The 50,717-nt window shown below is 41.6% G+C and overlaps 3 pseudogenes; all 3 read right to left on the bottom strand.

Annotated features, from left to right (window-relative positions):
* Nucleotides 1-5,628: 5,628 nt before the first annotated feature.
* On the bottom strand, nt 5,629-23,732 carry LOC143616877 (putative disease resistance RPP13-like protein 1; annotated as a pseudogene).
* Nucleotides 23,733-30,955: 7,223 nt separating this feature from the next.
* LOC143616876 (uncharacterized) lies at nt 30,956-33,105 on the bottom strand (annotated as a pseudogene).
* Nucleotides 33,106-43,592: 10,487 nt separating this feature from the next.
* LOC143616875 (putative disease resistance RPP13-like protein 1) lies at nt 43,593-47,440 on the bottom strand (annotated as a pseudogene).
* Between the last annotated feature and the right edge of the window lie 3,277 nt (nt 47,441-50,717).

Below are 50,717 nucleotides of genomic sequence, written 5' to 3'. Positions count from 1 at the left end.
AACCGAAAAGGAATTTTGGGGAAGCTTTTAAACCAACAAATGCGGAGAGAAACCCGCGTGACTTCTCCAAAACCTTTAGACCAACTGCTACAAATGCAGGAAAGTCAAAATTTGCAAGGGACATTGCGGAAGCAATCGCCCCTAGAAGTGCCAAACAAATGTCCAACATTGGCACTTATGATGATCTATCCGACCCAGACGACCACTTGAACAGATTCATTGCGGGGGCAACCGTCAGTAACTGGACGGAACCCACGTGGTGTTATATGTTCCAGATGACTTTGGTTGGAGCGGCCAGGGCATGGTTCGACCGTTTACCGGTCCACCACATTTATGATTGGGCGGACTTTCAGAACAAGTTCAGCCAGCACTTCAGCCAGCAGAGGAAATATACTGAAGAACAATGGACGATCCTCAACTGCGTTAGAGAGGAGGATGAATCTTTACTAGACTTCATCACTCGCTTCAACTCCAAAAAGCTAAGTCTCGGCAACATAAGTGAAGATCTTGTTCGCCGCCGCTTTCATCCAGGGCGCCGAATACCCAGAGCTTATCCGCACATTGACGGGTAAGGATGACATGCCATCAACATGGGATGCCATCATGACGGCGGCCAAGCGCTTTGCCCGAGACGGAGAAGCAACTGGGAAGAGATCTTCCCCAGAGTACACACCTCTACACGCAGAGGACAAGAGAGAACAATGTTCGGATCGCCCGGCAGAACAAAAAGAGGAAGCTAGGTATCTGGCAGTCAAGGGTAAACTTTGACACCTCATCCAGCTCTCACCCTCTTGTTGGCGGAAGAAATCACACACACCCTTCAAGCCAAAAGCACCGGTGGACGCCACTCACCAAAAGCGTCACGGAGATATTTGCCACTGAAAAGCTACCATGGCCAAAAGCTCCAATGATCCGGCAGCGACCTAATGCGGATCAGAGCAAATCCTGTGACTTCCACGGGACAAAAGGTCATGGTACGGAAGAGTGTACATCCTTGAAGGATATTGTTGAAGCATTCGTCAAGGATGGAAGACTGGCACACCTGGTGGCATCAATCAAGAAGGGAGGACGGAACGACAACCGGTACCGAGGCAACGGACGAAAGCCCGTTGACATCAGCATCAACATGGTTCATGGTAATATCAGAGGAAGAAAAAGGCGAACGACAGAACCATGTGCGTGGAAGGAAGCTGAGGTGCGCTTCCCGCGAGTGCCAGGAGGACCCAGCAAAGAAGGCCCTATCGTCATCAAAAGCCAGCTGGGGCACTACATCACTTCCCGCACTCTTGCTGACAACGGCGCCTCGTCAACGGTGATGTACAGGCAGTTCTTCGACAAGCTAGATGACGAAGACAAGGAACGCCTGGAAACGATCTGCGCCTCGATGGAAGGGTTTGATGGCAGCACAAACACCCCCCTGGGTATCCTATCTTTCCCCGTCACTCTTACGGATGAGAAACACTCCCGCACAGAAGATGTGGACTTTGTCGTGATGAGGAAGCCACACCACACATACGACATTCTCTTCGGGAGAGACGGGATGGCAAGATTCAACGCCGTGGTATCCTCAGTCCACGGCATGATGGGATGGCCAACAGCTGAGGGTGTAGCGATGATCACCGGCATTCCCCAGGTATGCATCGCATCTGTCTCATCTAAACCCAAACCAAAGATGGCTAAACCAACCATCACCGAACCAGAAAGATGGGCCTTCAACGGCAAGTACCCTGACCAGGCCATCACCATTGGCCCAACAATTGTTGATCCCACACGCACCTTACTCAAGTGCTTATTACAAAAAAAAAGCTGACATCTTCGCGTGGACACCAGCTGACATGACTGGTGTACCCCGAAGTAAGGCAGAGCATAAGCTCAAATGCGATCCGGCTGTTACGCCGATCGTACAAAAGCGCAGAGTAATGGGGCCAGAACAAACTAACGCGTGTAGAACCCAAGTCAAGGAACTCCTTGACGCAGGCATCGTACGCGTTAGCAGATATCAAACTTGGGTTGCAAATCCCGTCATGGTACCGAAGAATAACAAACAATGGCGCATGTGCATAGATTTCAAAGACTTGAACAAAGCATGCCCCAAAGATTGTTATCCGTTACCCGAAATTGATCTTAAGGTGGACTCGTTGGCACCGTTCCGCCTTAAATGCTTCCTGGACGCGTATAAGGGGTACCATCAAATCCACATGGCCGTTGATGATCAGGACAAAACCGCTTTTCGGACGCCCGATGGCACATTTTGTTACCAAATGATGCCATTCGGACTTAAGAATGCCGGGTCCACATACCAACGCATGATGGACAACCAGTTTCATGCCCAAATTGGGAGGAACTTGGAAGTCTACATGGATGACTTGGTCATCAAAAGCCCGGACCCAGAAGCGATGTTGAAAGACATCGAAGAGACTTTCGACACGCTCAGGAAGATAAACATGAAGCTCAACCCGAGCAAGTGTGCCTTTGGAATGGAAGAAGGGAAGTTCTTGGGGGTCATCGTCACTAAAGATGGCTTCAGAGCGAACCCTGAAAAGGTTGAAGCCATTATAAAAATGGAATCACCTACTACCATCAAACAGGCTCAGACACTGAATGGACGACTAGTGGCACTTAATCGCTTTTTGGCAAACCACGCGGATAAGTCGTTTCCCTTCGTGTCAACATTGAGAAACTGTTTAAAGAAAACACACTTCCGCTGGACACCAGAAGCGGAAGCAGCTTTTCAGGAGATTCGGTCACTCTTGATCGAACTCCCAACGCTGACAGCACCAAAAGCGGGAGAGGAGTTAATCCTATACATTTCCGCAACTGATAGAGCAACCGGGGCAGTCCTGCTAGTAGAACGAAAGGGCATCCAGATGCCAATCTATTACGTCAGCCGTATCCTAACAGACGTAGAAACCCGGTACTCTACCCTCGAAAAATTAGTCTTAGCACTTATACACGCTTCACGCAGGCTAAGACGATATTTCCAGGGTCACCCAATCACCATTCTCTCCAACTTCAAACTTGCAAACGTTCTAGGCAAACCCGAGTTATCGGGACGCCTAGCCAAATGGGCAATTGAGTTGGGGGAATACGCGATAAAGTATAAGCCAAGACCAGCCATAAAAGGCCAGGTTCTGGCCGACTTTATTGCAGAAGTGCCTGTATCGCGGGAAAAAGAGTGCCAGGAAGAGGCTCAACCCTCTCCAGCACAAGACATCAATGATGTCTGGCGACTCTACACTGATGGAGCAGCCAGTAACGAGGGTTCAGGCGCAGGGCTGAAACTAACCAACCCAGCGGGCCAAGAATACACTTACGCTATTCGACTGGATTTTCCAAGTACGAATAACGAAGCCGAGTATGAGGCATTCTTGGCTGGGCTGAGAATTGCGCGTAAGATGGGAGTGAAAAACTTGGAAGCCCACGTGGATTCCATGTTAGTAGCCAATCAAATCAACGGGACGTACACGGCCGTGAACGACACAATGGCCCTGTACCTCACACAAGCAAAATCCCTTATGCGCGATTTCAACGACTGCAAAGTCATACACGTCAAGCGAAGTGAAAACAAATCTGCGGATGAGTTAAGCAAGCTTGCATCGTTAGCCTTCACCCACTTAGGAAAGGACATCCGCATTGAACTCCTCGAGACACCTTCGGTCCCGCACAAGGAAATTTGTGTCATCCAAACCGGCACGGAAACATGGATGACACCAATAATAAAATACCTTGCGGCAGGTACACTACCAGAATCCAAAACACAGGCAAGAAAACTACGCTGTAAAGCACTGAATTATCAACTCATCGATGACATCCTTTACAGACGTAACTTTCTTGGCCCACTCTTAAGATGCGTGGACAACCAAGATGCTGACTACCTCCTAAGGGAAGTACACGAAGGCATCTGTGGAGTACACGCAGGTCCCCGCGCTGTTGTAGCTAAGCTAAACAACGCGGGATACTTTTGGCCGGAGATGCATACGGATGCATTGGCATACATCAGAAAATGCAGGTCTTGCCAGCTTTACGCACCCAACACGCACCGCCCGAAGAATGAACTTGTTCCAGTCACTTCTTCATGGCCATTTCAGAAGTGGGCCATCGATGTGACAGGTCCATTTCCTACAGCAGCAGGAAATGTTCAGTTCCTAGTGGTAGCCATCGACTACTTCACCAAGTGGATAGAAGCAAAACCTTTAGCCCAAACAACCGCGAAACATATCAAAAAATTTATTTGGGAATTTATTATTTGTCGTTTTGGACTTCCACAGAATTTGGTGAGCGATAACGGCACCAACTTTGCTGACAAGAAGCTACAACAGTGGCTGAAAGAACTTCAAATCACCCACACCTTTACCTCAGTGGCACACCCGCAAGGTAATGGTGAGGTGGAAAGTGCAAATAAGAGCATCGTCGAAGGCATAAAGAAAAGACTCTTGGAACACAGATCCGGCTGGGTGGATGAGCTTCCGCACGTCCTTTGGGCAAACAGAACGCTGAAGAAGGCCAGTACGGGAGAAACCCCGTTCAGTCTCACTTATGGCACTGAAGCCATGGTCCCGGTCGAAATTGGTTTACCCTCACCAAGGGTCTTGATTCAGCCAGAAGACAATGATGCGGAAAGACGGTTGGACCTTATGCTAACCGAGGAACGCAGAGACTTAGCCGCAGTGCGTGAAGAGAACTACAAGCGACAAATGCAAAAGTACTACAACACGCGGGTAAAACTCTGCAACTTCAATGTAGGAGACTACATACTGCGTAACAACGAGGCTTCGAACCAAGAACGCCTAGGAAAACTGGCCCCGGTCTGGGAAGGGCCATACATTATCAAAGAAGTCCTGGGAAAGGGCGCATACCGGCTTGAAAGGCTCGATGGCACTCCCATCCCAAGAACATGGAATGGAGCTCAATTACGCAAATGTTATATGTAGATCAATTCCAAATTTGTAAAGAAAAGGCCTAGAGCCACTTCTAATGGAAATGATTCTCCATTCACAATGTGTTGATAGCCTTACCTTTATACTTATGAACTTACATATTTCGGCCCATTGGTTGAAAGGAAGCAAAATGGCTTGTTGGTGATCCATGGCCTCAAGTGACTTAATTTTTATAATGGCTATTGCAATCCGTTTTCACTGGTCCAACTGCTAGCTGCACATAACCGACTTGTTAATGGTCCAATTAGTCATACATGCTCCGCAACTTACAACCAATCCATCTTTGATTTAAGTGGATCTTTGAAACTATGACTAGACTAGACAAGAAAAGAAGATTTGAACCGAACCAGTTTGACCAAACAGGTAACTGCAGACAATGATGATTTATTTATCCGACATCAATTCAAATCATATATTATCACAAAACTATAAGTTTTCAAATATAAGAGTGAAAGCTAGGACAAAATAAAATTTCTATTCACATGAATTTCACAGATATATACTGAAAAGCCCGTCTGGTTAACATGTTTGCCTTTAAACAGTTGTGATGGGTTTAACTAGTAATCTTAATCCAGTGTCATCAAGTAAAAAAAGGTAATTCTGTATTTGCATTTTTTTGAAGTAATAATGTACTCATTTTGGAATGATATATACTTACAATTTGTTGGGTGCATGCAAGCAAGCAAAATCATCAGTTCCGTAGTTTAAAACTAAAAGGAAGTAATTCCGGGTTTATTATGATGCAAGGGATATCAGAGATGCGGGACCAGTACGAGCCTTTTCTACTGCACTTTTTTTCTAGATTTGGGCATGCTTCGATGGTTAACTCAAAAGTGAAGGCAGCAGAATTTCAGGTAGGCGTGTCGTCTTTGGGTAACCCCATAAACTGAGATGTTGGAGGGAGGTGAGGTGTTGAAGTCCCACTGAAAGTGATTTCAGCTTCTTAAAGTTACGTAATCCAAGAGAAGTAAAAGACAAAGGAATAAGATGGGACAACTGACTACAGCTGCTCACATCATCTCCGTCCGACTCGCCACACGCTAACCCGAGGATGACAAGTGAGGTTGGGAAATTCTGTGGTCCCCAGTCTAAGATGGGTTTCTTCAGTCCCCCTATGTATAGGCTATGCAAGTTGGGAGACCAAAGGCCACAAGGAAAGGAAGCATCTGCACTTGGGCAATTGTATATTATTAGATCTCTTAACGAGGTCCAGCTAACTATATCTACACTTGAAGCATTGGCATGCTTGTGCCGTTATCTCCTCTGAATATTAGCTCCTTTCTAACAGTTTGTCACAATCATCAATGCAAAGAAACTTGAGATTTTGCCATCCTGTTGTTGTGAATGAAATTACAATTAGAGATGCGCAAGTTCTCAATGTTGCGTAGATACCAACCATCCTCCTCCACCGTCTCTCCTATTTTCACCAAATCTTGACATTCATGTACATCCAAATCCTTACTTGCCGTGGATTCCCACACGTGGCTTAACTCGTTACATTTTTGCATGCTTAAATATTCAACTGCTCCAAGATGCCTTATTATACCTCTCCAAACCACATCATTAAGCCCTGAAATACTTTCTATTACCAAACCTGTGACTCTTGAAGCTACTTGAACCAACCTTCTCAACACGCTGCTATCGCATTCAAATATTTCTAGATAAATCAATGTAGGTAGTTCTTCAAGTGACACTTGAACCAAATTAGGACAATTTCTTATACCAAGCTCTTGTAGGCATGGAAACGACACATTCCCAATATTGGTTGACCATGCTTCCAACCTTTTCATATTTCGTAATTCAAGATATTCAAGTGAAGGGAATGCAAGACCAGTCCCATATAACTCTGAACCCATAGTTTTCACCTCATCCATGCCTTCAATAAAAAACATCTTAAGTGATGGTAACCGCCCAAGTGGTGGCAAAGATGTACACTTTTTACAACCATGTATACACACAGTTTTCAAGTGAAGAAACAATGGATCCCCAACCCAATTAGGGAATTTATACCCCCATATGACATTATTTTAAACCTTTCCAAACTATCACTATGAGGCTTCAACACAGACATAACCTCCTTTTCAAGAGATTCCTTTCAAGAATCATCAAACACCTCACTCCGTTCTAGCTCTAACCTGCTAAGCCTTTTTTGCAATAAGTTTGCCTCTTGTGCATGCATTACCATGTCCACGTTCTCCAGTCCCTTGATATGAGTTCCCCCAGTAAGATTTGTGAGGTCTTTAAGCATGGTTATTGCAAAGCCATTGCCTCCTTCAAAAATGATCTTTGAGAGTGTTTTTAGGTTTTTCAATTGGCCAACCCCTAAAGGGAGCTTATTCAGAAGCGGAGTATCTCTAATTTCCAAATGCCGCAAGTTTTTAAGCTTTGAGAAATTATTAGGCAACTTACTTAAATGTTTACATCCAAATAGAAATATTGTTTGTAAATTGAAGAGATTGCAGATATTTTCGGGCAAATGTGTGATTAGGGTTAGAGATAAATTAAGATACCGGAGGTGCTTAAAACTGCCAATGGACTATGGCAGCTCGCTTATGCAATAATCACTCAAACTTAGAACCCTTAACATTGGTAATTCTGGGAGTAAATCAACTAGAATCTTACTAGATAAGTAGCACACCGCCAACTATCGTTTGGTCTAACCGCTATGAATGTTCTTAAACTTTTAGCTCTTTCGAATGGCTTGAACTTTGAGCAAGCTACATATTCCTCATGAACAAATGACATATGGCGGTACTTTTCCAAAGCTTCCTTCCTAACATCCTTCACCATCCGATCGTCTAACCTTAAAAAAAATTCTCCAGCAACAAATGTGGCCAAGTCATGCATCATGAACGATTTATCATCAGGTGTGTAGGTCCCTATTCAGGTGGATCTAACAACGTCTTTGGATCAACCTAACTTAGTGCTAGCGGAAATCACACTAAGCAACCAAGAGGTCTCGGATCTTGAATTTATTTTCGGTTAAAGAGAGGTGAGTGAGAGAGAGAGAGCCGAGAGATGAGTAGAGAGAAAGAGATAGAATTGCCAAAAAATCTTAGTTTCTCATGGCATGCACCCTATTTATAGGGAGGCATGCATGAGAAACATATTTCATATACATTAAGGCCCAACGGGCTTCTTTACAATGGACCGTGGCCCAACTACGTACAAAATGACCTATCGGCCCAAATACATAACCGAATCAATACAAAAGACTAAATATACAAAACGGGCCTAACAATCTCCCTCTAGTCTTTAGTATTGGAACCCGTCGGTGTCGTATACCAAGCATTCATCCTCGGTTAGTGGAAGTTCAACAAGTCTACGCACGAACTTGTTGAAGGCTTCCACTATCCGGTCGGTATTTTGACATCCCAAATCCTCGATGGTTCCCAGCGGCTTGTTGTAGAGCTTCTTCACATCTTCAATGTGTAGTCCCATAAGCTCATGCTCGTATCTCGTGCATATCACGACAGTGAATGACGGCCTCGCCGGTTGTGTTGTCGAACTCCCAATCGATGAAGTCTCGGAGAGTGTTGGGAAGATAAGGCTTGCCATGATAAATCTCGTGACATTCTTTCGGCGCCTCGTATCTCCACATCGTGCGAGGCTCTCCGGTAGCCGGGTTTATTTCTCTTGGGTTCTTGTACTTGCGACCCTTATTCGGCTCAAAGTCCTTGTAGTTGACTCTCGATTGACGCTGTAGATAAGTCGGGACCCAACTTTCCAGCGTACTTCCAACAGCACCATAACCTAGAGCTTTCTTTAGATAGTTCAGATCAAGTTTAGGTAGAGTCTTCAGCTCGTAATGACTGAGATAGATGAGGTCCCCACTGTAACGTCTGATGGCCCAAACGCTATTCCGCTGATCGTACCTTGCGTATACGATCAGCGAGTCGTCATGATACAGATAGTTGAGCACGCGGGTAGACGCACAGCTTGAGACAATGTGCGTCTTTCACTTCTTCTGTGGCGGATGGTCAATGACAGGATCGGTTGTAGGAGCCTCTGAAGCTTGAGCGGGAGGAGTATCCAGATTTGGCGAGTAGTTAATGTCATCGCCTTGTTCATTTACTGCCTCCTCCGTTCCCGTTCTCTCGATGAATTCCTCAAAGCTCATACATGCATTAATAAAATCATCGATCACACCTGTATTGTGAGTCGGAGAGATGATATCTTTATACAAGCTCTCAAGTAGTGAGTCATCCTCTCTGACTTTGTTGGCTGAACCGGGGTTAGCAGGGTCTTGAGCATCGTGATGAGAGTGTGGAGGTGATTGAGTGTTATCTCCACCTCCACCTCCTGCCGCCCCGGCCCCTCCATCTCCACCACTACTGTTGCCACCATCACCATCATCGTCATCAAAGCTGTCGTGTACATCATCGTCGTCATCTTCATCATCATCATCTTCTTCATCATCATTATCATATTCTTCATCACCATCATCTTCTTCATCACCATCATAACCACCACCAACACCGCTGGATTGGCCGCCCTGTTGTACTATTCGACCAACAATCGCCTCACCTTCAGAAGCCTCGACCTGAACTCCTCGCAAGGCCACAGAAGGACCCGCGGTAGGCCGTGAACCACCAACTTGAGAAGTCACACCAGACCTTCTCCAGCTTCTGAAAACTACATCAAGCCTATCCTCCAAACCATGAAAATCATCTTCATGAATACCCATTAGGTCTGGGGCCGCTTGGTACTTTCCCACCATTTCTTCATTTGTCTTGACTTGAAGCTCATTCAGACGATCTTGCATCTTTATTTCTCTTGAACACTCTCCATTCCGGCTCTGAGTGAATCCAGGGAAGCAGTTCAGGTGAGCTGATTCTCTAAAGCTTTGACTCTAGAGTTTGTGGCTTCATTCTCAACATCCCACCTACGTGTTGCATCCTCTATCTTCTTGTTTACGCTAGTTCTGAGAGCACTAGCACTTGGTAAGTTTCGTTTAAGTGTAGTTAGCCTATCTCCAAGTCTTGAGTGGTCCGCTCTTAGATTGGCATTTTCAGAGGCTTCTCGGTTCATCAGCGCTTGCATGTTCTGGATTCGGGTGTGGAAGGTGTTGGTCAATAACCTCTGATTTTCAGCAATTTCATCGCTTGCTGCTTTCTGTTCTTCCAACACCCGGATCCTTTCCCTCAGATCTGCCTTTTCCTTTTCATCCTCAAAAGCCTTTTGCTTCATATCTTTGATGAACTTGAGGAGCACAATCTCTCGTTCCGCCCTCTTAGCGTTTGACTCCTCTAGTGCGACGATCCTATCGAGGATAGGATCAGCGTATACCGGAGTTGTCGAAGACTTCCCTCGGCTAATGGGTTTGGGTGAGATTATTGTGGTTGGTGGTGTAATGGTCATTGTGGGAGGTTGGGTTGTTTGCAGAGGTAGGGTAAAGGATTGGGTTGGGATAGATGAAGTGGTGGTGGTGGGTGGTGTTGTGGATTGGGTTGGGGAAGTTATGACTGTTTTGCTCCAAAGGCTGGTTGTTTGTATGGGTGAGCTGAAGACGGATGGGTTGAAAATCGAGGAGGTTGTGGGTTCGGTGATTGGTTGTGTAGGTGGTGTTGTGACTTGGGAGGATTCTGGTTCAGTTTGGGTTGGTTGTTGTGGAGGTGAGGATGGGATTTGGGGTAGGAATGTGGAGATGGGTTGGTCTGCTGGTGAGGGTTCGGGTGAGGATTCTGGTGAGTCATTGAGTAGGGTCTTGGTTTTCTTGGCTTTAGTTTTCTTTCTGGTTTTTGGTATCTTGTAGGCATGAATTTTTATCTTGGTTACATCTAGTGTTTTGAGGGCTTGGGCCAGGGCCTCTTTGGTGACTGCAGGAGAGGAGGGGGTTTTACCTTTGGAGGGAAGCTTGACGACAAGTGTTGGAACCTTCTTGGAGTCTCCAACCTTTCGCAGGCGCTTCAAGGGCGGCTGGTCTTCTTCTTCCTCCTCAAGCTCAATCAGTTTGCCCTTTTCGGCCTCTTTCCTTTTCAAGTCATGCTTTGCCTTTGTTCGATCCTCGGCAGGCACATCTGAAGAATCTTGCTCTGTCTCCACCTCTGGCTCCTCTTCCTCTTCTCCTTCATCAGATGCCTTATTTCCAGCAGGCTCCGTTTCCTCAAACAATCCAAACTTAGGACCAGGTCGTGGTCCCGTATACTGATGACCTCTACCCTTTGTGCTCAACAACACACCAAACACTGACACCTTGATCTCGTGTACATGAAATGGCTCAGGATGAGATTTCTTGTCCTTAGCTTTCTTGGCTCCCGGCCTTTGGACATCTGGAGTCATATCATCTAACAACGGCTGCACGAATCTCGGGTACATCAACCATGTAGCCCCGCTCTTGATATTCGCAAGCATACACAAAAATATCCGTCTTGAGTAATTGAACTTCTCCTTGTTGGTCAATGCGGACATAATACGAACCCAGTCCGTACTCATGCTATCAAATCCACCTCGAATGTCTGTGAAACAATGAGTGACAATGTGGAAGAGAAATATCCAGTATGGTGATAGATGACTCTTCTCTAAGCTCTTCCATTCCGTGTCGTACCCCATCTAAGCAACGAAATCTTCCAGCTTCTTTTTGTTTCCTCTCTCATACTTGTAATCCGGCTGGTCAGCAATCATTAATACTCTTCGAATGTCTGCTTCTGTGATGGTTAATTCCTTTCTTACAACCGTTGTTGTGAAGGACAGAGAATCGTCTGCAATCCTGGGGAACGCCCAGAAGTCTAAAACCCACTTGTAGTAAATGGCTGAATTTGCAGTGATAGCATAGGCAAGGGGTGATTGCTTGAGCCCCTTGACCATAGGAGTGAACACCTTACCAGCCTTTGCCTTAGGCAACTCGAGAACACAGAAGTTGTTATGACCCTGAAATTAAAAGCCAAGAGATCATGAGAATCATTATTAAGACAAAAACAAAACAAACAAGATATATACATAGGCATTAGGAATTTACATATTAGATAAATTAGATTTAATACTATCATTATGTATATTTTAGATTTAATAAGTTAATAAGTTAATTTTAGTCAATCTATAAGTTAATTAGTTCATAATGTACAAAGATCAAGTTCAAAGCAGTTTAAGTGTCCAAACAGTTCAAATTTCAAAAACAGAACAGTAGCTAACAAGGTTAAGTTTTTCAAAAAATTCTCTAAGTGTCACAATTTCGCGTGAAAAATTTCACATGAAGTCCTTTTTCGCTTCGCATGGTCAAGCGAAGCGAAAACAGATTATTTCGCTTCGCATGGTCAAGCGAAGCGAAAAACCTTTTATGCGAAAAACTTCAACTTGGTAGATTTTCTTCCCTTTTCATTTCAATGAATTCGCCTAGCCCTGAATTATTTTTCTGAAAAATTTTAATCGGAAACTCTTTTGTTTGCCCGGTCAATTGAACCCTTGAACATCTCGTCAAACCTAGATCTACAAACTGTACAAAATAATCCTAAAACTAGCAAATCTTAATGATGATAAATCCAATCTAAGGTTCTGATATCAGAATCTAAGCAAGATACCAACACAGATTTTGAAGATTTGTCCTAGATCTAGCCGACGGTTCTTATGAACCGTCGTCTTGATCCATGAAAACCCAGAAACAAAGAAGAAAGAATGAACGGTAGTGTTCAAGTTGTTATACCGAAGGTGGATACTTTGGATTCAACGACATAATGATATAAAAGGTTGGCTCGTTGAAGATTTAAAGATGATTTAGGGATTGATTGTTCGAAGATGAGAGAGAAGAGAGAGAGAGTAAAGGTAAAAGTGTTTGGTGAATAGTGAATGATATTTTGGATTTCCCATATATATAGAGTCAGCCTATCTCGCGATAAGGTCAAAACATCACGAGTATTCACCAAAAATACACTCTCAGTCCTCGGTCTTTAAAAACATTTGCATTTTCAAACCCGAAAAACATTTACCCACCGAAACCACGCACTTGATTGTTTATAATATTTTCTTTTGTTGGTCCATAAGCGTTAACATTTGCACGAACGATCTCTTTTGTCAAAATAAAACGTAATAAAAGAAGACACCGAACTAAAAACAAAAATAAAATTAAAATTTAAAATTAAAGATAAAATAAAATAAAATAAAGATAAAATAAATAAAAATAAAGTTTAAGATATTAAACTATGCAGATACTTAATATTTTACAAAATAAAACAGAGAATTTAAGACATTTTAAATTTAAACAATAATATTAAATTAATTTTCATAGTATTTTCTTTGCTTAATTTACAAAGAATGATCACGATATGGAATCATATTGATTTGCAAAGCCCTAGATTGCGTTACCTTTTTGAAATTATTGTGACACAAGTTCATCATTGACTGTAGATATTGTCCTCCTTGACAAGTGTTTTGATGCCAGAAATGATACGTTTAAAGTACAATTAGGCACGGTGCTTATGTGGTCCCACTTAATCAGACATGTTACTGATTCCATCATATCTCAGGCCTACTTTGTGTTAACATATCACCTCAACTTGACTTAGACCTTTCTTAGTTGATCACAGTACTCTTATTGACAGACTGACTTACTGTACACCTTACACATGACACTTTGTGTTTTGCACACTTGACTCGATCTAGAAAGATTAAAATAAGGCAGAGGTTCAGTCCGTAAGGTCGGATAATACCATATTATCGCGTAGAGAAAGTCCAAGGCTTGAACAAAAGAAAGAAAATAAAACAAAGCAGAAGACTCAGGGCCTTAATAATCAGATCTTGTATGACTACAAACGTAGAAAGTCCAAGGCTTGAGTCGAAAATAAATGAAGAAATAAAGCAGAAGTTAAAATTTCTAGGGATGACTCCTTTTCTGACTCTTTTTCTTGATTTTCTTTTTCTTTTCTGACTCTTTTGTTTTTCTTTTTCTTGCTTTTCTTGACGCTTTACTTGACTCAATAAAAAAATTAAAACTGACACTGACTTTCATAAGACGACTGTGATCAGGTAAACAGAGGCTTGGGTATGACATGTATTACATTTTTGCCTTCATGAATATGACTTAACGGAATCATGCAACCGCTTCATAATCGTATATCCACTAGTACCGGCATTAGTTTAAGTTTATATCACCCGACACTTACTTGTTTGTCAAGCCTACCTACACATCTATGAATGATCTTGTAGCCTTTTGTTCTACTCTTTTAACGCGCTAGAATCATTACATACCAACGTACTATCACTTTCCATGATCAAATTCTAGATTGAAAATTTTAAATATCCGACTCCCTCTAAACAGGAGCTCCCTCTAAACGGGATAATTCTTTTTGAATTTTCTTAGAATTTACTTTAATAGGAGTAAAGATGAAATCAATATTATATATTAAAATAAAATCTTTTTGTTAAGTCGAGTGACTTGATTTTTGTTTTACTAAAAGTAAATTTTAAAATCTTTTTGGTGAGTTAAAGTTAACTCATTTTCTCCTCTAAAATTGTGACATATTTGAAAAATATTTACAGTTTTAAATTAAAAGATAAACGATAAAATTTACTGAAAGGAAATCATGCCCAATGACTCAACGAGAAACAAAAATCGGGCACGACTGAAAGCTTTTGTAAAGAGATCTGCAAAGTTAAAATCAGTATGGACCCATTTATGTCGACAAGCTTGCGATCATAACAATCACGAATAAAATGTATCCGGATGTCAATGTGCTTAGTCTTTGAGTGCTGGACCGGGTTTTTGACAATAGCAACGGCCGCCTCATTATCACATTTGATCGTTGTTCCATAGAAAATCAAACCGTAATCCAGCAGCTGATGCTAGATCCATATCACCTGAGAGCAGCATTTGGATGTAGCAATGTACTCGGCTTCTGCTGTGGAGGTGGACACGGTGACTTGTTTCTTGCACTGCCATGAAATCAACCGATCTCCCAGGAATTGACATCCACCAGATGTGGACTTTCTGTCCAAGTTGCATCCTCTATAATCACTGTCGGTGTAAGCATGAAGTTCCAAAAGAGAATCTTTTGGATACCAAAGACCCAAACGCGATCTACCCTTCAAGTATCTGAAAATACGCTTGACAGCAGTCATGTGGGATTATCTCGGGTCAGACTGATATCTGGCACACTGACAAACAGGGAACATGATGTCTGGTCTGCTTGCAGTGAGATACATCAGGGAACCAATCATTGACCTATAAAGGTGTTGATCAACTGGTTTTCCTGATGGATCAGGAGCTAGAATAGGTCGTGTTGAGATTGGTGTCATGAATGATGATGAGTCCTTGAAACCAAATTTCTGAACAATGTCTTGAACGTACTTTTCTTGGTGAATCAAAGTCCCGTCCTTCTTCTGCTCAACTTGTAAGCCCAGGAAGAAGGTCATCTCCCCTAAGGAACTCATCTCAAATCGCTGTTGCATAACCTCAGAGAACTCCTTGCACAGATCCTTATTCGTGGACCCGAAGATGATGTCGTTTACATAAACTTGAACCAGAATCAAATCACTGTTGACCTTCTTGACAAAGAGAGTTTGATCGATGATTCCTCTCTTGTAACCATTTTTCACCAAATGATCAACCAGTGTGGTGTACCAAGCGTGAGGTGCTTGGTGAAGACCATATAGTGCTTTGTCAAGGCGGTAAACATGATCAGGATGAATTGGATCCTCAAAACCTGGAGGTTGACTGACATAGATCTCTTCTTTTACTTTCCCGTATAGGAAAGTAGTCTTCACGTCCATTTGATATACTTTGAAGTTCATGTACGAGGCGTATGCCAGAAATATGCGAATTGCTTCTAGTCTAGCCACCGGTGCATAGACTTCATCGTAATCAAGACCTTCACGTTGCCAAAACCTTGTACAAAAAGCCGGGCTTTGTTTCTGATGATCACCCCCTTGTCATCCTTTTTATTTCGGAACACCCATTTCGATCCGATCGGCCTTTTATTTTCTGGTTTCTTTACTAGCCTCCAAACATTCAGCTTCTGAAATTGTAACAGCTCTTCTTGCATAGCCTCTACCCAGGAGTTGTCTTTTAGCGCGACTTTGTAGTCCTTGGATTCTACCTGAGAAATAAAACAAACAAAAAGACATCTGTTAATGTTACCGGAAGTGCTAGGTGTTTGGATGCCAGCAGATGGATCTCCGATGATGTTCTCAGTTGGATGTCAACGATGAATTGGCAGCTGTGGAATTTGGTCGACATGCTCGACTGGTGTGGCCTTAAGTTGAATGGACAGGCTCTCTATGGGATGCTTGACAGTGGTCGCAGGGACAGAAACACTTGGTTGAGGATCAGTTCCATCTTCTTGTGGTTCAACCAAATGTTCTGCAGCAATGGGACCTTCCCATAGGTTGTCATAAAATGGAACAGCAACAGTTGGAATGGAAGTTGTGTTGGTGTTATCAGAAGTTTCATTCGGAAGGGGTTCCACCTGCCCACATGATGCATCAGTCTCCATTGCAGGACCTTGATTGTCTTCTTCTGAGGGAGGTGTGGGGACAGATTCCACCACACTTGGTTCTGCAGGAGGCAGATATGCTTGATCGACTTGAACATTTTGGTTGTTGTCAGCTGACATGTATGAGTCAGAATCATAATCAGTCATGTCATCAACAGCTTGCATTTCAGTGGTGGTTAGCCATTGGTTGTACATTCAGTATGGGTGCAGTAGCAGCTATGTCAACATGTCCAAGATCTTTCAAAACAGCATGCATCAGGATAGACTGATCATTATCTGGTTGAGCAAGTGGAGAAGCAATAGGTGAAACCATTGGTGCGGCTGGTGTCATATACATTCCACGAAACTGCTTGAACAATCCTTCATAATCAAACATCCAATCCGGACCATTGTGTGCATCAGTAGGGTTTAACTCTTGCTAATAAATGTTGAAGGATTCCAATATTACTCTTGATTTCTTGTTGTACACACGATAAGCACTTTTGTCAGCAGAATAACCAACAAAGTAGCACTCATCCGCCTTTTCAGCGAACTTTGAAGTCGTTCCAACATTCGTTTGGAGAATGGTACAAGGACATCCAAACGTTCTGAAGAAGTTTACCCTTGGCTTCAATCCATAGAAGACTTCATAAGGAGTCTTGTTCAGTCTTTTGTTCAGCAGCACACGATTTTGGGTAAAGCAGGCGGCGTTGATGGCTTCTCCCCAGAAAATCAATGGTAGTTTTGAATATGAGAGCATTGTTCTAGCGGCTTCCACCAAAGTACGGTTCTTCTCTCAGCCACCCCATTTTGTTTGGGAGTGTAAGGTGCGGTGAGTTGATGAACAATTCCCTTGTTTTGACAGAATTCATTCACCACCTTGTTGCAAAATTCTATGCCGTTGTCACTTCTGATACATTTCACCTTCTTATCAGTTTGATTTTCAACCAACACAATAAACCTGAGCAGAAAATGTGACGTCTCGTCCTTGTGCCCTAACAAAAATGTCCAACTGAAACGCGAAAAGTCATCAGTAATAACCAGACAATAGGCTTTTCGACCTATTGCCATAGGTTGAATTGGACCAAAAAGATTCATGTGCAACAACTAAAGAGTGGAATTGATGGAATTGACAAGCTTGGGCCTATGAGGGAGTTTGTGCTGTTTACACTTAGAGCAAGATAAACATTTTTCAGCACAGTGAAAGGATTTTACTGGCAAACCCCTCATATGGTCACCTTTAACCAACTTGTCCAGTTCTTAAAGTTGACATGACCCAACCGTCGATGCCATAAAGATGAGTCGTTCTCCGAGGCATTGGACATCAAGTAGGAAGCAGACCGTATGGAATAATTGCTTCTCATGTCCAGAATGTAAGCATCGTTGTGCCTCGGAGTACGCATCATAATCCATTATTCAGGGACTTTAAAACCTGGTTTCAGAATGAGACATTCATTTTCAGTAAATAGGGTTGAAAATTTCTTATCACAGATCTGAGAGACGCTTAGCAGGTTGTGGTTGAGCTGTTCCACCAGATTGACTTCATAAATGTCAATGTGCCATTCGATACCTTCCCTTGTTTTGTTATCTCTCCTCCAATATCACCGGCAAAGGAAACGTGACCACCGTTGAATGGTTTGATGTCGAACAACAGCGATTCGTCTCCTGTCATGTGTCGGGTGCAGCCACCGTCCAAGTACCAAATGCTGTTGACAGGCCATCCAGGCTGACCCTACACACGAAAAACCAGTCAGTGGAGGGTTTCTCGAGACACTCTTGTCTCGGGAAGGTTAAACACAAAATCACCAAGTTTAATTTTATGATTTCTGAAAAATGTAATCCTTTGGTGAATCAGAATCTGAAGAACAATCCCTCGAGGAACTTGAATTATGATTTCCTCGGTTTTTGAAAAGTTTTCTGGATTGCCTTCGTTTTGGTTTAGGCTTAACCACAAAATCTTCTTGATCAGCCTTTGAGAAAACCTTTGAAGGGCTCTTAGGCTTTTCAGCTTCAGAACCCTTAGCTAACCGCCTTCTTTCTCTTTGGGTTAGCCAAAATGGTTTCTTGGGTTTTTCGGTTCTCCTAGATCTTAAATTTGTCTCACTGGCTGAAGAGTAAGTTTGGTGAGACATTTTCTTGGTATGAGCATTATACCCAGGAAATGTCTGACCAAACTTACTGTTGACGTCTCTTTGTTGTTTGTGCCAGTTCTTGCAATTTCTTGCAAGATGAGACGATTACCACAAATGAAGCAACATTTTCTTTGGTTCCATTTATAGACATCTTGCTCGCTGAAATATGAGGGATGAGGTGATGTTGTTTGGTTAACATGTTGGCGACCTCTATCTGACTTATAATTGAAAGCATTTGAATTATGAGATGCAAAATGATTTGATTGCCTAGGTTTCTGTCGAGAGTATAAAAGGTACTATCACACTGATCATAAAATTGAGAACTATAATTTGTATTTTGAGAAAATGAAGTTTTCTTGGGTGGCACATATTTACATGAAGTGCTCGGTTTTTCATTTTCAAAGCTAACTTTCTCTTTTATTAAGTTCTCAATTTTATTATCAATTAATGAGCAGCTTTGACTGGTCTGTTCATTAACCTTGACTTTGACAGTTTCATCAAATATAGTTTCACACTCTGAATCAGAAGAGGAACATTCACTTTCATTACAAACATTTACACAACTATCATCACTTGATGATTCACAAAATACACCATTTGATCTAGACATTAAACTTCCTATCAATGATTCACACACTTTGTTACAAACAGGATTGTTAATGGTTTTTGTTAGACCCACACAGGATTCAAAACGTGGTTCTAACTCTCCCTTTGATTTACAATCCTGGTTAACCATTCCACCACTTACATCACCTGCTACACAAGATATGCTGACGTTAGAATTATCAGATGACGAAATTTGAGCTGTTGATGGAGAGGCGGCTGAAACGAATTTCACTGGTTTTGGTATTTTACCAATACCATATGCCATCTCTTCATCAGGAGAAGTATTATAGCTAAAATGGGGTAGGCAAGTGTAATTATCATTCAATGGTGGGGGCACCGCTGAGTAATCGCATCCTAGTCTCGTTTTAACTTTAGTATTTCTCTGAGCTTTGATAAGATCATCTAATTGTTCAGATAATGCCTCAAACCTTTCAACTTGTTTTTCTTTTTCCCGTTTATCAGAAAGATCAAGTTTCAACTTTTCAATTTCATCTTTTAATTTATTTACAATGTCTTTGTAATAGATGACATTGTGCTCTCCTTGAAAGATTTTAAATTTAAGATTTGCAACATCATCGTGATGTGTTTTAATCTTTTCAACATATATCTTGTCAGCCTTTACATATTCAGCATTTAGTTGACGAAGTTTTGCGTTTTCTTTCAAAACTTCGTCCTGAAGATATCTATAATATGTAACTTTATTTACGCAAACTTCAGTGCATAGATTTCTTTTTACCTTGTATGATGGTGACGCATCAAAACTTGCAGCAGCAGATGAGGAAGCTTCATTGTCTGTGATAACCATACCAGCCATATTAAGTGGATTCTGCAGCTCTTGAAATTGATCATCCCAATCCACACCAACTTGGACCTCCGATTGGGAGACAGGGGCTTTTGAGTTTGAGCTTGAGTTGCCCTTGTGTGGATGACCTCCAATTCTTTGTGATGAGCTGCTTGGTTTCTGCATCTCATGCCTTTTTCCTACAGCCTTGCCATTCTCCTCTTCTATCACCTCAGTCACACGAATATCATTGGCAGGTTTTGAAGGATTCGTGCATTCTTGGGAAAAGTGACCCATCTCACCACAGTGTAGCAACGCAGCTTTGACTTGTCAAACCCGATCCTTTTCCTGTCTGAATCATTAAAGCTATCCTTCCCGTACGTTTTCATGAAGTTAGTAGCCCTTTGCACAGCCATTGCCATCTGATATTTGATATCCATCTTCTCAAGATCTTTCTGATTGATATCCCTCAAGTCTCCAGCTTCAAACTGAGGTAGCAATACATTTCCTTTCATCAACTCTTCATGGCTTGAAAGAAAAGCATGAACTATTGCGATGTTGGAGTCATTTAGCATAGGTAATGCTTCACAGAAACTTGAAGGCTTGCTTGGTTGAGGTTTTGAAGATAATGAAATCCCTTGAGCTTTTAGGGCTTGGGCAACTGCACTGTCGACCGCCTTTTGGAACGAGCTTGTATTTAAAGAATCTGATTGATTTGTTGTTGAGATGAATGCTGTTGGTTGTGAAGGAACACATGAGGAGTACTTGGGAGTGGTCACGGGATACACGTTCGGTTAAGCTTTGCTTATAAAAGCAGTTTGCATCGAGGTGGCAGTACTCACTCCAGCTTGATTCAGTGAACTGAGATGATTGTTCATTCTCATCTGCTCATCCATTTCAAATGACTTGAAAGTGGATATCAAGTCAGTGTTTGTCATCATGTTTAGATTGGTAGTTCTCTTGATCGTGACAGTATTGGTACTCCAGCTGTATGGCAAAGAGTTCATCAACTTGTGGTTAACCTCAGCATTTGCAATGTTGACATTTGCAGCCCTAATTCTTACCATCAACTTCTCAAATCTTTTTACCAACTCCAAAACAGCTTCTCCTTGACGATGATTAAACATGTTGAACTCTTCTTTTAACAGGGCCTTTTTGTTTTCTCTGATTTCGGCATTGCCCTCAACCTTTTCAACAAGTGCTTCCCACAGACCTTTGGCACTTGTGTGTTCACGAAGAGTTTCAGAGATTTCGTTTGAAAGACAAACAGTCAGTATGAGATAAGCCTTCTTATCTTGAGCTAACAGGTCCCTGTCTGCTTGATCATAGTTTTCTGGAGCCTTAAGTTGTTCCCTAGCATCAGTGCGAGTCACTGGAACATGAGGACCTTGTTCAAAGCATCTCAACAAGTCAGTCTCAGTTAAGGAGATATAGTTCATAAATCTCCATTTGAAATCTGCAAAGTTATCGTCTAAGGTCATATATTTTGGAGGCTTTGTGGGGGTTCCTACTTGGTTTTCCAATAGCAAATAACCCTTCAATAGTTCTGAATCAGTGCTAGCCATGGTCTAAGTAGTTACAATCCTTCTACAAAGCTTAATCTTCAAAACAGTCAACTTTTTCGCACAAAAGAGCTTCAAGCGAAGCGAAACAACTTCAAGCGAAGCGAAAGGATTCTAAGCGAAGCGAAAGAATCTAAGCGAAGCGAAAGGATTTTATCTTTCTGAAAGCAAATCTTCCTTGGGATCCGTTTTCACCTAACCTTATCCGTACTAGGTCAAAGGTTGTTGCACAAAATTTTATGCCATAAGAAGCAAACTTGTTCTTTATCAATTTTGACCAAAATTTTTGAACCCGTAACCCAATCTTTAGCACAAATCTTTTTGTATATTTCTACTTTACTTGTTTTTGTTGTTTTTGAAGATTTTCTTGTCAAGAACACTTGAACACTTATTTTCTTCTTTTCAAGATCAAAACCCAAGGTTGTGATCCAAAAACCCTCAACTAGTGAGCCGAAGCTCTGATACCAATTGTAGGTCCCTATTCGGGTGGATCTAACAACGTCTTTTGATCAACCTAACTTAGTGCTAGCAGAAATCACACTAAGCAACCAAGAGGTCTCGGATCTTGAATTTATTTTCGGTTAAAGAGAGGTGAGTGAGAGAGAGAGCCAAGAGATGAGTAGAGAGAAAGAGATAGAATTGCCAAAAAATCTTAGTTTCTCATGGCATGCACCCTATTTATAGGGAGGCATGCATGAGAAGCATATTTCATATACACTAAGGCCCAATGGGCTTCTTTACAATGGACCGTGGCCCAACTAAGTACAAAATGACCTATCGGCCCAAATACATAACCGAATCAATACAAAAGACTAAATATACAAAACGGGGCCTAACAAGGTGCATGTTGAATTAATGACCTTGACAACAACTCTTCAAAATATTCATCGCCTAAGCGTTCCATTGACCTTTTTGAAGATGAATCATGCAAAAAACCTTCCGCCATCCAAAGTAAAATCACATTCACTTTGTAAAACACAAAGCCCTTGGGGAACAAGGAGAAGTAGGCAAACAATTGTTTCAAACATGCTGAAAGATCATGGTAGCTGAGTCTAAGAGCTGGGACAAACTCATCTTTTTTTCCTAACTTCCAAATATCACTATTCAAAAGCTCCTTCCACTCTTCTTCTTCTATCTTTGTCCTCAATAACCTTCCAAGTACTCTTAAAGCCAAGGGCAGGCCATCACATTTATTCACAATGCCTTCACCATATGGCCTGCGGATTGGATGTGAATCGAAGTTATTTGTACCCAACTCATGGTGAGCAAACAAAGAGATTGCTTCATCATGTGACAGTGTGTGTAGGTGGTTTAGGTCAACATAACCCAGCAGTTGCAACTTCCGGGTTGTCATAATAACTTTACTTCCAGGAGCATATGCACGAAATGGGCTTACCAGGGTCTCCCAATCTTCATAACTTTCGCTCCAAACATCATCTAATACTATTTAAAAAGGGCTTCTCCTTAAGTTGCTTTCTAATAGCTATTTGAAGTAGATTTAAATCTGTGAATTCCTTGTTTTCCTCCTTGATGGATTGTAAGATAACTTGACTTATATTAAAGATATCAAACTGATCAGAGACACAAACCCATGCCTTGAGTTCGAAGTGCTTCTTAACTTCCTCATCACCATACAAAAGTCTAGCTAGAGTGGTTTTGCCTAACCCGCCCATACCAACTATGGGCACGATGCTAAAGTTCTGATCACATGAGCCGTCCTCAAATAGCTTTGCGAGCAATTCCTTCTTTTCCTTTTGCCGCCCAACAATAGCAGGTGTATCTACTAAAGAGGTTTGATAACTTCTTTTTGACTTTTCATCTTTTACAATCAAACCTAGGCCCAACTTTCCTTTTTCTAGATCTTCTAATTTGGTGGTGATATCATCTAACTTGTGATGCATCCTCTGACTTAGTGATAAATTTGTGAAACAAGTTGGGATGAGCCTTCTTACCTTGCTGGTGATGGCTCCATATTGCTGGATGTGCTCAGGATGCATAGCTTCGGTTGCTAAATCATCAAGTATGTCATCAATGTCGTAAGCCAGATGTTGGAGTCCATTGAGCCACTGCTTAACAGCTTCATCATTTATTTCCTTCTGAGAAGCATCATTAAGCAGAGACTGGATCTGGATCAGTGTCCTCTCTAGTTTCTTGAGCTCTGAATGAATTCCTTGGGACCGAACAAATGCCTTCAAGGCTTCAGAGGCTAGCTTCTCAAACACAGCTTTCAGGAGTTCAGTGGCAATGATTTCAGCCATTGTTAGTTTAATTTGTGGTGATTGATGATGAAGGAAACTCTATATAACAGGGATATATGTGAATGAAAGAAAGAAATGAGTTCAACTGCCGTTTATAGTTCCTCCAGTCAGTGTTTTGGTACCATCCTTGCAATTGTTTATATGTTTTAATTGAGTATATACTATTTTTTACATTAATGTTTCACAACAGCTAGCATTAATAAATTTAGCAAAATATTTTATAATAAAATGAAAATATGTATAATAAATTATATTCAACTATTACATAGTTTAAAGTTAATAATCCAAATATACTATCTTTTACGTATTAAATACTTTGAAATTAAATAAAGTCAATATCATATAACCAAACAGAGCACAATATACGCGCACATACTAATAAATTATAGATATACCTTTATTTTATAATATTTACAGGAATTTATAAGTTTTGAAAACATATTTCTAAAAACATTAATAAACTAATTATAGTATGAAAATGCATTTATACAAACTGTAACATTTATTTAAAATGTAATAATAAAAAGAAATGTGACCCGCCTATTATCGGTGGCACCCAGATCGGAAGCATGTGGGCCAAAAAGAAAATTTGAAGTAAAAAAAGACATGGAGGGTGCATTAACCTTGAAAAGGGACCTCTACTCTAAAGAAAAAGAAAGTTAATAATTGAGAAAGAGAATGATTATTTTCTTTTATAAAAATAATGGTTGGATGCATATGGTTCACTCCAGTTAACTGATTAATGTTTGAAATAATAGAAGTTAGAAAGAGATATATATACACACACGCACATTAAAATGATATATATGTGCATTGGAGATTGGAGGTGCCGTCCGGTCTCGTTTGGTCGGTTGGGCGTTTGATTTGTCACTTTAATTACTATAATTTATAATTTGTCAAAATACATTCTCACAAACATTAAGTTAAGCGATTACTTCGGATCTTCTTCCAATAACACCTATTTCTTTTAATAAAAGTGCGATATATTCTAGCTTTCTTGTTTTGTTAGTGACGCATTATTTTGGTAATACCAATCTCATTATTTTGATAAAACGACCGTCATGTATATATGGTCAAAGCTGTTTTTACACACTATTAAGTTACTAAAGGCAAAAATGTTTGGCCTTTACCATGATCAACATAAAATAATATTGTGGGTATATATATGAAGTGGCGAAGCTTGAACAAAATTATCGGGGGGGGGGGGGGGGGGGGCCGAAGTTATTGATCCAAAAATTTTTGGGTCAGCGGTTCGGTTTGAGTCGGTCAAAGTCAAACAATATACAAATTTTCGAGTCAGCGGTTCGGGTCAGGTTAAGTCAAACAATATAAAATCTAAATAACTAATTTTTCTTCATTCATTCAAAAGACCGTTCTTACAAAAAAACGAATACATACTTTGTCAACAACGAAAGACCTAAAATATTTAAGAAAATCTGAGAATGAGTACCTGATTGAAGAATTACAAAGCAGTCCGACGACCTTTAAGATCTTTGAATTTATTGATTATGGACTCTGAATCAAATGTTTCAGCAATTTCTTTTTCTATGTAAATCAGTACCTGATTGAAGAATTACAAAGCAGCCCAGCTCACTTGTTGAAGCTTTTGGCATTTCTTTTGAAAAAAGAATGAAGAGTTTTCGTCTTTCCCATGATATACCTATTACCTAATAATAAAAAAGCAACAAAACGATTCGGTTAAATTACAATATTAATTCAGTAATTCTGAGTTCATACAAGCAGGCTCTGAGTTCATACAAATCGAGTTCTGAGTTCATAAAAAAGTAACAGTACGATTCGAACCTAATTTAATAATTTTAACCAAATTCGATTCTTAGTTCATACAAAAACGACCCTATTTTAACCCAACTCGACTCTAATTTCAACCCAAATTAAGTATTACCGGTTACGAATCACGAATGTCGGGCTCTGTATTCCAGTCGGCTGGGGCCGCTGGGCGCTGGCGGAGACAGTGGCGCAGCGGTCAGCAGAGACGTGTGGACCCTGGACGATCGCTGCTGCAGGTTGCAGCAGTGCAGCTGTTGTTGCCGTTTGGATTTTGGCTGTCTGGAGTAGCACGAAGGTAGTAACCTAATTCAAACCAACCGTCACTTGTTATTTGTTATATTTTATTAATTTAACAACTTTAGCATATTAACAATACAAGCCCTTAAAGTTTGGGATTTCTTTAAAAAATAACAAGTAGACTTTATATAAAATAAAACCAAATGTTGGGTTTTTATAAAATAAAATCAGTGGGAACCAGTATTATTTTATGGAGAAAATATTTTTAGGGGGGCGAGCTCAATACGTATAAAAACAATCCGGGGGGGGGGGGGGGGTGGGGGCGAGCTATATACCTATAAAAATTTTCAGCTGAATATCGGAAAATATACATTACCGACCGGAAAAACAGGGGGGGTGGAAACAAAGCTGCGCCACTGTATATATGAATACTTAAGAAGGCGTTTATTATAAAAGAAGATATTATGCAATGTAGAGTTGATAAGTCACAATAATGTGTTATATCAAACTCTAAAAAATGTATTTCGTGGGATTTTAGTTTGAATGCGTAAAAAAAAAGGTGCGTGATTTTACCGCATAAGTCATGACTTGGATTTTAAAAAGGAGGACAAGGCTCTCGCTACTAACTTAAAAAGCGCAATAAAGGTGGACATGGCACACTGAAAAACGGCTTGGGGCTCAGTTTGGAAGCATGCTCATTTACATGAGAAGCTTTAATTTGTACATCAAATGCTGTATATATAGCAGTTTAGCTTATACATAGGCTATTTATGTATCGAGTCATATATATGAAGCTTAGTTGCGGTCAAGTTTTGGATATGTGATAGTGAAAATCTATGAGAAATAAAAAAAAGTTATACAAATACATTTTGTCTCGTGTAAAAAAAGCGGTACCCTTTTGCACTTCGCCTCTAAATCTTATTGTCTAGATGCACCTTGGGCTTTATAAAACCAAGCTCGTACCTTTAAGCTTAATCATCTATCTATCTATAATAATATACATAAACCAAAATCCTAAAATCTTACCCTTTCCCCCCTTGACAGATTGTAAGATAACTTTGCTTATATTAAAGATATCAGACTGATCAGAGACACAAACCCATGCCTTGAGTTCGAAGTGCTTCATAACTTCCTCACCGTCATACAAAAGTCTAGCCAGAGTGGTTTTGGCCAACCCACCCATACCAACTATGGGCACAACGGTAAAGTTCTGATCACATGATGGCCCATCCTCAAATAGCTCTATGAGCAATTCTTTCTCTTCTTTTTTCCGTCCAACAATAACAGGTGTATCTACCAAAGAGGTCTGATAACTTCTTTTTTGCTTTTCACCTTTTACAATTAAACCTAGACGCGTTTTTTCATTTAGCAGATCTTCAAATTTGGTTGTAATATGCATTCATTTCCTCTGCATTGGCGCAATCTATGATACTATCGGAGTAAAAAAGGGGTCTAAAGAAGAACAGAGACTGGGCTGTATTAGTAACTAGTAAATCCTTTGTGTATTTATAAAAGGTCTCTAAAAATTTTGGGGATAAACACCAATCCTAAGGTCTGAGACGACCCAAAAAGCAATTGATCAGATCACGATCTAGTTTATAAGCCTACTTGGGTATTGAGTATTTATTTGTAAGAGCTTCATTTTTTGCACTTGATAGTTTCAACTCCAGAAAAAAGAATCCAGTCAAATTTTTATTTTACTTACATAAAAGCATCCATATATCGTATATACGGGTGTCTAGATAACATTTATATGGATTCAGTTAGTTCTTTTTATTCTTGCTCGAGCCGGATGATGAAAAATGATCATGTCCGGTTCCTCCGGGAGATGGATCTATAAGAATTCACCTATCCCAATAACAAAAAAACCTGACTTGAATGATCCTGTATTAAGAGCTAAATTGGCTAAAGGTATGGGTCATAATTATTACGGGGAGCCCACATGGCCCAACGATCTTTTATATATTTTTCCGGCAGTAATTCTAGGTAGTATTGCATGTAACGTAGGATTAGCGGTTCTAGAACCATCAATGATTGGTGAACCGGCAGATCCGTTTGCAACTCCTTTGGAAATATTACCCGAATGGTATTTCTTTCCCGTATTTCAAATACTTCGTACAGTACCCAATAAATTATTGGGTGTTCTGTTAATAGCATCAGTACCCGCGGGATTATTAACAGTACCCTTTTTAGAGAATGTTAATAAATTCCAAAATCCATTTCGTCGTCCAGTAGCGACAACCGTATTTTTGATTGGTACTGCAGTGGCCCTTTGGTTGGGTATTGGTGCAACATTACCTATTGATAAATCCCTAACTTTAGGTCTTTTTTAAATTGATTCAATTGTGAAATAAAATATCACGACATATGTATCTAGGGAACAGTCGCTTCAAAGTGAATTCTCCCAAGATACATCTATTCAATTAAATTATGAATCTATGTTGATTCCGAATATATTAATTGTCCTAAAGATTCAAAACCTATTTTCGTTTCGGCCCTTTTCTAAATTATTAAAAAAATATGAAAAAAATCCAATGGGTTTAAAACTGATTTTTCGGTAAATCAATTACGAAATTTTTTTCTAGAATCCCTAAAATTTGTTTGACATCTTCTATGCAAAAATGTTCCATTTTCATAAGATCTTCTTGACTGTTATTCAAAAGGTCCAATAATGTATATATCTTGGACCTTTTGAGGCAATTATAGATTTTGGGAGGCAATTCTGATTGGTCAATAAAAATCGATTTCAACGCCATTTTTTTTTCTTTTTTTGTTAGTTTAGCCAATTTATCATAAAAGGTAAAAGGGGGTAAAGGAACTATGTGTTGATTGTACTCTAAATTGAAATTTTCTTCTTTGGTATGTAAAAAGGGAATCAATAAATCAATCAAATTCCGGGAGGCTTCGTGAAGTGCTTATTTAGGAGTTAAACTTCCATTTGTCCATATTTCGAGAAATAGTATCTCTTTGTTACCATTTTCATAAGAATGAATACTATGATTCACATTTCGAACAGGAATGAATACAGGATCTATAGGATAACTTCCATCTTCAAAGGTATTTGGCGCTTTTATAAGATATCCGCGATTCTTCTCTATTTGTAATCCAATGACCAACTCAATGGGTTCCGTTAAGCTAGCTATATGCTGTGTATTATCGACAATTTCTACATAAGGCGGTAAGATGATATCTTGAGCAGTTACATATCCAGGGCCCCTGACACAAATAGACGCCTCACAAGTTCCATAGAGATTACTTCTCAATACGATTTCTTTCAAATTCATTAAAATTTCATGTACTGATTCTTGAATACCCATTATGGTAGAATATTCGTGTGAGATTTTCTCAGATTTTGTGCGTGTGATACATGTTCCTTCGATTTCTCCAAGCAAAGCTCTTCGCATCGCAATGCCTATTGTGTCTGCTTGACCTTTCATAAGTGGAGACAGAATAAAGCGCCCATATAAAATACGCTTACTGTCTGCTGCTGATTCAACACACTTCCACTGTAGTGTCCGAGTAGATACTGTTATTTTCTCTCGAACCATAATAATATTATTTGATCTGATCATTGAATCATTTATTTCTCTTGTTTCTCTTGCTATTGAAATCTCTTCAATTTTTTTCTACACACGTCTTTTTTTCGGGGGTCAACAGCCATTATGTGGCATAGGGGTTACATCCCGTACGAAAGTTAATAGTATACCACTTCTGCGAATAGCTCGTAATGCTGCGTCTCTTCCGATACCGGGACCTTTAATCATGACTTCTGCTCGTTGCATACCTTGATCTACTACTGCACGAATAGCATTTGCCACTGCGGTTTGAGCAGCAAACGGCGTCCCTCTTCTTGTAACTTTGAAGCCACAAGTACCAGCAGAGGACCAAGAAACCACTCGCCCTCGTACATCTGTAACAGTCACAATGGTATTATTGAAACTTGCTTGAATATGAATAACCCCCTTTGGTATTTTACGTATACTCTTACGTGAACTAGTACGTCCACGTGAACTCTTTTTCTGTATAGCTTTTGCCATATTTTATCATCTCATAAATTTGAATCAGAGATATATGGATATATCCATTTCATGTAAAAAAAGACCCCCCTTCTTATTTGTATATTTTATTTGTATATTGGGTCTTTAACGAGTCTTATTATCCTTGTCTTTGTTTATGTCTTGGGTTTGAACAAATTACTATAATTCGTCCCCGACGACGGATTAGTCGACATTTTTCACAAATTTTACGAACAGAAGCTCTTATTTTCATATTTGCCACTCCTTACTTTAATTTTGAATCCATTTCTTGGAAGAAAATAAGTTTCTTGATATTTTCGATTTCAAATCGTATTTCCGCGAAAGAAATAGTGAAAACACCTAATCTTTCGAATCTTTGTTGCGGAGTCGATAAATTATACGACCTCTGGTTGAATCATAACGACTTACTTCAATTTTGACTCTATCTCATGGCAATATTCTTATAAAACTACGTCGGATCTTTCCTGAAACATAACCTAGAATCATATCTTCATTATCTAAACGAACCCGGAACATGCCGTTGGGAAGCGATTCAGTAATTAAACCTTCATGAATCCATTTTTTTTCTTTCATTCCAGGTAAAACCTCCTTGAAGTATCAACTAGTGGAGGAAGAACCCTATTAGACAACCCACCCCTTATCTTTTCTTTTTCACAAAAAAGAAGTTTCCTATTCAATTCGGATATTAGAAAGATTACCATATATAACACAAAATTTCTCCGTCTATTCTTTCTAGTCGAGCGTCTCGGTCTGTCATTATACCCCGAGAGGTAGAAAGAATTACAACGCCCATCCCGCCTAAAATTCTAGGAATTCTTTGATAGTTAGAATAGATTCGGAGACCCGGCCGACTTATCCGTTTTAAATTTAAAAGATTTCGATAAGTACGTTTCTTATTCCTTCTATGTCGTAGGGTTAAAACCAAAAAATATTTGTTGTTTTCTCGATGTTTTCTCACGTTTTCGATAAAACCCTCTCGTAAAAGTATTTTAACAATACTTTGGCTGATATTAGTAAATGCTACTCGAACCACGTTTTTCTATACATATCGGCATTTCGTATAGAGGTTATTATGTCAGCAATAGTATCACTACCCATGATTAATTAAAATGATTGGTGCCTCCAAATTTGGATATAATCAACATGCTTTTTTACGTATTTTTTTTAGAAACTATGAATATTCATTTTGAAAGGTATATACGTGAGACAAAATCTACTAAATGAATCTTGATCTATTTATTTTAAATACCCTACTATAACCTATAACCATATCGTGGTCTCGTTTTATAATACCTCGGGAGCTAATGAAACTATTTTAGTAAAATTGAACTGTCTCAATTCTCGGGCAATCGCACCAAAAACTCGAGTTCCTTTTGGATTTCCTTCTTGATCAATCACAACTGCAGTATTGTCATCATATCGTATTATCATACCGTTGTCACGTTTAAGTTCTTTACAAGTACGTACAATTACAGCTCTGACCACTTCTGATCTTTCTAGAGGCATGTTTGGAACTGCGTCTTTGATCACAGCAACAATAACGTCACCAATATGAGCATATCGACGATTGCTAGCTCCTATGATTCGAATACACATCAATTCTCGAGCCCCGCTGTTATCTGCTACATTCAAATGGGTCTGAGGTTGAATCATATCATTTTATTTTTTTATTTTTTTATTTTTTGATCTGTTTTTTACAATACAAAGTTCGAAGAAAAAAAGAAATATTATTTGTTCAAAAAAAGAAACCTGCACCCGCTATTTTTAAGGCCTATTTCTTTTTTATCCCGAAATAATGAATTGAGCTCGTATTGGCATTTTAGACGCTGCTATTGAAATAGCCCTTCTGGCTATATTTTCTGTTACTCCACCCATTTCATAAAGGATTCGACCTGGTTTAACAACAGCTACCCAATATTCGGGAGAGCCTTTACCTGAACCCATACGTGTTTCAGCGGGCCTTACTGTAACTGGTTTATCTGGAAATATACGGACCCATATTTTTCCACCGCGACGTGCATTTCGTGTCATTGCTCGTCGACCCGCTTCTATTTGTCTAGATGTGATCCAAGCGGGTTCAAGTGCCTAAAGAGCGTATTTACCAAAGCAAATAGTATTACCTCGATAAGACATTCCCTTCATTCTTCCTCTATGTTGTTTACGGAATCTGGTTCTTTTGGGGTTATAGTTGATGGTTTTTTTTGAATTCCATCTCTACTACAGAACCGGACGTGAGAGTTTCTTCTCATCCAGCTCCTCGCGAATAAATCAATTCAAATTCAAGATTTTGAATTCAACTCAGATAGAAAATAATTTGAATTAACTTTAATAAGTAATATACTAAATCATGGATTTCATTTAATCTAGATTAAATATATTATTAATTTGTATATCTTGTTTTTATCGATAACTAAATATAAATATATTAAATAACTATTTTTTCTTATATTTATCTATTTTTATTTATCTATTAAGTAACTTGTGATGCATCCTCTGACTTAGTGATATATTTATGCAACAAGTTGGGACAAGCCTTCTTACCTTGCTTGTGATGGCTCCAGCTTGCTGGTCGTACTCACGATGCATGGCGTCAGTTGCCAAAACATCAAGTAAGTCATCGATGTCGTAAGCCAGATGCTGGAGATCTTAAGCCACTGTTGAACAGCTTTATCGGTTATTTCCTTCTGAGAAGCATCGTTAAGCAGGGACTGGATCTGGGTCAGTGTCCTCTCTAGTTTCGAGCTCTAGTCATAGATTTTGGATCCACCTAAATGGATGGTGGACAAGAATAATGCAGCCTGAGAAAAAGAGCTTTTTCAAGCGGTGAATCACGGAATCTCGTTGACTGTGATGACTGATACACTTCTAGGCGTCCATAAATTTCATAACCAAGTTTATAATGAAATTTTAAACGTGACAAGAGATTATAGACATATCGGTGGTCATCATTTTCGCACACTGTTGTTGACAACTTATCCAATAACTTTATAAATCAAAGATGGTTTATAAACTAAAATACTCAATTAAGAGTTGATAACAGTGAAATCAGAAATACATCCAACAAATGAGAATTACAAACCAAAAACGTTCTAGAAAGAATCTTTGGAAGCACATTCTAACGAAAGTACTTACCATTCAACAATCAAACAAAGAATCTAAGTTGTCTTGGTTTTATAGGCTTCTTCCTCACTAACTTCCTTGGAACCACACTCTTCATTCCATTGAAAAACAAAAGTGCACCAAACAGTGCCAGGTTCTGTTACAAATGCGTGCAATAGTTAAAAAAAACATAATAAACGTTTCCAAAGAAACTTATAAATTAAAAACAAACCTGCAAGAAGAGGGGGAATTCTTGAATCATCCATTTCATAGTTATAGAAGTCGTGTAACAATTAATGGAGTCATAAGTAACAGGTGATACGTCTGCAGATGAGGAATAAAAGAAAAAATATAGTGAGTAATTATGTTTTGAATCACAAATATTTTAATCTATACGCGTTTAAATAAGACAGGCATTTTTACGGGTCTGTTTCAATGTTAAGAGCGAGACTGCAGTCAATAGTGCATATGATTTTATTAGTTATAAAGCTAGTGGGGTTGAATGGGTCATGTTCCCAGAAATTTGACACAACACGGCCCATTGGTTGAAAGAATTAAATAAAGTTTAGCTGAGTTTACAAATAACTTAATTCGGTTGACATCTGTTCAAATCATATATTTTCAGAAAACTAAAAGTTTTCAAATGTAAGCATAAAGGGACAAAATAAAGCTTCTATTCGCAACAATTTCACAAATATATAATGAGAACCCCTTCGGGTTAACACGTTTGCCTTTAAACAGGCTGTGATGGGTGAAGAAGCGTGGATTGGCTCACTGGTAGACGATCAACTTTCCTCGGGTGTGATTATGCTATTTCACCGATGGTTCTCCGGAGTACGAGTTCTTCCACCTACAAAATGAACAGCACCGTAAACTTACCCCTCAGAAAGGGACAAAGGGGTCCTCTTTGGGGTAACCCTCCGGTGTGAGAATAAGAGATTGTAGGAGAAGATAATAATCTGAGAGTGAGTAAGGAATTGGAATGTATTTTCTAGCTTGTATTGCTTAATATTGCTTAATATTGCGTAATATGGCGTACCTCTCCTTGTGGAGTTGATGTGGTATTTATAGTGCTAGGGTTTCCAATGATTGGGCTCAGACCCAATTAGGGCCTTTTTGGCCTCCTCCTATTGCTTTGTGCCACGTGTCCATAGGACACCTGGTGCTTTTTCATTGATTATTCTTTGACCCAGGTATTTTACCTGACCCATGTGCAATCACGTGGTAGCACATGGGTTTTGCTGAGTTGTCCACCTTTCATTGGTAGCTGTCAACATCAGCATATTCTTATTCCTTAAAGGATACCTTCTGGAAGGTTGTCTGACGTGCACAATCAAGGTTGTCCTTATCCTGATTTGGATAAGGACGAGGTTGATTATGTGCATGTGTGATATGCGCTTATCCTGAGGATGCGCGAGGTCTTCTCTTTATTCTCACGCGCAGATGTTTCATGCGCAGATGTGATATGCACAAGCATATGTAATATACGCCACGCGCGGATGCGCCATGCGCAGATGTGATATGCGTGAGCATGTATGATGCATGAGCATATGTGATGCATGAGCATGTGATATGCGCCATGCGCATAGGTTTTGGCTTTGTGCCTTCATAATATCTTGATTTCAAGCCTCTTGTCTATGTCTTGTGGGTTGACCCGCCTCGCTCGGTGTTGAGGCGGGTACATACCTCTTCAAGCCCCCCCAGTCTAATGTGTGTCTTGTCTCGCGCGAGCGAGGTAAGATAGATATTAGACTTAATAGTTTGCTCTTTTAATAGGGTTTGTCTTTTTCTTCTTATTGCTCATCGTTGCGCGAAATTCTATCCTTTTGGTTGAAACGAATCGTCCCTGTACGTGGTTGGTTGTTGCTGACATGCGTCAGAGATGGAGACGTGTCAGACTTTTCGTGTGCTCGAGGTGCTACAGTTGCCTTTCATGTCCCCTCACACAGTGTCAGGAACACGTGTCGCGCTCGCGTTGGCTTACACCTGCGAGTGGTGGCGCGTGAACTCTGGCAGTACCTGTTTCGTTCCCTTTCGTGTCCCCTCACACAGTGTCAGGGACACGTGTCGCGCTCGCGTTGGCTTACACCTGCGAGTGGGGGCGCGTGAAGTCTGATCAGTACCAATTTCTCTCTCTCCTGGGCCTATAAAAGCAAGCCCTTTGAGTTTTTATCCTTCATCTTCCTTGTTATTTCAGAGCTTTTTCCTTCCATTTTGTTCCGATTGCCTGTCTATTGCTTCCAGACTTCCGTTCTTGAAGTATCCTCTGTCCGATTTTACAGTTGTATATCTGATAGCCCAGACACCACAATCTCCCCCAGCCAACGCCGTGTGAAGTCGTTAGTAATGTCTACTTTGAAGAAGACCGGCAAGGGGAAAATGGCTGCCGAGGCCTCATCGGAGGAGGTGGGGAAGGTCAAGGCAGTGAAGAAGTGGGATGAGATCCCCTGTAAACTGAGGCAGTCCGATTTTGACAGTCTTATCGCCTCTCAGGGTTTTCTCCCTGAGTATGGCTGCATGCTGCCGGCGGCTGGGCAAACGGCGGCGGATCCGCCCACCGGCTATATCTCCCTGTATTGCCATTTTTTCACCCACTGCAACCTTCGTCTCCCGATGACAAGGTTTGTGGGTGCGCTGCTTCGATTCTATGGGATTCACATATCCCAAGTCCATCCATTTGGACTTGTGCGCATGTCTCACTTTGAGTTCATGTGCAAATCTCAGCGCGAGGAGCCCACCCCTCGGCGCTTTCAGTTTTTTTATAAGCCAAAGATCCAAGATTCTTGGTTCTCATTTATTCCTCGCAGTCAGAGGGTCAAGTGCTGCACTGTTTCCTTCAAGAGCCTTCATGACTGGTCTGAGAGATTTTTCTATATTAAGGCTGGTGTGATCCCCATCCGCATGACCAAGCGCGCGATCTCTTCTGCGCCCGCAGATGTGGGTGTCTTCAAGAACCCAACTGGCGCCTGGGTTAAAAAGTTGACTGCTGAACCATCCCCCGCCAAGAACATTTGCGAGGAGGCGCTGGTGGGGGTTGGTATGAGCAGGAGGTGGGCCGACAGCGCGACTGAGCCTGTTATCCAAGTTGACGGCTTGTGTAAGTTATTAACTCATTGCATTACTTCTGCGCGGATATAATTCGTTTTGCTGATATCATTTGTCTTGTTTTGTGCAGTAAGCAAGGAGTATGTCCACGCCGCCTATGATGAGTATATGGAGGGTGGCTCTGTCGCGCTGGGCGCTGGGGAAGTTGGCTTCCCCGATCGCTTCGATGACATGTTCATCCCTGTTGATCTGGGATTTCGCTTTGACAGCGACGCGCCTGGTAAGCCTTTGTACTTATGCTTATGCCTTTATAATACCAAATTTGGTTAACATTTCTGTTGCACGTATTGTAGATGCGCTCGAAAACTACGAGCTGGAGCTCGCGGAAGAGGAGGAGGAGGAGGCTGAGGTGCCCCAACTAAAGCGTAAAGCTAAAGGGAAAACTGGCGCAGGGGCCAGTAAGAAACAGAAGAAAGATGATGCCCCTGTTGCTCAGGATCCTCCTACTCAGGCGAAGGGACTTGAGAAAACCCAGGAGTTTACCTCCAAGTTTTCCTTGTCTTCCTTGCCTCAAAATGTGGGCAGACCTCCTGTCCACACGAGGTATGGAGCCGCCACCTCCTCCCTTCGCGCGGCAGAAAAGGGAAGCGGCGCTGCGCCTGCTGTTTCCTCTTCGACAGGTATACTTTGTTTATACTTTATGGTTTTATGAGCGCGATTCTGATAGAATTATTAATGAATCTTTGCTCACTCAAATGTTTGTAGAGCCGGCGACCTTGGTGGATCAACCTCAGGCGCAACAAGGTGCCGAGGCTGCGCCGGAGGTCACTTCGAAGTCCCCTGTTTTACCCCCAAAAAGGGGGAGAATGGACTTCATGGCGATGTTTAACTCGCGAACGGCGGTGCGCCAAGGTATGTATTGCGCTTTTATTTTCTGACTTTTTTCTTTTAGGTCAAGTCATGAACCATTTCTTTTTGTTGATTTTTTCATAGGAGTCATAGCTGGCGTACAAGCTGCTGGCGGCACTGCTGGCGCCGGTGCCAGCGCCGTTGGTTCTGCTCCTGCTCCTGCAAGCGCTGAATCTCCCCTCATCGGGATTACTAAGGAGCAGGAGGCCGTTTTACGCGCCGATCTGGCGGCGTCGAGACCTCCCTCACCTCCTCCTGTGCGCAGCCCTCCTTCTCGAGACTGGTTTTGGTTCTTCCAGGTCGCAGGAGAAAAGGCATGTTTCAAAGGAAGATGAGGAGGTTCAACTTGAAGACTCCGACGGCGGCCGCGCCAGCCCTGCAGCGCCACGAGATTTCGCGGCGTAGTCTTCTCGTGGGGCTGGCGCTGACTTTTCTGCTTGCTCCCCGCAGGTATAAGTTCGTTTTGCTCCGCTGCGCGGACTTCCATATTAGAGTTTTGATGACTTAGATCATTACTTTGTGTTTGCAGGAAGCCGATCACATTTACCGCCCGAGATGGAATATTACTGAGGACAGCTCATTTCAGTCCATGGGTGTGTGCGAGGACTTCTGGGCTCATTCTGTGCCTCCAGCTGAAAGGAGGTTTCAGGAGGACCGCGCTCGCGTGGACTTGCTCAATGACCATCTGTTCGCTGGGTCGGCTTTCTTTGCTGCCTCCCAAGAGCTTCGCTATGATTACGTAAAGGTACGTGATGCTCTTGCGGAAGCCAAGCAAGAGGCTAAAGTATCTGCTTGGAATCTTTCTGATGCTCGAGAGAGAACTGAGAGACTCCAAGCAGAGCTCAGCGAAAACCGAGCAAGTGCCAACGCTGCCTTTGTGAAGCGCGGGCATGAGCTACAGGTTGCGCGGGAGAAGCTACAGGCGGCCGAGGCGGACGCGGCCAAGTACGCGCGGCGAGTGCGCGACTTGGAGCTGGACGCGGAGGCGCGTGACCAAGCTCTTGTGCAGTCTATAACTGACAAATCATCATTGGAGAGTGAGGTTGCGCGCCTGAAGAAAAAGCTTGCGGCCGCGCGGGCAGAGAAAGATGAAGCCTTGGCGACGGCAGCGTCTAGCCAGGAAGCACTCGATGCTGCGCGAGCGGAAAGGGAAGAGGCCTTGGCGGCAGTAGCGTCCGACAGAGAGGAGCTGAAACAGACCAAGGAAACTGTTGAGTTGTTAAACTCTCAGATTCCTGCTCTTGAGACGTCTGTTTCTTCCCTCGCGCAGGATCGCCAATGGCTAATCTCACAGGGTATGACTCGTTGCGCTTACGCGATGAAATACTCAGACGATTTTCAGACCCTTGTGATGGATTGCAACGCTGCCTCGCGCTTGGTGGGTCGAGCTGAAGGGTTCAAGGATGGTTGTGAATATAGCGTGCTGAAGAAGAACCCATCCGACTACCCTTATCATCTCGACGTTGTCTGCGCGGACATGGCCGAGATGGGGGAGAAGTATTTGAATACTCCCATTCCCATCCTTGGGCAGGTATTTTAACCTTAATGAGTTTACCTTGACTTATTTTCCAAGTCTTTTTGTACTCATACTTTTTCTTATGATTTGCAGATAGCCGCGCTTGCTGACCAGCCCGACCTCGGCGCGCTAAAGAAGCTACTTGATGAGTGTGAAGGGGCTGGTGGCGGCGATGATGGCGCGGGGAATGCTGCCCCTGCTAGCGGCTCTGGCGTGGCCAAAGGACCCGCTCCTGACACTATTGTGATAGAAGACTCCATTCCGGACGAACATCTTGACTATGGTCAGTTTGGAGATGACGAGGAGCGGGCTGCGCCAGATGCTGAGGGCGGTGATGAGGAGGGCGATGAAGAGGCTGACGTCGACGTGGAGACTTGAGAAGCCCTTCATGTTTTTTTTTTTTTATTTGTAGTTTGTATCTCATCATCTTGTAAACTTGTAAACTTCAATGCTTTGGAATGAAATTTGTTTTTCCCTTATTCGCATCTTGCGCATTCCCCATTCATCTCTTTATATTGCATGTTTGCTTATTGAATATAAGATATGCTTGCACGTTGAAATAAGAACAAGGTTGTAAGGAAATTATTTTACTTAATCCTTGTCATATTTGTAAGTGATTTTGCAATATCCTGACTATGTTGACACGTGCTTTGGCGTTTCATTATTCCTCTTTTGCGCGACGTTATCGCGCATTTATTATAGGGAATTATGAGTTTTTTTAGCCTTTACGTGTCAGTGTGTTACTCTGATATCCATTACAATTCCATGCGCGACCTCGACCTGAGACCTTAACAACTATGTTTTGGCATGTGCTTTGCCTTAGTTGTGCTTAGGTATTTTTATGGTCAGGCTGCGCAGCATGTAGGATGGATGTTGTGAGTGATTTGAGCTAAGGCTCACATTATTGGGCTAAGGCCCTGAGCTAAGGCTCATATTATTGGGCTAAGGCCCTGACGTTTTAGAGTTAAAACTCGTTAACGCGTTTGAGCTTGAAGCTCGCGCATGTATGTTTTACTTCGTTTTATTTTTGTTTTGATGTCAATACAATGTTGTCATATTGCTCAAAATTAATAAAGGGAAGTGTGAAACATGTATGCAAAAAGTAATAGAACACACATTAAGAGAAGATAGCGCGTATCATTATTCATAATGGCTTAAAAAGCCTTGATTACAAACTTGACAATTTTTACATGAAACATTTTCTAAGCTGTGCTGCGTTCCATGCGCGCGGGATCTTCTTTCCATTCAAATCTTTTAAAGCGTATGCGCCTTTTCCCAATTCTTCCGAGACTTGATAAGGTCCTTCCCAATTGGGGGACATCTTTCCCGGGGGTATCGCGCGGCTAGCTTCATTGTTTCGAAGGACAAAATCATTCTTCTTGAAGTGGCATTCTTTCACGCGCTGATTGTAATATTTTTCCAGTTTTTTCTTGTATTTGGCTTCACTGATGATAGCCGCCTCTCTGCGCCCTTCAAGCAAGTTGAGATCCAACCTCCTTTCGCGCTCGTTATCAATCTTGTTCATCATGAGCACTCTATGGGATGGGCATCCAATTTCTGCTGGAATCATAGCCTCCGTTCCATAGGTTAGGCTGAACGGGGATTCGCCATTGCTGGTTTTGCTTAATGTCCTGTGCGCCCACAGGACATTAGGTAGCTCGTCGACCCAAGAATGGGATTCTCCCTCCAACCTTTTCTTCAGCCCATTTAGCAAGCTTTGGTTCGCGCGCTCCACTTGGCCATTCCCCTAAGGGTGGTATACTGAAGTGAAAATTTGGTTGATGCGCAATTCCTTGAGCCAACTGGATATCTTCTTGTCCGTGAATTGCTTGCCATTGTCGCTCACAATTTCCATGGGAATGCCAAAACGGCATATGATGTGGCTCCAAATAAACTGCTTCATCGCCTCGGCTGTGATTTTTGCTAGTGGCTTGGCTTCGACCCATTTTGTGAAATAGTCTACTGCCACTACCAAAAATTTTACTCGCCCTTGCGCTTGCGGTAGGGGACCCACAATATCGATTGCCCATTTGTGGAAAGGCCATGCGGAGGTTACCGGAATCAAGTTGTTCTTTGGCCGCATGGTGTTTGGCGCATAGCTCTAACACGCTTTGCATTTTTGGATCTCTTTTAACGCGTCCAAGTACATGCCTGGCCAATAGTAACCTGCGCTCATTGCCTTGGCAACCACCATGCGCGGGCCAGCATGTATTCCACAGATTCCTTCGTGTATCTCTCTGATCACATAGCTTGCTTCCTCAGCATCTAGGCATTTCATGAGTGGTCCAAGATAAGAGCGTCGATATAATGTACCATCAAGCAGTTCATAGTTCTGCGACTTGTGTCTTATCTTTCTCGCCTGCGCGCGATCGTCCGGTACCTTTCCCTCCTTCAAGAATTCCATTATTGGAGTTATCCATGATGAAGGGGTTGTATGAATTACCAGGACAGACTTCGCTCCCACCGACGGGTTGCTCATTACTTCTACCCTGACATCTTTGCCAAAGTGATCGAAGCTGGTTGATGCCATCTTACTCAGCGCGTCAGCAGACTTGTTTTCACTGCGCGGAATATGTATGATTCTGAAGAAGTCAAATTGCTCGATGAGCTTTTTCGCCTGCTCTAGATACAGAGGCATGGTGTTCTCCTTGGCATCATAAAGGCCATTGACCTGTGCTGCTACCAAGTATGAATCAACATGGGCCTCTAGCTTTTTAACTCCGAATTTGTGCGCGATGCGCAGGCCAGCCAGCAGGGCTTCATACTCAGCTTCATTGTTGGTGCTCTTGAAATCCAACCTGATTGCATAAGTATACTCATGATTTTCTGGATCCACCAGTTTGAGGCCTGCGCCAGACCCTTCGTTGTTTGAAGCTCCATCAGTGAATAATCTCCAAACATTCTCTTCATCATTGGCTCGCGGAGGATCTACCTCGCGCTGAGCCTCTTCAATTTTTCCTTCAGGGATTTCTATGATGAAATCAGCTAAGACTTGTCCCTTTATTGCTGGACGGGGCTTATAGGCGATCGTGTGCTCTCCTAATTCCAGCGCCCATTTTGTCAGCCTTCCTGAGAGCGCGGGACGCCGCAAGACTTGCTGGATGTTGTAACCAGTCAGAACTTCAATAGGATGACCATTGAAATATCTATGAAGCTTGCGCGACGCGTGTGTTAGTGACAAAACTAACTTTTCCATGATGGAGTAGCGCGTCTCAGGATCTGTCAGCATCCGACTCACATAATATATTGGTGTTTGGATTCCCTTGCGATCCACCAACAATACTGCGCCGATGGCGCGCTCTCCTGCTGACAGGTACAATGTCAAAGTTTAACCAGGAAGTGGAGCTGTGAGCGCGGACAGATTTATCAAACATTCTTTTATCTCACTGAAAGCTTGCTCGGCCTCAGGAGTCCACTTGAGTTGGCTTTTCTTTAGGCAATTTCTCAGTGTGTTAACGAATGGGGTAGATTTGCTTGCATGGTTCGCTAGGAACCTGTTGATTGATACCAATCTACCATTCAACTTTTGAACTTCTTTCATGGTGGATGGCGAGGGCATGTCAAGGATGGCCTCCACCTTCTCTGGGTTCACCTTGAACCCATCCTTGGTGACCATTACACCTAGAAATTTCCCCTCTTGTACGCCGAAAGTGCATTTGCTCGGGTTGAGCTTCATGTTTACTTCCTTTAGGCGCGAAAGGGTTTCTTCGATGTCTTTGAGCATTTGTTTTTCCTCCCTGCTTTTAATCACCAAATCATCCACGTAGACTTCTAGGTTTCTTCCAATTTGCTCGTTGAAAACAACATCCATAAGTCTTTGGTAGGTGGCTCCTGCATTCTTCAAACCAAAGGGCATTTTTGTGTAACAAAAAACACCCTTGTCGGTTCTGAAGGCAGTCTTGTCCTCATCTTGTGGTGCCATTTGAATTTGGTGATAGCCCTTGTAGGCATCCAGGAAACATTTGAACTTGAATGGCGCCACCGAGTCCACCTTTGCGTCGATGTTTGGGAGGGGGTAACAATCTTTTGGACATGCTTTGTTGAGGTCCTTGAAGTCAATGCACATCCTCCATGACCCGTTGCTCTTCTTTACCATCACAGGATTTGCTACCCATGTCTGGTATCGTATCGGGCGGATGATGTTTGCGCGCAGTAGATCCTCAACTTGCTCATTCATGGCCTTCGCCTTCTCATCCCCCATGACTCTCTTCTTTTGAGCAATTGGCTCTACAGACTTGAACGTGTTGAGAGAATGTTGCGCCAGGTCTCGCGGAACCCCAGTCATATCAGAGTGTTGCCACGCGAAGACCGACATATATGTTATATGTTGTGAGCAATCTTTTCATTCTCAACCTCATGTCGTCTGATATCGTAGCTCCAATTGTGATTGTTTGCTCCGGGAATTTTGGGTTGAGAATCCATTCCTCTGGCGCGTTGTCTGCCATTGGAAGTTTCATTCTCCCTTCCCGCGGTGTACTTGTCACTGCGCACAAATGATCTCGGTATACGAACGTTACACCTGTTGGTGTTGGGAACCCCAACGCGCCGTGCGCTGGCGACGGTATGGCGTTGAATTGGGCAATCGTTCCTCTACCCAAGATCATATTGTGGCATGAAGTGGTGGGCAAGACCAAGAAGTTGACAATTTCGGCTCGCTTGTGTTTCTCATCCCCCATAGTTAGTTCAAATTGTATTTGACCTAGGGGGTGAATGATTTCGTTTGAAACACCAGAGATTGGTGCATTCACAATTTCGAGCCTTGCTTGGTCTGCCGGATCCAACTTCCTGAAACATTGCTCATACATGATGTCTGATTCACTGCCAGTGTCCACCAGGACTTTTGACACTTCATAATGAGCAATGTGTGTAGTGATGACTAGAGGACTGCTGATAGAAAGGCCTCCCCTGATTCTTGGGAAAATTACTTGTTGCTCGCGCCAATCTCCTTGGACTTGCGCGCTTCTCTTTCTTGATCTTTGCCCTTGCCTTCCTCCCTCGGCTACACAGATTCTTTTGAACTTTTTGCTGGCTGAGGCTCCTTCTGGTTGTTCATTTTCTGGTCTTGGGTTTTTCACCAGGTGAGCCAACTTGCCTGATTTCACATCTTTTTCAATTGCATCCTTCAAATGGTGGCATGCATCAGTGTTGTGCCCTGTGGACTTGCACTTGCACTTCTATTATTAATCTGAAGTCATCAAGTAATCACTTGCACTTCTTTGAAGTAATAATGTATTCAGTTTTGGAATAGTACTTACAATTTGTAGGGTGAACGCAGTTCTGTAGTTAAAAACTGAGTGGAGGTAATTTTGGGTCTATTGTGATGCAGGGGATATGAGAGATGCGGGACCAATATGAGCCTCCTCTTCTACTGCACTTTGTTTCTAGATTTGGGCATTTTCTGATAATTAAACTCAAAAGTGAAGGCATCAGAATGTCGGGCATATCCCTCAGCTTTGGGCATTCCAATATAGAGAGATGTTGGAGGGAAGTGAGGCGTTGGAGTCCCACTGATAGTGATTTCAGTTTGTTAAATCTCCTAATGGAAAGAGAAGTGAGGGATGAAGGAGGAAGATGAGACAACTGACTACACCTGCTCACATCATCTGACTCCCCACTCCATAAGGCTAGTTTGACAACTGAGGTTGGGAAATTCTGTGGGCCCCACTCTAAGATGGGCTTCTTCAACCCTCCTATGGCAAGGGTATGCGTTCTGGGAGGCCAAAATCCACGTGGAAAGGAGGCATCTATACGGGCAATTGACTATAAACAGAGATGCTAACGAGGTGAGAGTAGGCAACTCGTGGTCAGGAAATGATTTTAAATTTGGACAATCAGAAATTGCCAAGAAGGTGAGGTGAGTGAAGTGACTCAACTTATGGATGGTTGTCAGATTTAGCCACTTTACTAACGCTACACCATCAAACATTGGCATGCTTTGGTTGTTAATAAGCACCCTAGTACTATTATCTCCTTTGAATAATATTAGCTCCTTTTCTAGCAGGTTGTTACAATCGATAATGCGAAAAGACTTGAGCTTCTGACCTCCTGTTGTCGGGAATGAAAAAGATATAATGGATTTACAATCTGCGATTAGCAAGTCCTCAATGTTATTTGGACACCTGCAATGCTCCATACTCTCACATTTTCTTATTTTTAATTGCCTAAGAGTTGCTATGTGGTTGCTCCAACAATCCTCATCCTCCTCCTCCTCTTCCTCTTTCTTTCCTAGTCTCAGCAAACTTTGACAATCCTACATCCAAATTCCTTAATTTTATAAGAGCCTTACTTGCCTTTGATTCCCACAGGTATCTTAACTCGTTACATTTTTTTATACTTAAATATTCAACTGCTCCAAGATATTCGATAACACCTCTCCACACCACATCATTAAGCCCTGAAATACTTTCTATTACCAACCTTTTGACTCTTGAAGCTACTTGAACCAGCTTTCTTAACACAGCTATCACATTTAAATATTTCTAGATCATTCAACGAAGGTAGTGCTTCAACTGACACTTGAACCAAATTAGGACAATTTATTATAACTAGCTTTCTAAGGCATGGAAACAACAAAACCCCAATATCAGTTGACCATACTTCCAACCTCTTCATATTTTTTAGTACAAAAAATTCAAGTGAAGGGAATGCTAGATGACTCCCAGTTAACTCTAACCCATAGCTTTCACGCCATCCATGTCTTCAATAAACAACGTCTTAAGTGACGGTTACCGCCCAAGTGGTGGTAAAGATGTACAGTTTTTACAACCACATATCGACATGCTAATCAACTGAAGAAATGATGGATCCCCAACCCAGTTAGGAAACGCTATGCCCCCATATGATACTATTCCAAGCCTTTGCAAACTATCATTATGAGGCTTTAACAAACTGAGGATCTCCTTTTCAAGAGATTCCTTTCGAGAACCGTCAAACACACAACTCCATTCTAGCTTCAACCCACTAAACCTCTTTTGCAATAAGTTTGCCTCCCTTGCATGCCCTGCCATTTCCACTTTCTCCAGCCCCTTGATATGAGTATTCCCATTAAGATTTGTGAGATCTTTAAGCGTGGTTATTGCAAAGCCGTTATCTCATTCAACAAAGATTTTTGAGAGAGTTTGTAGGCTTTTCAATTGGCCAATCCCTAATGGGAGCTTATTCAGAAGCGGACTATTACTAATATCCAAATGCTGCAAGTTTTTAAGCTTTGAGAAGTTATCAGGCAACTTACTTAAGTTGCTACATCCAAAAGGAGTAATGTTTGCAAATTGAAGAGATTGCCGACATTTTCTAGTAAATGTGTGATTAGGGTTCTAGATAAATTAAGATACCGGAGGTGCTTCAAACTGGAAATGGTCTCTGGCACCTCGCTTATGCAATAATCACTCAAACTTAGAACCCTTAACATTGTTAATTTGGGAAGCAAGTCAACAAGAATCTTACTAGATAAGTAGAACCGTCCCCAACGATCTTCCGTTTTAACTGCTAAGAATGTTCTTAAACTTTTAGCTCGCTGAATGGCTTGAACTTTGAGCAAGCTACAAATCCTTCATGAACAAATGACATATGGCGGTACTTTTCCAAAGTCTCATTTCTAACATCCTTCACCATATCATCGTCTAACCTTAAAAAGAATTCTCCAGCAACAGATATGGCCAAGTCATTCAGCAAGTCATGCATCACGACAAACCTTTGTGATTAGGTGCATGTTGAAACATTGACCTTGACAACAACTCCTCAAAATATTCATCACCTAAGCGTTCCATTGACTTGTTTGGCGATGAATCATGCAAAAAGCCTTCAGCCATCCAAAGGAAACTCAAATTCATTTTGGTAAACACAAAGTTCTTGGGGAACAAGGAGCAGTATGCAAACAATTGTTTCAAAGATGCAGAAAGATCATGGTAGCTGAGTCTAAGAGCCGGGACAATCGCATCTTTTTTCCCTAACCTCCAAATCTCACTATTCTGCTCCTTCCACTCCTCTTCTTCAGTTTTTGTCCTCAATAACCTTCCAAGTACTCTTAAAGCCAAAGGCAGACCATCACATTTTCTCACAATGCCTTCACCGTATGGCCTGAGGATTTGATGTGAATTAACGTTATTTTTTCCCAGCGCATGTTGAGCAAATAACGAGAGAGCATCGTCATGTAGTAGTGTGTGTAGATGGTTTAGATTACCATAACCCAGCTTGTTTAGCAATTACACCTTCCGGGTTGTCATAATAACTTTACTTCCGGGAGCACATGCCTGAAAAGGGGTCACTAGGGTCTCCCACTCCTCATAACTTTCGCTCCAAACATCATCTAATACTATCAAAAATCTTTTCTCCTTTAATTGATTTCTAAGATCTACTTGAAGTAAATTTAAATCTTCAAATTCCTTGTTTTCCCCATTCACAGATTGAAAAATGACTTTGCTTCTATTAAAGATATCAAACTGATCAGAGACACAAACCCAAGCCATGAGTTCAAAGTGCTGCTTAACTTCCTCATCGTCGTACAAAAGTCTAGCTAGAGTGGTTTTGCCTATTCCGCCCATACCAACTATGGGCACGATGCTAAAGTTCTGATTACGTGTCTCATCAGAAAATAGCTTCATGAGCAATTCCTTTTTTTCCTTTTGCCTCCCAACTATACCAGATGTATCTACCAAAGAGGTATGATACATTCTTTTCGACTTCTCATCTTTTACAATCAGACCTAGACGTAAACGCGTATTTTCGTTTAACAGATCTTCAAATTTTGTTGTAACTTTAACCAACTTTTGATGCATCCTCTGACTTAGTGATAAATTAATGCAACAAGTTGGGACGAGCCTTCTTACCTTACTGGTGATGGCTCCAGATTTCCGGTCGAGCTCACGACATGTATCTTCGATTGCTAAATCATCTAGAATGTCATCTATGTCGTAAGCCAGGTGTTGGAGACCAATGAGCCACCGCTTAACATTTTCATCAGTGATTTCCTTCTGAGAAGCATCATTAAGCAGATACTTGATCTGGATCAGTGTGCTCTCTAGTTTCTCGAGCTCTGAATGAATTCTTTGGGACCGAGCATACGTCTTCAAGGCTTCAGAGGCCAGCTTCTTAAAAACAAATTTCAGGAGTTCAGAAGCAATGATTTCAGCCATTGTACGTATTGTTAGTTTGTGGTTGAAGAGCCTACCCATAAGGTGGCCTTATGGGCAGGCCCTAGCCCAATAATCCGAGCAAGGTCCAATGAAAGCAAGCCCAATAGCACAACATATTCTAGGAGACGGCTTGGAGGGAAACCATTTGCGAGGGAAACTCCATATAGCACGTCCGATCTAGTGGGTGGCCCTGGAGGCACGCATGACCCGGGATAGGAGGCAATAACCAGGAGATAAAGATCTTCGGACGGACAAAGCCTAAGGGAAAGAGGATCGGACCAAAGGACTCGGCCGGAAGATATAAACCATTAGACCATATGTATAAACACTCTCTTCCATAAATAGAGAGCGGATACAAAGCACTTTCACTCTTCACTACTCTTTGATCTCCATTCTTGTGATTGTTAGGAACTTTCCCCGTTTACTCGGAATAGGTTCCAACATTGGCGCCATCCGTGAGACCTCTTGATCACGGGTCTCATTAAACCTCTAAAAGAATGGTCGATCAAATCCACCGCCACCACCATTGTCTCACCGGAAAAAGGTTTTCGTTCGTCTGTCCACTATTTCGGTAAACAAGCACGAACCTTGTTCAGGATCTCCGGCGTTATATCCGCCGCCGGAATCTTTCTCCCGACTCTTCGAAATATTCCGTGAAGTCAAGGATCTGGAAATATCCTCCGGCGAGTTTTGAGAAGTCAGACATGACGATTGCTTTCAACCAACAAGACACATGCTCGTTTTCTTTTACTAATTCCAGCCACTCCGGCGACAGGCCACCGCAACCGCTACCCCCGGTTCCATCGTAACTAGCACTGTCGCTAAGTCCATAGTGCCCACAAGTGCAAATCCATACCGGGAAGATATAAAGAACACCGATGGATCAGTTTTGTTCGAAAATGAAGACGATATGGAGGTTGAAGACAATACGGCCGAAAGGCCCAAGATAACCTCGGAGTTCATATGAACTCACCGAGACGCTTAGCAAGCGTCGAAAAGCAAGAGTATGAAGAAAACTTCAAGTGTCTACATGATATTTAGATCTACACATGTTTAGTATAAATGGTGGAGTGAATAAGCTCGATTTGAGCCCATTCTGCCCCTGTTCGCGCCATTTCAACTCAGTTTGGAGCCCCAAGCCTATTTAGTTAGGACAGCAAGTCTTCTAGTTGGACTCTGTCCAAAGGGACAGAAAAGCCTTGCGATATTGCGGAATGGTTTTTATTACGGTGACGCCAGAGATACCTAACCGGTATCTCCACTCCTAATAAAAGTAATCGGTTTGCCCTCTTCATCTTGTTTAAGTTACTTTAACACACCATATAGGTTATAAGAATTATTTTTTTTACTATCTAAATATAAAAAGTAAAATAATAAAGAAGGAAAGAAAATGTATCTAAATATAAAAAGTAAAATAATAAAGAAGGAAAGAAAAGTGAGGTCAAATCATATAATTACCTACTTTGTAAAGTCTTTGTTATTATAAAAGGTTGTCAAGTCATTTTTTTAAAGTATTACTTTAATATTAATATGTTGCAAAAGAGGAGACATGGTCTCACATAAGGAGGCATATATGTTTAACTCTTCAAACACAAACTTTACGTTTAACAAGAATGATGGAAAATTTGCCTTATAAAAGTTGATGTGACTTAACCACAAGCATACATCATTTTGGACAAGCCTTACCTGCTCCATACATACATTATTGAACTTTATTTGTATTCTAAACATTGTTAAAGTTTGAAGGCGAGCCCCTTCTTAGGGGTGTCATGGGCCATTACTTTAATATGAAGGCCCTTCTGAAAAAAGTTCCCTACTTAACAATTCCTTCAGAATGAAGCCTCTGATAAATAATTGGTTCAGAAAAAAGTTTCCTACTTAAAAATTCCTTCAGAATGAAGTCCCCTGGTAAACAAATCCTTCATAATGAAGCTCCCTACTTAACAATTCCTTCAGAATGAAGCCCCTGCTAAACAAATCCTTCATAATGAAGCTCCCTACTTAACAATTTCTTTATAATGAAGCCCCCTGCTAAGCAAATCCTTCAGAATGAAGCTCCCTACTTAACAATTCCTTCAGAATGAAGCCCCCCTACTAAACAAATCCTTCAGAACGAAGCCCCTTACTAAAAAAAATACCTTTATAGCAAAGCCTCTTACAAAATAATTCCTTCAAAACAAGGTCCCTTACTAAACATTCCTTCATAACAAAGCCCCTTCCAAGGAAAGCAAGTCATAATGGAACCCCTTCCAAGAAGGAAGCCTCCTTTCAAGACAATCCATTCATAATAATACCCCTTCCAAAACAATCCCTTCATTACAAACACTCCTCCCAGACAATCCGTACTAAAGCCCCTTTCCATATTGCAAGAATCTTTTTCAAAGAAAGAGATTCCCTTTCCAAGGGATGAGGTGTTTAAAACCTCCTTCCAGGAAGAAAAAATATCATTTTGGGCAAGAGTTAACTGCAAAGGAAAATAACCTCTTATAGATTTTCTTTTTCAAGAAGAATAATCCCTTTCTAATGAAGGAAGTATTTGAAAAGTTCCTTCCGTAAGGAAGGAGAGACTTCTATAACAACTTTTTGCATTACAAAAATTTTATCTGAAGGAGAAGAATCCCCTTCCAAGGGATGAACCTATCCCGTATGTGATAGATGAGTCAGGACTACATTAGTCTCTTGTCCATATCAAAATAAGGACTAGGGGGACTTGCAAATCCTGCTGTGAAAATAGGCTTCCGTCCCATGATGAGGTCCAAGTCAGGAAAGCCCAGAAGAAACCAAAATACTTAGGGAGTTCTAGTTACTCTAACCAAACATCCTACCAACCAGATAAGAAGGAGATAGAAAATGCAACTTTGAAAGTAAGAGAAGGGAACAAGCAGTTATGAGAAAGGCTGGCGAGTCGAAAGGTGTCGTCACATCTTTGGGGGAGCGTGAGAAGCTTTTTCAGAATTGTCACCAGTTTAGGTATGGACCTGACCATGGGCTGAAAAGATAAAAGGGGGATTGGATAATTTAAGTCAATGAAAAGTCCGAGTTGGTTCATCACATTTACCACCGACGGGGGAGACCTGATGAAGCTACCCTACAAAAGGAAGCCCAAAAGAGAGTAACCAAAAGACCTCCCAAAGTAACCAAATGAAATCAAAGGTTCCAGAAGGATTAAGGGCCTATCCAATCAATCTAAACAAGTGGTGATATTAACCCAAAAGAAAGGATTAGAATAACACATGTTGCTAGAATGGATGGGGCCTAAGTTAAAGAGAACAATGGC

This window comes from Bidens hawaiensis, unplaced genomic scaffold (genome assembly GCF_021521415.1).
Source record: "Bidens hawaiensis isolate Kalapana, Puna unplaced genomic scaffold, B.hawaiensis_p1.1 tig00050220_1, whole genome shotgun sequence".
In the NCBI taxonomy this organism is placed as follows: Eukaryota; Viridiplantae; Streptophyta; class Magnoliopsida; order Asterales; family Asteraceae; genus Bidens; species Bidens hawaiensis.
The sequence above is the reverse complement of the archived record's forward strand: the minus strand, read 5'-3'. Positions and strand labels throughout refer to the sequence as shown.